This window comes from Rousettus aegyptiacus, unplaced genomic scaffold (assembly GCF_014176215.1).
Source record: "Rousettus aegyptiacus isolate mRouAeg1 unplaced genomic scaffold, mRouAeg1.p scaffold_m13_p_9, whole genome shotgun sequence".
NCBI classification, from domain to species: Eukaryota; Metazoa; Chordata; class Mammalia; order Chiroptera; family Pteropodidae; genus Rousettus; species Rousettus aegyptiacus.
In genome coordinates, this window is record NW_023416312.1 from 60,003,317 (window position 1) to 60,074,068 (window position 70,752).

The 70,752-nt window shown below is 40.8% G+C and overlaps 3 protein-coding genes and 3 pseudogenes across 3 annotated transcripts; 3 read left to right on the top strand and 3 right to left on the bottom strand.

Annotated features, from left to right (window-relative positions):
* The first annotated feature begins 25,403 nt into the window (after positions 1-25,403).
* On the top strand, positions 25,404-26,941 carry LOC107508596 (annotated as a pseudogene).
* Positions 26,942-30,011: 3,070 nt separating this feature from the next.
* LOC107511197 (histone H2B-like) lies at positions 30,012-34,719 on the bottom strand. Its single transcript, XM_016145408.2, has 2 exons — positions 34,686-34,719; positions 30,012-30,662 (listed from the first exon to the last, which is right to left on the bottom strand). Exons 1-2 carry the CDS (start codon positions 34,717-34,719, stop codon positions 30,046-30,048), a joined length of 651 nt encoding a protein of 216 aa, XP_016000894.2. The 3' UTR covers positions 30,012-30,045.
* A 5,916-nt stretch (positions 34,720-40,635) lies between these two features.
* Positions 40,636-41,059, top strand: LOC107498735 (late histone H2B.L4-like). Its single transcript, XM_016122209.2, has one exon. It carries the CDS (start codon positions 40,636-40,638, stop codon positions 41,032-41,034), a length of 399 nt encoding a protein of 132 aa, XP_015977695.2. The 3' UTR covers positions 41,035-41,059.
* An 8,235-nt stretch (positions 41,060-49,294) lies between these two features.
* Positions 49,295-55,210, bottom strand: LOC107508595 (annotated as a pseudogene).
* A 25-nt stretch (positions 55,211-55,235) lies between these two features.
* Positions 55,236-56,088, top strand: LOC107508594 (histone H2B type 2-E-like). The gene is made up of 2 exons (XM_016140521.2): positions 55,236-55,417; positions 55,502-56,088. Exons 1-2 carry the CDS (start codon positions 55,236-55,238, stop codon positions 56,052-56,054), a joined length of 735 nt encoding a protein of 244 aa, XP_015996007.2. The 3' UTR covers positions 56,055-56,088.
* A 3,427-nt stretch (positions 56,089-59,515) lies between these two features.
* Positions 59,516-60,720, bottom strand: LOC118607737 (annotated as a pseudogene).
* Between the last annotated feature and the right edge of the window lie 10,032 nt (positions 60,721-70,752).

Sequence of the window (70,752 nt, forward strand, 5' to 3'; positions counted from 1 at the left end):
CACATATAACAAACTATCAGAAATAGAAATAAAGTAATCAATTTAATTTATAAGTACATAAAAATATCTCAGAATAAATTTAACCCAGAAGGTGAAAGACCTGTACACTGAAAACTAAGATACTGCTAAAAGAAATTGAAGAAGACACAAGTAAATGGAAAGGTATTCTGTGCTCAAGGACTGAAAGAAATAATATCGTTTAAATGTCCGTACTACCCACATTAATCTACAGGTTCACTGCAATCCTTATCAAAATTACAATATTATTTTTCACAAAAATAGAACAAACCATCCTAAAATTTGTATGGAACAATAAGAATCGTAATAGCCTAAGCAATCTTGAGAAAGAACAAAGCTGGAGGCATTATGCTCCCTAATTTCAAGTTATATTACAAAGTTATATTAAACAAAAAAATATGGTACTGGCACAAAAACAGACACATAAATCAATGGAAGAGAAGATAGAGCCCCCAAACAAATCCACACATATGGTCAATTAATTTATGACAAAAGGACCAAGAATATACAATGCGGGGAAAGAACAGTCTCTTCAATAAATGGTGTTTGAAAAATTGGCCATATACCAAAGAATGAAACTAGACCACTGTTTCAGACCATTCACAAAAAATTAACTCAAAATGTATTAAAGATTTGAATGTAAAACAAAAGTCTTAGAGTAAAACATATTTGTCTTGGTGATGACTTTTTGGATCTGACACCAAATCTAGAACAACAAAAGCAACAAAGAAAAAATAAAAATAAAAAATAAAAAAGTGAGAATATATAAAAATAAAAAGTGTCTACACAGCAAAGGAAATCATCAACAAAATGGTAGGCAACCCAGTGAAAGAGAAAATATTTGCAAATCAAATATCTGATAAGGGGTTCATATCCAAAATATAAAAACAATTTAACAACTCAAAACAGAAACCAAAAAATCTGATTTAGAAATGGGCAGAAGATCTGAATAGACATTTTTCCCCCAAAAAGATATACAAATGGCCAACAGGTACATGAGAAAATGCTCAATATCACTAATCATGAGGGAAATGCAACCCCAAACCATGATGAGATATCACCTCTCACCTGTTACAATGGCTTTTTTTCTGAAAGGTAAAGAATAAATGTTAGAGTGGATGTGAAGAAAAGGGAACTCTTGTACATTGTTGGTGAGAATGTAAATTGGTGCAGCCACTGTGGAAAACAGCATGAAAGTTTTTCAAATAAGAAGTTAAAAATAGAACTACCACATAATCCAGCAATTCTACTTTTGAGTATCTATCAGAAAACAAAAACAAAAACACAGACTTGAAAATATATATGCACGTCCATGTTCATTGCAGCATTATTTACAATAGTCAAGATATAGAAACAACCTAAGTGTCAATGGTTGAATGGAGAAATGAGATGTAATATAGATATACAATTTAATATTATTCAGCCATAAGAAAAGAATGAAATCTTGCCATTTGCAACAATATGAATGGATCACGAGGGCATTATGCTAAGTGAACTAAGTTAGAGAGAGAAAGACAAATACAGTGTACTCTCACTTACATGTGGGATCTAAAAACCCAACCAAACTTAGATTAGCTCATAGAGAACAGATTGGTGCTTGCCTAGGAAGGGGGTAGAGGGTGGGAGAAATGGGTGAAGAGAGTCAAAAGGTACAAACTTCCAGTTATAAAATAAATAGGTTATGAGGATGCAATGTACAGCATGGGGACAATATATAGTTAGTAATACTGTATTGTATATTTGAAAGTTGCTAAGAGAGTAGATTTTAAAAGTTCTCATCACAAGAAAAAAATTCTATTACTGCAGTGGTGAATGTCAACTAGTATTATTTTGATGAACATATATGCAAATACTGTATATATCGTAATATATACAAATATTGTGTCATTGTGTCGTACACCCAAAGCTAACATAATTTATGTCAATTACACCTCAATAAAATATATATAAAGAACTAGAGAAGGCTTGCCCCATCCAAAGAGAGCAGTGTCTACTAACCTCCAGCAGCCTATGGAGAATATGAGCCCAATGTTGCCAGAGCATCTGAGTTTTTTTCAAGAGAAACTAGAAATATGCATTTTAAAATAACAAAACACCCAATTTTAAGAAATTTTTTATTAAAATACAACTAACATACAATATTTTATTAGTTTTGGGTGTATGCCATAGTTATTCAACATTTATATAACTAGAAAAGTGATCAACACGATAAATCCAGCAACCATCTGACAATATACAATGCTATCATATTATTACTGACTATATCCTCTACACTGTACACCACATCCCTGTGACTTATTTGTTTTATATCTGGAAGTTTGAACATCTTATTCCTCTTCACCTTCCCCTTTTTTTGATTTTTTGGTTACAATTGACATTCAATATTATATTAGTTTCAGGTGTACAGCATAGTGGTTCGACATATATGTAATTTACAAAGTGATCTCCCTGCCTACTCTAGTACACACCTGACACTATACATAGTTATTCCAATATTATTGACTAAATTCCCTATGCTTTACTTTAGATCTCCATGAATATTTTGTAAATACTAATTTTTACTTCTAAATAGCTTCGCCTTTTTCACCCTGCCCACAAACTCCCTCCCACCTGGCAACCATCAGTTTGTTCCCTGCATCTATGAGTCTGTTTCTGTTTTGCTTGTTTGTTCATTTTGTTCTTTAGATTCCACATATAAGTGAGATCATATGGCACTTGTCATTCTCTGTCTTACTTATTTCACTTAGCATAATACCTTCCAGGTCCATCCATGTTGTCACAAATGTTAAGATTTTTTTTTATGGCTCAATAATACTGCATTGTATTATGTACCAAAATTTCTTTATCCAATAATCTGTTGATGGTCACTTATATTACTTCAGAAAAAAATATTACTAAGAGCATCGTCAGAGAGCTTACTGCTTTGTTTTCTAGGAGTTTTATGGGTTGGGGCCTTACTTTTAAGTCTTTAATCCATTTCAAATTTATTTTTGTATATGGTATAGAAAGTGGTCTAATTTCATTTTTTTGGCATGTATCTGTTCAGTTTTCCCAATACCATTTATTAAATAGACTTTACACCATTGTTTATTCTTGCCTCCTTTGTTATAGATTAAATGACTATATAGGCATGGATTCATTTCTGGGTTCTCAATTTTGTTCCCTTGATCTATGTGTCTGTTTTTATGGCAGTACCATGCTGTTTTGATTACTATAGCCTTGTAATATATAGCTTGATATCAGGTAGTGTAATACCTCCAACTTTGTTCTTCTTTTCAAGATCGCTTTGGCTATTCGGGGTCTTTATAAAGACCTGTGGTTCCTTATAAATTTTAGGATTATTCATTTGAGTTCTGTGGAAAATGCCATTGGTATTTTGATAGGGATTGCATTGAATCTGTAGATTGCTTTGGGTAATATAAATATTCTAATGATGTTAATTCTTCCTATTTATGAGCACAGTATATGCTTCCATTTATTTGTAACTTCTTCAATGTCTTACAATTTTCTGAGTACAAGACTTTTATCTCTTTGGTTAAAATTATTCCTAAGTTTTTTTTATTCAATTGTAAATTAGATTTTTAAAAAATTTCTCTTTCTGATAAGTCATTATTGGTGTATAGATTGCAATTTATTTCTGAGCTTAAATTTTTTATCATGCTGCTTTACGGAATTCATTTATCAGTTTGGTTTTTTTTGTGAATTCTTTAGGATTCTCTCTATATAGATTTATGTCGTTTGCAAAAAAATGACAGTTTTATTTCTTCATTTCCATTGTCTTGTTCCTGATCATAAGGAAAATGCTTTTACCTTTTCCCTGTTGAGTATGATGTTAGCTGTAGGTTTGTCATATATGGTTTTTATTATGTTGAAGTATGCTCCCTCTATTCCCATTTTACTGAGAGTTTTTATCATAAATGGATACTAGATTTTGTCACATGCTTCTTCTGTACCTATTAGCATGATCACATAATTTTTATCCTTCATTTTGTTTATGTGGTGTATATGTTAACTTGTATACCAAGAATAAGTCCCACTTGATCATAGCGTATGATCTTTTTAATGTATTGCTCAATTCAGTTTGCTAATGTTTTGTCGAAGATTTTTGCATCTATATTCATCAAGGATATTGGCCTATATTTTCTTTTTTTGTAATACCTTTGTCTGGTTTTGGCATCTGGGCTTTACTGGCCTGGAAAAATGAACTTGGGAGCCTTCCCTATCCCCTTCAATTTTTTTTTGTAATAGTTAGAGGTTAGGTGTTATTTTTTCTTTGAATGTTTGGTAAAATTCATCTATGAAACCATCTGGTCCAGGACTTTTGGTTGTCAGGGTTTTTTTGGTTACTGATTCAATTCCATTAGTAGTTATTGGTCTGTTTATATTTTCTGTTTTTTTTTCTTGACTCAGTCTTTAGAGATCATGTTTCTAAAAATTTATCCATCACTTTCAGATTGTCCAATTTGTTGACATACAATTGATCTTAGTATTTTCTAATAATCCTTTGTATTTCTGTGATGTGGATGTCACTTCTCTCTCATTTCTGATTTTACTTATTTGGATCATTTCTTTTTTTTCTTGATGAGTCTGATTAAAGGTTTTATCAATTTTGTTTAACTTTTTGAAGAACCAGCTCTTGGTTTCATTGATATTTTGTATTGCTTTAGACATTATTTCATTCATTTCCGCTCTGATCTGTATTATTGCCTTCCTTCTACTCACTTTAGGTTTTGTTTGCTGTTACTTTTCTAGTTCCTTTAGTTGTAAAGTTAGATTGTTTATTTGAGATTTGTGTCTATATGTGTGTGTGTGTGTGTCTTGAGGTACTTCTGTATTGCTATGAATTTCCTTTTTAGGACTGCTTTTGCTGTGCCACATAGATGTGGGTCATTGTGTTTTGACTTTCATTTGTCTCAAGGTATCTTTTGATTTCTTCCTTGATCACATTAAAAAATATTTTAATAATTTAATAATTTTTTTATTTATTATGGTGACATTGATTAACAAAATCCAATAAGTTTCAAGTGTACAACCTAACAGTAGGTCATACATATATTGCAGTCTGTTCACCGCCCATAGTTAGATTTCTTTCTGTCACTACATATTTGACTTCTTCCCTCCCCACCCCCCTTTCTTCTGGTAATCAATAATCTACTGTCCATGTCCATGAATCTCTGTTTGTTTGCCATGTTTGGTTGTTGCTTTTAGATTTATATCCCAAATATAAGTGATATCATGTGGTTTTCAACTTTTTCTGTCTGGCCTATTTCGCTTAACATGATTATCTCAAGATTTGTGCATGTTGTCACAAATGGTAGTATTTCATCTCTTCTTATAGTTGAGTGATATTTCATTGTATATAAGTACTATATCTTCTTTATCCTATCATCTATTGTAGAACACTTCGGTTGCTTCCATGTCATGGCCACCATGAATAATGCTGCTATGAACATCGGTGTGCATATAACTTTTCGGATAAATGTTTTCAAGTTTTTTTTTTTGTAAATACCCAGTGGAGGGATTGATGGATCATATGGTAGATCATTTCTTAGTTTTTTAGGAAACTTCCATATAGTTTTCCATACTTGCTGTACCCATTTTCAATCCCAGCAGCAGTGTATGAGGGTTCCTTTTTCTCCACGTCTTCTCCAACATTTGTTATTACTTGCCCTGTTGATAATAGCCATTTTAGCAGGTGCGAGATGACATCTCATTGTGGTTTTGATTTGCATTTCCCTGATAGCTAGTGAAGTTGACCATCTTTCCAAATATTTGTTGGCCATTTGTCTTCTTAGGAGAAGTGTCTGTTCAGGTCTTCCGCCCATTTTTTGATTGGATCATTTTTGTTGTTGTTGTTGTTGTTGTTGTTGTTGTTGTTGTTGTTGAGTTGTATGAGTTCTTTGTAAATTTTGGATATTAGGTCCTTATTGGAGGCGTTGCTTGCAAATATATTTTTTCATTTGGATTATTGTCTCTTTTCCTTGTTGACAATTTCTTTTGTTGTGCAGAAACTTTTTAGTTTGATATAGTTCCATTCATTTATTTTGCTTTTATTTCCCTTGCCTTTGAGGTCAAGTTCATAAAATCCTCTTTTAGTCCGAGACCCCTGAGTTAGTTTTTGTTTTCTTCTATTTAATTTATTGTTTCAAGTCTCATATTCAGGTCCTTGATTCATTTTTAGTTAATTTTGGTGTGTGGTGATAGACAACAGTCTAGTTTCTTTTGCAAGTGGCTTTCTAGTTTTCCCAGCACCATTTATTGAAGGGGCATTCCTTTCACCATTGTATGATTTTGGCTCCTTTGTTGAAATTTATTTGCCCATAGAAACAGGAGTTGACTTATAGACTCTCAATTCTGTTCCACTGGTCTCTGTTTCTGTTTTTTTCTGACAATATCAAGCCACTTTGATTATTGTTGTTTTATAGTATAATTTGAAGTTGGGCAGAGTGATACCTCCAGTCTTGTTCTTTTTTCTCAGGGTGGCTTTGGCGGTCCTGTGCTTCCATACAAATCTGATGTTTTCTTGTTCTATTTCTTTAAAAAATACTGATGGGATTTTGATGGGGATTGCATTAAATCTGTATAATGCTTAAGGTAATAACGACATTTTAACTATGTTGATTCTTTCAATCCAAGAACACAAAATACCATTCTATTTCTTTGCGTTTTCTTCAATTTCTTTTAATAAGGTCTTACAGTTTTCATTATATAGGTCCTTCATATTTTTCATTAAATTTTATTCCTAGGCATTTATTGTTTTTGTTGTAATTGCAAAAAGAATTATTTTTCCCACTTCTTTTTCTGACACTTCATTATTAGAGCATAGAAATGCTATGGACTTCTGAACAATGATATTTATTTATTTATTCATTCATTCATTCATTTATTTATTTAAAGTTTATTGGGGTAACATCGGTTAATGCAATTATACAATTTTCAGCTGTACATTATAATTCGACATCTATATGTTCTATTGTGTGATTACAACCCAAAGTCCAGTTTCCTTCAGCTACCATATGTTTGATCCTCTTTACCTACTTCACCCTCTCCATACCCCCCTATATTTGAACCCTTTACACTGTCTACCTCTTCCCTCCTCACCCACCCCCTACCCTCTGGAAACCACTAGTCCACTGCCCATGTTCCTAAATCTGTTTGTCCTCTTCATTTGTTGCTTTTAGGTTTATATCCCACATATAAGTGATATCATGTGGTTTTCAACTTTTTCAGTCTGGCTTATTTCGCTTAGCATGATTATCTCAAGGTCCATCCATGTTGTTGCAAATGGCAGTATTTCATCTCTTCTTATGGCTGAGTAGTCCTCCATTGCATATACGTACCACAGCTTCTTTATCCAATCATTTATCGTAGGACACTCTGGTTGCTTCCATGTCCTGGCCACTGTGAACAGTGCTGCTATGAATATCGTTGTGCAAAAATCTTTTTTGGATATGGGTTTTCAAGACTTTGGGGTAAATACCCAGTAGAGGGATTGCTAGATCATATGGTAGATCAATTCTTAGTTTTTTGAGGAACCTCCATACTGTTTTCCATAGTGGCTGTACCAATTTGCAGTCCCATCAGCAGTGTATGAGGGTTCCTTTTTCTTTGCATCCTCTCCAACATTTGTTACTAATTGTTCTGTTGATTATAGCTTTTTTTAACAGGTGTGAGATGGTATCTTATTGTGGCTTTGATTTGCATTTCCTTATTAGCTAGTGATATTGAGCATCTTTTCATATATTTTTTGCTGTTTGATTGTCCTCTAGGGAGAAGTGTCTCTTCAGGTCCTCTGCATATTTTTTTATTAGATCGTTTGTTTTATTGTTGTTATTGAGTTGTATGAGTTCTTTGTAAATTTTGGATATTATGTCCTTATCAGAGGTGTTGCTTTCAAATATATTTTTCCATTTGGATGATTGTCTCTTTACCTTGTTGACAATTTCTTTTGCTGAGCAAACACTTTTTAGTTTGATGTAGTCCCATTAATTTATTTTTGCTTTTACTTCCCTTGCCTTTGAGGTCAAATTCACAAAATCCTCTTTAAGTCCAAGGCCCTCGAATTTAATTTTTATGTGTTCTTCTATGCATTTTATTGATTCCAGTCTTATATTCAGGTCCTTAATCCATTTTGAGTTAATTTTGGTGTGTGGCGATAGATAACACTCTAGTTTCATTCTTTTGCAGGTGGCCTTCTTCATTCCCCATTTGGATGTCTTTTATTTCTCTCTGTAAATTTATTTATTTCTTTTGCCTGATTGCTCTTGCTAGGACCGCAAATGTTATATTGAATAACAGTGGTAATAGTGGACAGTCTAGTTTTGTTCCTCATCTTAAGGAAAGTTTTTTAGTTTTACACTGTTAAGTATAATGTTAGCTGAGGGTTTGTCATAAATGGCCTTTATTATGTTGAGTTACTTTCCCTCTATACCTATTTTATTAAGTGTTTTGATCATAAATGGATGTTGTATTTTGTCAAAGGCTTTTTCTGCATCTATTGATATGATAATATGATTCTTATTCTTCATTTTGTTTATATATTACATTAATCAATTTGCATATGCTAATCCATCCCTGTGCCCCTGGGATAAAGACCACTTGATCATGGTGAATAATTTTTTTAATGTGCTGTCGTATTTGGTTTGCTAGTATTTATTTAGGATTTTTGCAACTGTGTTCATGAGAGATACTGGTCTGCAGTTTTCCTTTTTTGTGTGTTATCTTTATAAGGTTTTGGTATCAGGGCAATATTGGCTTCATAAAATGAGTTAGGAGGTATTGGCTCCTCTTTGATTTTTGGAAGAGTTTGAGAAGAATAGGTAAATCTTCTTTGAATGTTTGGTAGAATTCACTGGTAAAGCCATCTGGCCCTGGACTTTGACTTTTTGGTAGGATTTTGATGACTGTTTCAATTTCCATACTGCTGATCAGTGAATTTCGATTTTCCAGTTCTTTTTCATTAAGTTTAGGAAAGTTATATGTTTCTAAGAACTTGTCCATTTAATTTCATTAACCTTCTCAAAGAACCAGTTCTTTGTTGTATTGTCTTTGTCTGTTGTCTTTTTGTTCTCAATTATTTCTGCTCTAAATTTGATTATATCTTTCCTTCTGATTTCAGGATTCATTTGTTCTTATTTTTCTAGTTTTTTTTTTTAAAGATGAAATATTTGGTTGTTTATTTGGGCTAGTTTTGTTTTTTGAGATAGACCTGTGATGATATGAACTTTTCTCTTGTTACTGTTTTTGCCATGTTCCAAAAGTTAGATATGTTATACTATCATTGTTACTCACTTCTCTGTCTCTTGATCTCTCTTTTTATTTCTATGACCGATTCTTCAGTAGCTTGTTGTTTAATCTTCATATATTTGTGATTTTTCCTGCTTTCTTTTTACAGTTGATCTCCAGCTGCAAAACATGATTAAAGTATAATTGGTAAAGTATAGTTGGTACGATTTTAAATCCTCTTAAATTTTTTGAGGCTAATTTTGTGTCCCTGCACATAGTCAGTCCTTGAAAATGTTCCATATGTACTAAATTAAAATGTATAAGCAGGTGTTTTGGGATGAATGTCTGTGCAAGTGTCAATTTTGTCCAGTTGGTCTAAAGTGTCATTTAAAAATATTATTTCCCTATTGATTTTCTGTTTTGATGATCTGTTTATATCTGACAGTGGGATATTTATGTCCCCTACTATGATAGTGTTTTGGTCTGTTTCTCCCTTTAGTTCTGTTAATAATTGCTTTATGTATTTCATGGTTCCCCAATTGGAAGCACCGATATTAATATGTGTTATGTCTTCTTGATGTATGATTCCCTTTATTATTACGAAGTGTCCTTCAGTATCTTTACCTTTTTTTTAATCTTGTAGTCTATTTCATCTGATACTATGAAGATGAAATAGACTACTACTACTTCCACTTTTCTCTGAATATCATTTGCTTGGATTAGCCTCCTTTGGATTTTCCACCCTTTTACTTTGAATCTAAATTTGTCTTTGAACCTGAGGTGTGTTTCCTGAAAGCAGCATCTAGTTGGGTTTTATTTTTTGATCCAATCTGAAACTCTGTGCATTTTTATTGGTGAGTTCAGTCCATTTACAGTTTGGTTGATTATTGATATATGAGATTTTCCTATAGCTATTTTATCTTTCATTTTCTGGTAACTTGGTGTTTCCTTTGTTTTCTTATCCTTGAATTTCTGTCTGTTATTTTAATTTGCTTGGCTTTTGTGTATTTTCCATCTGGTCTTTGTTTTATGTTATGTACGTACATTCTGGATCTTGGGCATGTGATTACCATTAATAAAATAATGTAGATAGAATATATATATATATGTATATATATATATATATATCCAATTTCTTCTGCATGTGCGTATCTCCATTACCCTTCGCGAATTTAGAACTTTAATTCTTTTTTTTGTTTTGTTATTTTGTTACAGCATACATGTTCCTATGTCAGCTGAACATTCATTTCTATCTTGCAATAGCAATTCTGTTCTTATTGTTTAAGCTGATAATACCCTGTTCTTGATAAGGGTTGTGCTACTCTGCTTCTGTTTGCCTGGAAGTTGTCTTACTTATACTTATGTTTTTGTTTTTGTTTTTGTTTTTTATTTTGTCATTTTGTTTCAGGTGGCCTGACCCTTTCAGTATTTCCTGTAATGCAGGCCTCATAGTGGAGAATTCCCTCAACTTTTGTGTGTCTGGAAAGGCTTTTATTTCTCATTCATATCTAAAGAAGAACTTTTCTGGATACATTATTCTTTACTGGTAATTTCTCTCATTTAATAGTTTGAAAATTTGGTTCTACTCTCTTTTGCTTGTAAGGTTTGTGTTGAAAAGTCCAAAGATAGTCTAATGGATTTTCCTTTATAAGTTACCATCTTCTTTTTTCCTGGCTGCCTTGAGAATTCTTTCTTTGTCAATAATTTTTTATAATTTTAATATGATGTGTCCTGGAGAAGGCCTTTTTGGGTTGAGATAATTGGGTGTTCTGTTAGCTTCTTGGATTCAAAGCTCTAGCTCATTCCTTAGATTTGGGAAATTCTCATCACCTTTTTGTTTGAATATGCTCTCTGATCCCTTCTCCTTTTCGTCTCCTTCTGAACACCCATTATTCTTATGTTTCCTTTCCTGATGCTGTCAGCAGTTCTTATATTTCTGTTTCATTATTTTTTATTCTTCAGTCTCTCTCCTTCCTTCTTAATTATTTCTAGATTTCTCTCTTCGATATCACTGATCCTTTCCTGCATTTTGTCAGCTCTATTTCCTAAGCTTTCTATTTCATTCTTCATCTCTTTTAGCGTGTTCTTCATCTCCAAAAGTTCTATTTGGTTCTTTTTTAGGGTTTCAATTTCCTTGCTTAAAAAAACTCATTCTGTTCATCCATTTTTTCCTCAACTCCTGGAATTGTTGATCTGAGTTATTTTACATCTCATTGAGTTTTTTCAGAAGTGCAATTCTGAATTCTCTGTCATTTAAATCACACACTTCTATGTCATTAAGCTTATTTTTTCTGGAGATTTTTCTCTTTCTTTTTGAGCTGCCTTGTCACCCTGACTGTTCGTGGTATTTGATGGGCTATTTCTCTGCTCGGAAATTAGTGGTAGTGTATTCTGCCTTTTTTTTTTTCAGAAAGAAGATTTATTATTTAGAGGTCTCTCTTTAGCCTGTTGATATGACTGTGTTTTTCTTTTGATTTCCAGTAGGTGGCATCGAAGCCTCTTTTTTTTTTCTGATAGTCAAATCGCGATTGCTACCCTTGGTCCCAGCCCCTGTCATCAGTACTGATGGTGGATTTTTGGTGTGATAACGTTTGCTCAAATTCCACTGGTGTTCTGTGGTCCTAGGTCTGGGAGGATATGAGGTGGAAGGAGGGCATGCTCTTGGTTGATGGGTGGGAATTGCTGCAAGTCTCCGTGTCTCAGCCTCCATGGTTTACAACTGCAGCTGCTAAGACTCTGCTGTTGCTCCTCTGCACTTAGTTCCTGCTCTGCTTTCTGCCCTAATCCCTGGGCTCCGATGTGTGGAGCTCACAGACTCCTCCTGCAGGGCCATTCCAGGAACCTGCCACAACTTCTCCCCTCTCCTCCTGTAAATAGCTCTGGCTGTGAGAGGCAGCTTCCTTGTTCCTTCCAATCTTCTGATCTGACCTCTGTAAGCAATTATGCACAGATTAATCACTCATGTGCTTGTGTGCAGGATGGGTGTTATTTGCCAAGTTTTAGATGTTCAGCTTATTGTTATTGCAAGGGGAGAGATCCAAGGACAGCTCTCACTCCACCATGCTTCTGGTGTCACTTTGATTTCATTTTTAACCATTCATTATTTAGTAACATATTCTTTAACATCTATGTGTTTGTGTGTTGTTCAGTGTTTCCTTGTAATTGATATCTAGTTTGTACCATTTTGATGAAAAGATGCTCGGTATGATTTTAATCTTCTTAAATTTATTTAGACTTGTTTTATGGCCTAATGTGTTCTATCTCAGAAAATTTCTGTGTGCACTTGAAGTGAGTGTATATTCTGCTGCTTTGAAGAGAAATGCTCTAAAAATATCAATTATTAATCTGATTTAACATGTCATTTAAAGATGTTCTTTTCTTTTTGCTATTCTGTTTGGAAGAGCTGTCCGTTAATGTCAATGGGATGTTAAAGTCCCCTACTATGACTGTATTGCTGTCAATCTCTCCCTTACGTCAGTTAATATTTACTTTATGCATTTATGTGTTCCTATGTTTGCAAGTGTTACAGTGTCTTGCTAGGTTGATGTCTTTATCATTATATCCCTCTTTGTCTCTTATTATAGCCCTTGTTTTAAGTCCATTTTGTCTGACATAGGTATTGCTACCCCAGTTTTTTTTTTCATTTCCATTTGCATGAAATATCTTTTTTCATTCCTTGACTTTCAGTTTGGGTGTCTTTCAATCTGAAATGGTTTTCTTGTAGAAAGCATATGTATGGGTCTTTTTTCCTTATCTATTCAGCTACTTTGTCTTTTGATTGGAAGATTTAATCCACTTGTATTTAAAGAGATTATTGACTGTTACTTAATCATTTCCATTTTATTATTCATATTTACGAGGTTTTGTTTGTTTTCTTTTCCATTTCTTTTTAAAGAAGTCTCATTAACATTTTTTGAGATAGTGGTTTGGTGGCGATGAATTCCTTTACCTTTTTTTGGGGGGGAGGGTCTGGAAATCTCTATCTGTCCTTCAGTTTTAAATGATAACCTTGCTAAATAGAGTAATCTTGGTTGTAGGTCCTTGCTTTTCATCATGTTGCATATTTCAAGCCAATCCCATCTGGCTTGCAAAGTTTCTCCTGAGAAATCAGCTGACAATCTTATGAGAGCTCCATTTAGGTAACTAACTGCTTTACTCTTGCTGCTTCTAAGATTCACCCTTTGTCTTTAATCTTTGGCATTTTAATGATGATGTGTCTTGGTGCACGCTTCTTTGGATTCATCTTGTTTGGGACTCTCTGCACTTCCTAAGCTTGCATGTCTATTTATTTCACCATATTAGGAGAGTTTTCTATTATTATTTCTTCAAATTGGTTCTCAATCCCTTGTTACCTCTTTGCCTTCTGCTAGGATGCAAATATTTTTATGCTCAATGTCCCTTAAATTATCCTCATTTTTAACTCTTTTTTTCTTTTTTGCTGTTCCAATTGAATGTGTTCTGATACCTTTTTTTCCAAATTGTTGATTAGATCCCCTGCCTCAGCTAATCTACTGTTGATTCCTTCTAATGTATTCTTCATTTCAGTTATTGTGTTCTTCATTTCTGACTGTTTCTTTTTTATGTTTTCTATATCCTTTTTATGTTTACTATCTGTTGAACTTCTCAGTAAGTTCCTTAAACACCACTAAAACCATTATTTTGAACTCCATATCTGGTAGATTGCTTGCATCCATTTTGTTTAGTTCTTTTTCTGGAGTTTTCCCCTGTTCTTTTATTTGGAACATGCTTTTTTTGTTTGTTTGTTTCTCCATTTTGATTGACTTCCTGTGTTCATTTTTATGCATTAGGTAGATCTGCTACATCTCTCATTCTTTTCAGGGTGGCCTTACGCAGTAACTGTCCTATAGGGCCTGGTGGCACAGTCTCCCTGGTCATCTGAGCCGGATGCTTCAGGACTGTCCTTTACATGGATTATGTGTGCCCTCCTGTTGCAGTTGAGCCTTGCTTGCTGTTGGCACATCAGTGGGTGGGATTGACTTTCAGGCTGACTGACTGTGAGGACTGGCCATGACTACAGCATACAAGCTGCTGTTCAGGAATCGACTCCATAAAGAGGAATTTGCCCCAGAGGGTTCAGATGCCTGAAAAGTCCACCCATTGGTTGTGTCACTTGTGGGGCCAATCAGGTGGTGTTCTGTTATGGTTTGAAGCAGCCACTGGATGTGCTCATTCTGGGGCCTCTTGTAAGGGGTACTTGTATAGGCCAATGTCAGCCGGTGCCTGTGACTGGTTTGGGGATATCTGGTATGAGCTACAAAGAGATCTGTAGTTGATTGTTGCCTATGCTGCATGTGGAGGTGCATGAGAGAGACCACGCTGCATATTGAGGCTGGCCATCACCAGTATCAGGCTTGTAGCAGCTCAGCAAGACACCCATGGAACTCCAAAGCCTGCCACCACCTGCCAGCTGTCCATAAGTCTCAGCTGCTAAAAGAACCTTGGGTGGTATGGGAGTTGGGTGAACTGGGGCCTCAGGAGTTAATGCAGAATGAGATTTAATGCCAGTTGTGAGCCTGGGCCACTCAGCAAAAGGCTCAGAGCACACGAAGACTAGCTACTGCCTGCCTGGGGCTCATGAACTCCAGAATGTTGTCTGAGAAAAATTGTAGTGCGGGCCAATAATGGTTGCCTGTCAGCCACAAAAACTGCCTCTGGTTGTGTGTAAGCTAGGTGGGCAGAGTCCCAGAAAGTCACCAAGTGGAGCTCACCGGCTAATGAATATTCAAATTTGACTGCGTGGGGGAAGGGCTCAACATAAGAATGATGGCACCTGCCAGCTGGCTACATGGGAGGAGGGCTCAACATAGGGACAATGGTGGTTGTCCTTCCAACCCTCGCTCTGAAGCCACATAATTTAGTCTCTCACTGTCTCTGGCACCTCTGGAGCTGCTATTCTTCCACTGGGCCTCAGGGCGAGCCCCTGGGAATGAGAGAATCTGTGTTCACATCCTTTACAACAAAAATTGGGTTTCCAGCTGCTTTCTGTCTCACTTGGAATCCCAGCTGATTTTCACAGCCAGATATTACATAAGCTGTTCTCCCCGGCACTGATGCTCCAAGCTGGGAGCCCAATGTAGGGACCCCTTGTTCAGGAGAGACTTCTGCAGTTAAGATATCCTTCCTTATTCTAAATTGCCACATGTAGGTGCAGGGCCAGAATGTTGTGTATTTGGCCCCTCCTACCAGTCTCAAGGTAACTTCTTTATACCCTTAGTTATAGAACTTCTGTTCATTTAGTCTTCAGATGATTCTCCAGGTTGATTGTTCTACAAGTTAGTAGCAATTTTAATGTGGTTATAGGAGGAGGCATACACAGCATTTACTTACTCTGCTATCTTGACTGAAATCTCTAAAAGCTACAACTTCAAACCATGCAATTTTTAAATGAGCACAAGATTTAATTGGAAACATAATACTGGCCAAACGAAACATTTCTTCTGGCAGCATGTGACCTAGTTTTACATGCTTTGAAGTCATACATACCTGGATATAAATCTAAGTTTTACTATATACCTGTTGTATGCCACTAGGGAAGATCTCTCAGCCTGTGTTTTCTCATCTGTAAAAAGGGAATAATAATAGTACCTACCTTATAGGGTTGTTGTGAGCATTAAATGAGATAATGGAAGTAAAAAGCTTAAAATAGACATAATGAGCTCTCAATAAAATCATGTCCAAACAGTATGGAAGTTCCTCAGAAAACTAAGAATTGATCTACCATATGATCCAGCAATTCCTCTACTGGGTATTTACCCCAAAGACTTGAAAACCTATATTCAAAAAGATATTTGCACATTGATGTTCATAGCAGTATTATTCACAGTGGCCAAGACATGGAAGCAACCAAAGTGTCCTATGATAGATGATTGACTAAAGCTGTGGTACATATAGACAAAGGAATATTACTCAGACATAAGAAGAGATGAAATACTGCCATTTGTGACAACATGGATGGACCTCGAGATAATAATGCTAAGCAAAATAAGCCAGACTGAAAAAGTTGAGAATCACATGATATCACTTATATGTGAGCTATAAACCAAAAAGCAACAAATGAGCAGGACAAACAAACAGTCAGGAACATGGACTATAGGCTAGTGGTTACCAGAGGACTATAGACTAGTGACTACTGGTGTATGGGAGAGGAGTGGGGAGATAGAGGAAAGGGGGTCAAATATAGGGGAATAGGAGGAGGGTGAAATGGGTAAAGGGGATCAAATATATTGTAGCTGACGGAAACTGGGCTTTGGGTGATAAACACACAAAAGAATATACAGATGTCAAATGATAATATATACCTGAAAATTGTATTATTGCATTAACCAATGTTACACCAATAAACTTAATTTAAAAAATGAATGGAGATCCAAAGAGCTATTACGTCAGTAATAACTGTCAAAAGAACTGTACAAAATATTGGAAAAGAATGTCAAAATTGTTTTTTTAATTCATTTTCAAATCATAATAAAAACCATTATATCATGGTTACATAATTTTAAATTCATAAGATATATTTTTCTAGAAATGTAGAAAGGAGGAGGATATTTCAGATATTTGAAAATCTCCTTAATATCTGGACTAACAGAATTCAGATGCATTCTTATAACTGCTTCTACACTTTCCCTTTTTCCATATCGGTCCTAATGAATACATGTAAAAGTCCACCACACAGTCGTGAAAGAATAAGTGGAAAAAAGTAAAGACGATTATAACAAAAACACTCCCCAAAAGGTTAACAGAGTGAAATATCTAACAGAAAAGACCATTTAGAAAAGCCATGATATGTACCGTGGTTAAGAAAAAGCCATAGTTTTCCATGGAATAAACTACACTATATATTTAAGTAGAGCTGGTAATGTTTTCTCCACGATAAAAGTGCTCTAAAGGTCAGAGGAAAGCCACAGGATTAAAACTGAGAGTAGATCCCATGTTTAGAGCCACAGGTCCTTTCGTGACAAGCGAGGCAGCTCTGCGAAGAGCCTTCGGGTTGCGATGCTCAGGTGGTGCCCAGTAAGCTCACACGCAGCTTCTGTACCGGAGGATGGCCTTGGTGGCCTCGGACACAGTGTGCTTGCCCATTTCTCTGGGCAGGGGCAGGCGCATGGCCATCTGGATGTCTCTGGAGGTCATGGAGGCATGCTGGTTGGAGAGGGCCAGGCACAAGGCCCCTTTGGCAATGCACTCGAAGATGTCCTTCATGAACAAATCCATGATGTTCAGAGCCTCCTGCAACAGGTTTTAGGCCCTGGTGAATGTTCTTCAGAACCCTTGGGAAATAGGTGGTGAAACTATCAGAGCGGTAGGGTCTCCTCGGCTACTTCTGCTCCGGGATCTTTCGGGGTGCCTCTGTGGGCTCCCAGGTGCTCAGCAATCCCTCAGAAGCCTCAGAGGCAGGCTCAGCCATGACAAAGGTCACTTCCCAACAGCTTGTGAGGAAAGGCAATGGTAGCTGCTGTGAGGCGGTGGAGGATTTATGGTAGCTGCATTCCCTACGTCATGGACAGGCTCCACATCTGATTGGCTAAAATGCAATACAGGGCACTTGTTGCTAAGTCACACCATGTCGCATGTGATTTGATAGGCTCCTGCTTGCCATCACGTCCAGCAATCAGAGTGGGCATTCCATGACTGCTGTTTGAAACATGTTACATAGGGCCAAAGACCACCTGACAAGGTTAGCTGGTTCATGATCCAGTAGAGGGACTTTGAAAAAGCTTCACCAAAAGCTTCCAAATTGTAGAAATTTACATTTTGGCTCCTTAAGAGAGTCTGACCTTCATAACCCAATTTATAACTGCTATCAGAATGACTCTGCCACTTTGGGCCCCTTTCTTTTAATCCAGAATCTACTATTGTCCTGGGCTAAGCCACCATGGTTGAGCAGGAATTCTCTGACATGGCTGGCAGAGTGCTCCTGGAAATCACCTGACCTTGCTGGCTAACCAGGAACTCATGGGATGTCAAGTTGGTTCGATATCTGCAAATCAGTTAACATGATATACCATGCAAACAACAGGTGCAGAAAATGCATTAGACAAAATCCAGCTCCTGTTTATGATAGAAACTCTTAGCAAAGTCACAATAAAGGGAACATACCTCAGCATACTGAAGGTTATATATGACAAACTCCCAGCTAACATCATACTCAATGGTGAAAAGCTGAAAGCTTTTTCTTCAAGATCAGGAACAAGTCAAGGGTACCCACTTTCACCACTTTTATTCAACATAGTATTGCAAGTCCTAGCCATAGCAGACAAGAAAAGGAAATAGAAGGCATTTGAATTGGAAATGAAGAAATAAAACTGTCATTATTTGCACAAGATATGATGCCATAAATAGAAAAGCCTTAAGATTCCAGCAAAAAAAAATCACAAAAAACAAAAAACTTTAGAAATAAAAAGTGAATTCAATTAAGTGGCAGGATAAAAAATTAAAACTCAGAAATCGGTTGCTTTTTCATATACCGAGAACAAACTAACAGAAAGAGAAATTGAGATAACAGTCCCATTTACAGTTGCATCAAAAAATTTTAAGAAAATTCCTAGGAAGAAACTTAACCAAGGAGGTAAAAGACCTGTACTCGGAAAATTACAAGACATTGAAGAAAGAAATTGAAGAAGATACAAATAAATGGAAGCATATACCATGCTCATGGATAGGAAGAATTAACAGCGTTAAAATATCCATATGACCAAAAGCAACCTTCAGATTCAATGCAATTTCTATCAACATACTAACTGCATTTTTCACAGAACTTGAACAAATAATCCCAAGGTTCATATGGAATCCCCAAAGATCCCGAATAGCCAAAGCAACCTTGAGAAAGAATTACAAAGTTGGCGGTATCACTCTCCCTCTTGTCAAACTAGACTACAAGGCTCTAGTAATCGAAACAGCATGGTACTGGCACAAAAACAGACACATGGATCTATGGAACAGAATAGACATCCCCTAATTCAACCTATGCCTATGTGGTCATGTAATCTATGACAAAGGAGGCAAGAATATATAATGGAGTAAAGACAGTCGCTTCGATAAAAGGTGTTGAGAAAACTGGACAGATATATGAAAAAAAAAGAAAAGAAAAGAAACAAAACTAGACCTCCCTCTTACACCATATAGAAGAATAGACTCAGAATGGATTAAAGACTTATATGTAAAACCTGAAACCACAAGAAAACATAGTCAGGAGACTCTCTGACATTACTCCTAGTAATAGCTTTTCTTGTACATCTCCTTGAACAAGGGAGACAAAAGAAAAAAAATAAACAACAGATGATTTAGATGGAACTAAATCAAACAACATTTATTTTTGTTCAGCAAAGGAAACTATCAACAAAATGAAACATAACCTACCAAATGGGAGAAGATATTCGACAGTGATACTTCCAATAAGGAGTCTAAATATGAATTATGCAGGGAACTCATCCAACTTAACCCCTCAAAAACAATAATCTTATTAAAAACTGAGCACAGGACCTGAATAGTCATTTCTCCAAATAAGATACAGATGGCCAATATACATATGAAAAGATGTTCAAGGTCTCTAATCATTAGAGATAGGCAAATTAAACCACAGTAAGATATCACCTCACACCTCTCAGAATGACAATCTTCAATAAATCAACAAACAAGGAGTGTTGGTGATGATGTGGAGGAAAGGGAACCCTCGTGCACTGTTTGGTGGGATCGCAAGTCAGTGCAGTCTCTATGGAAAACAGAATGCCAAATCCTTAAAAAATTAAAAATAGAACTATCATATGACTGAGCAATTCACTTCTGAGTATTTATTCGAAGAAATCCAAAACACTATTTCAAAAAGGTATATGCTCCCTTATGTTACAGTACTATTTGCAATAGCCAAGATAGGGAAGCAACCTGAGTGCCTATGAAAAGACAGTGGGATAAAGAAGAAGTGGTACATATATACAATGGAATATTACTCAGCCATAAAAAGAATGAAATCTTACTATTTGTGACATTTACATACCTAGAGGATATTATGCTAAGTGAAATAAGTCAGAGAAAGACAAATGCCACATGATCTCACTTACATGTGGAATCTAAAAATAAAAATAAACGATCAAAATGGAAGCAGACTCATAGATACAGAGAACATAGATGGTTGTCAGGTGGGAGGGGGATTGCAGAGCTGGTCAAGAAAAATTAAGAGATTTAGAAGTAGAAATTGAGAGTTAAAATATAGTCGCTGGGATGTAAAGTTCAGCACAGAGAATATTGTCAATAATATTATGATAACTATGTATAGTGCTAGGTGGGTACTAGACTAATTGGGGGGATCGCTTCATAAATTATATAAATATCTAAACACTATGCTGTATACCTGGAACAAATATAAAGTAATATTGAACATCAACTGCAACTGAAAAGTTAAAAACAACAATGACAACAAAGTCATAAAGTTAAGGGACAGGAGAGCTGTAGAGTGATTGCCCAGCAGCCTTAAGGGCCCGATTGAGGTTCTTGGTCATAAAATTTAAACTGAAGTTATTCATGTGATTGTGTGTTTTCCCCCAGCCTGGTTTAGCTGTGTGGGTTTAGGCTCTGTGAGTTGTATTTGGTCTTATTCAAAGTTATGATTTTGCCAGGGAAGCAATACAAAGTGAGGGAAGGGCTGAAGAGTGGAGCAATATGTAAGGAGTGATTGTAATGACTGAGCATGACATTTGAGCTAAGGGAGGGTGGAAGAGAAGATAATACGGAGCAAGGGATTGTGAAAATCTGGTACAGCCAATAGACTGGAGACTCTGTTGAGGTTGAAGGACAGTCAAAAGGAGAGAGCTGGCAAAAGAGCAGTTAGTGGTCATAGAGAGGGGATGTGTGAAAATGAGATTATGGAGCGGCTGTTATAACTGGTATGATAGGCCTAGGGTATAGCCATGTGAGTGAGTACCGAAGGTGGGGTCAAGAGCAGCGCCATAGAGGAGAAATGTTCAAAGAGCTGATGAAGCTTGTACATGAGAAGGATCATTTTTGAGCTCACCAGGAATTAAGACAGGACTACTACCACTGAGAAGGACCATGTTCCATGAGCTAAAATCTTTGAGAAATAAGAAGGAGAAAACTGAAGGTCAGTAGATGGCAGCAATGATGAAGACTAGTCAGTGACAAACTGTCAAAAGCTGAACATTTTCAGGGAGGTGGGAGAGGAATGGTCTAAAGGCAAACAATGAGAAGTAAAGAATAAATTTACCCACAAACTTCGGGCTCTGTGGTACAACGGTAGTAGGAGAAAAAAATCATCTGCTCCTTCTGAGTGGGCTGTTGGGGACACAGAGTCCTCAGGAAAGAACCTGGTTTCAGTTAGGCGAAGACAATGAAGGGAAGAGCACAGCCAGAGAAGAAGTTGAGGGTATAGAGGATCACGGAGGGTGCAATGTATTTTAGGAGAAGGGGAGGGGTATGAGAAGAGAACTATAGAGGGGATGTGGTCACGGCCTTACGGAAGTTAGAATGTGGGAGTTGACGGGGGTCTTGGGGTTCTTGTGATAACTGGCACAAACGGGGACAATCATCATCATTAGAGGAGTTCCGATGGATTCAAGGCAGATATGGGTGACAGGACTTTGAAGTTTGGGCTTGGGGGTGGGTGGGCGGGTAACTGGGGCTTCGTGTTGAACCCCAGTGATGTAAAAGTTCAGTCCTAGACCTGGAGCACTGGTCCGTACAATGCTCCATACTGCTCCTGGAAACAGAAATCACAAAAATCTGTAGTGATAGAAAAAGGTGCTAGAAACTACACTTCATGTTCAGGGTAGGATTATCCCTGGGGGAGTGGGAAGGTGAATGGCCATGGGGAGAGGGTCAAGGATGCCTCAAATTTTCTGTAGTGTTTTTATTCCTAAAAAAAGAAAGAAAGAAAGAAAAAGGAAAAGGAAATAGAAATGGAAATATATCCAAATGTTAGCAACATTCAAATCTGGGTGGTGGAAACTCTGGCGTTTATTAAATTTAATGCCTGGGACATTGTAGGTACTTAATGAATATTATTTGTTGAATGAGTGTGCCTTTCTCTTTTAAAAGTGTCTCCAACAAAAATGTTTTCCTACAGGTCAAGATAGAGGGTGCTTATGCTTATAAAGTTTCCATTTAGACTGATACTTATTAAAAGCAGGCGGTGATGACCTAGGAAATGTAAATGTTGCCAAAGTGCTGAGCTGTTTCCTAAATCGTAGCAATAATTTGGCCCACAGAAAGTAGATTTATGAGGGTACATCAGGCATTTATAATTTGATTAAATAGTAAAGTATAAACCTGCCCAGTCCTGCAAGGTAGTCAGTAGCTACATTTGGGCATTTGGCACTTCAAATGTGACTAGTCCAAATTAGTATGCGTGGTGTCAAATACACAACAACTTTCAAAGACTTAGTAGAAAAGAATGCAAATATGTTATGCTTCTCATATTGATAATCTGTTTAAATAATAGTATATTTTGTCTGAGTTAAATAAAATAAATTAATGTCATTTAAAAAAAGTTTCTCCAACACACATACACCGCTCTCAAATTAACACAATGTGCTAGAAGAGCATAGAAAAGAGAATGGAGAGAGGTGCAGAAGGCTTGAGAAATCCCGTGGAGAGAGGGATTCTTGATCTCCATAGCACTCTACCACCATACACGAGCCATACGGAAAATATGGGGTGCAAACTGGAGACGTAGTCCTATCTCAATTTTACCTTAATGCTCTGAGGTTTGGGGAGAGTATCCAGAAAATGACCTTGAGGATTGAGCCCTTTCAGATAACTACTGGATCCTCGCTTTTCTCCCCTAACATAGACACTGGGTGGTGCTGCCGTCCAAAAATTCTGCCCTATCGTGGATTTATTACTTCACTCTACAGACAGGTATTTATCCAGTGTCTCCTGTGGGCCGAGCAAAGTGCTAGCGATCGGGATATAAAGATGAACAGCCTCAGCAGGTTCTCCTCTGATTACCCTAAACTGACCACCACCATTTTCAGTGGGTGAGAGAATGGAAAAATGTGACTTCTACATAGGAGAGCATCACTGTCACAGAAATGTCCCGCACTGGGGCCGAATGATCCTGTACCACCTACCCTCTTCATGAACACCCCTCCTCCATGACCTGTCCAAGGACTGGGGAAAACAACACTAAGCATCACTTCCAAACCAATCGTTTCGTCGGTCGTCGTAGCATACTCAGGCTCCCGTGGCTGTAAAAATCCAAGAGCCTGACTAGGGCTCCTTCGGCTTGGATCTCGGAGTTCCGGACTCCGGACGTTCAAAGCTAACTGGGCAAGAAGTGTCTGCTCATTGTAGAGGCCCCTGCTATCCTGGAGGAGTGCGTATACTTGGGGAAAAGGTAAGGGGAGCCTCCTGAAGAAAGGAGCAGGAGATGCAGGGGAGACTTGACGGCGATCCATCCCTGGGCGAATCAGAGAGGGCTTGGACCGGGTCTGGGGAGGCAGTCGGGTATAACGTCATGAAAAGCCAGTTGTAGGGGTGGAGGTCCTGAGTAGAGGGGAGACAGGCCCGGGCCTGCGAGGCTAAAGCGGAGAGAGGGGCAAGGAAGCGGGCGTGGGATGCCTCCGCGGATCGGAGAGGGCTGGGGCGGGGTCACGGGCGGGGTCTGCCCCTCAGTTTACTACCCGGGGGTCCTGCGCGGAAAGGCTCGTCTGGGCCAGCGTGCGAAGCGGTCCGACTTCCCTGTCTGCTTTTCCCTGGACTTCATCCAGCCTTCAGGTGGGGACGTGCGGTTCCGCGGGAGCCAGAGGAAGGGCGGCAGGAGGGCGCGGCGGACGCGGGGCGGGGGCTGGCTGGCCTTCGGGACCTGCGGAGGCCGGGTTGGGACTGGCGTTTCGGATCTGCACCTCCTGGCGGCGCCTTTGTCTTCCACGGCGCCGCCACCTTCTGCGCGCGATGCCGGACGACCCGAGGGCGCGGCCCCCGGAGCGGCCCGTCCGCTGTGGCTGCGCGTCCGAGGCTTCGAAGAAGAGGAGTTTGGGCGCCGTCCGGAATGGGCCCTCGGGGGCTGGCCCTTTGCCCTCGCCCCGCCCGTGGCGGATAGGTGAGGCTGGGCGCCCGCCGACGATGGTAGTTATTTAAAAATGTGTAAGCAAACAGCTGCCAACAAACCGGCCTGTGCGCCCAGCCCTATTATTTATTCGTTTCCCCGCCTCTGGAGGTTGGCGTCAGATCGCTGGTCAAGGGCGAGACTGAAGGTGACCTCCACGGAAGGAAGGCATATTCGGAACTTCTGGCTACTTCGGGCCTCGCCATTCTACTCTGGGCACTGGATGTGCACTACCCGCACCAGGCCGGGGTCAGACACGCGCTTGAGAGTTCTGCTTCCCGGTCTCTAGAGTCTCCTATTGTCTCTTCGCGACAAACCCGGCAAACCCGGAATGGTCACAGGGCACCTCATCTCCTAGCCTCTCCCATTGCAGAGAACACGTGGTGAAATAAAAGTCCACTCTCTTTGGTTTATCCCATTCTGCCGAAGTCCTTGGTTTGATCCTAATGACCTGTACCTTCTTACAACGTTTACAAACCAGTGCCACCAGGAGCTCTTATGAGACCTGTAATTACTTATGACTGGATTAAATTTCTCCCTCTCTTATTGTAGCTCCTTAATCTGTTGTTTGGAGACAGATAAAATGTTGACAACTAGTCCGACTTATGCTACCTTTTCTTGTGTGTGCTGCTCCCCAAGACAAATGCCTCCCAAAATGGTCGAATACAAAGTGAAGGTGCTTGAATAACGCTATCTCCAGTCTCAAAAATCGTTAGCTACTCTGTATTTTTTCTTCTATCTCTATCTGTTTTTGTGCTTCTATCACCTCCATTTGACCCTTCCTGTGATTTTAAGAGTCGGACATACTGACTCTGGGTTTTAAAGCATCTCGGATTCTAGTGTATCCTGATCCAATGGCATGGACTGCCTATCAGAAATGAGGTAATGATGTGGAGTTCAAAATATTCTAATAAACACATGACGTTTTTTAAGACGTGTGCTGTTTTTTGTTGTTGTTGAAAATCTGCAAGTAAAATGCTTATTGACAGTAAATGTGAGAATTTTTTGGCTGTGATCCCTTAATATGACAATAGTTCTGCCAGTTAAGTTCTCGATTTTTTTCCCAGTCTTTCTTTCAGTCAAGATGAGCGATAAGCCAGAATTGTCTGAAGTGGAGAAGTATGCCAGGTCAAAACTGAAGAAAACTAATACTGAAGAAAAAAAAATGCCCTCCCCTCAAAGGAAAGTAAGTCATGGGATGGGCGGGGGACACGGGAATGGTTTCTATTGGAGAAAAACAATGGTGAACTTCCATAGGCTCAGTAAATAAACTCTTCCTAGCAATTTTTGCCACAAAGTAAGAAATAATTACAGTACCATTATATTTAATGCCACAGTTAAAAATATCAAAGAGCTGTCTTCTTGGGTTACATATGTGGTTCTCACATGATAGACCCAAGAAGTAATGTGGTAATTAAAAAAAAAAAACTAACTCCTTGTTCAAAAATTACTAAACCTCATATTATAACCAACCTTGGAATATTGGATTAGCACTACAAAAATCTTAGTCTTGTCCACTTTATGGTTATTTGTAATCTTCTGCATCTAGCAATTTGGGCCCATGATTTCATTCCTAAAGAACCACACAAACTGCAGTTTTGGCTTTCTCTACCTGATGACAAGATAAGGCAGAGAACAAGCTTAGATCTGGGGTGCACGCAAGGTTCCCAGACTCAAGGGATTAGTTTTGCCCTCGGGAGTTACAGCCTGATGAAGAAACTCCACACATATTCACAAAACTGACAGGCGCTTTTTGTCATGTCAGAGTTACTTGAGAGTTCCAAAGTTAGTCAAAAATTGTCTGAAATATAACTTCCTAATTACATAGTGATAGACAAATCTGAGGAAAATGCTTCACTTGCTCCTCAGTCTCAGAATAATCTATGGAAAGAATGGTAATAGCATAAATCTACCTGTCAAACAGAGGGGGGGACATAGTTCATGTAGAATCTAATGAATGCTCAGGTGTTTAAATCGTGAGTGCACGCAGGCGCGCGCGCACACACACACACACACACACGCACACACACACACCCGACTGAGGATTTGTGCTTAGTGCTTTGGCATTCTAAATTTAAAACAGGTATGGCAGCCTTCAGTGACTTGACAAATAGCTTCTTTGTAAGAAACTGAATTTAGGAAAATGCCCTCAATGATTTTTTTTGTGCATTTGTTTTTTTTTTTCCCCTCAGCATTCCAGCAGGAGAAAGAGTGTGTTCAAACATCGGAAAATGAGGATCTTCTACCAAGAGCAAATTTCAACATTGCCTGAGTATCTTGGTTTAGTGTTTGTTTGTTTGTTTGTTTGTTTTTGTAAACCTTTGTGTTGTAGAGATTTTAGGCATCTTCTGATGTTTTCTCACCTATACTCCCTGGCTAAGAGGTCAGGGGTAGCCAGTGTTCCCTTACATATATTTTAAAACTTTCCATCGGTTCATAAATTCCAGCTGGCAGATACTGTTGATAATCTCACCACTGATGACCTCTGTGTTTGTAGTCTTTGCACCCTCTATAGGATAAGCCACTTTTAACTTTCTACAATGGATGCCTCCATTGCTCCGTAATCTTCATGAAGTTCTATGCTTTTGCAGCTTCTCATGGTTTATTTTCATTTCTAACGTAGCAGTAAAATAATAAATATAATCATTATGTTAAGGCTCCTGTGGTTCATTCTTGGTGGTCTTCGAAGGAAGTAAACAGGGGTACTATTTTCAGCCAAAAACAAAACAAAACAAAACAAAACAAAACAAAACAAAAACTAGACACAGGAAAGCTGCTTTAGCAGATTCATCACATGGAAAAGGCACTTTTCTATCTAGATCGAATGGTCCCTGATTGAGAATGCTAGGTGATTTTCTATAGAGTTGGAATCATAGAATTTGAGAACCTTTGGGAGAAGAGGTTATGTGGGCTAGCTAGCTAGCCCTCTTGTCTCAGAAATGAAGAAAAGAAAACTCGGGTATAAAGTGATCTAAGGTGAATAAGGGCTGGAATTTTAGCTAAACTCTTGGTTTCTGGAAAGTGTTTTCCGCTTAATGGGAGGGGACACCCAAAGTTGGGGTTGGATAGGGAGGGGAGTAGGAGGCACTTGATAACACATACTGTGCTGAACACTTCACATTTTCTATTGAGTGTAAACTTAGATATCTTATACCTCCTAATAACCTGCAGCACTGAACCTCTTGGTCTAGTTCTTGTCCTGAACAGAATTTACTGTCTTATGAACCACATATTTTTGGTGTTTGTGGCGAACATAAATGCTATGGACTGAATTGTCCCCTCCCCCAAGAATAACTTCAGAAAAAAAACGTGTAATATGCGTAAACATTGGGTTATGTAACAGAAAAATTAGCATGATAGAAATTAAGTGATTTAGTGAAGTGCACTTTTTTTCAAACTGGTCCACTTGTCTTTCTGCAAAGGCATATGGCTCAGTAAACAACCTTCGGCTTTCAAAATTTTGTTTGGGCATATATGATGATTTCTAGGAACCACAAAGCAGGATCTACTTCCACTTGATTTCATGGTAGATTTTCCAGGTGTATTGTGCAGCTAGCTCATTTAAAAAATGTTTTGTAAGATTTTTCTAATATCACAGAATAATAAAAAAATAATCATCCTGGTGAGGAGACTTATTTGTCCTAAATCCTGTCTCTCTTGATATCAAAGAGCGTTCTGGAGGTAAGCTTGCCCCTACCCCTTAATGATTCCAATTCGTTTTGTAGCTATTTCTAGTATCCAGACCTGCCCACCTTTGTCTCTAGAGCAAGTGGTGTTGCCCTTCCGAAGTCCATATGCCTGAAGCTTTAGAAGGTCAAACCTCGAAACGTCAGAGTTTGGAATAAGGAAAGGCTTATTGATCGAGAGGGTGATAACTGAGAAGATGGGAACCCTAGTGGGTACCTCAAATCCATCTTAAGAGAATACAGAGTTGGGGCTTTTTTTTTTTTTACATCAAGGAGAGGAGAAATGGGGTGGGGGGCAAGAGGTGATCGATCACCAAAGATACCTGGGCGCCAGGAGGGGTCCCAGAAGACTGTGCTAGTTGATGTGAGTCCGGTCACGATGTTCCTGCAAAACTTTGATAAATGGTACATACTTCCCTCTTCTCCTCAAGCAGCAAACAGAATTCCTCTAATGATTAGCATGTCTATATGCAAGGCTAAGCAGAAGCTGTCAGCCTGAAGGTCATAGGAACAAAGCAGGCTTGAACAAGGTAAAGTCATAGAGACCGAGTACTTCACTCTGTTACAGTGGTGTTTTGTCAAAAGTGGAATACTCTGTGTGGGAATCTTTTCTGGCAGAATCTTAACCTTTCTTTTGCTGAGCTCACAAAAAGCTTTGATTTTTTGTAGTTTATCCAGTTTTTATCTCATTGTTTGGCCGAGAGTGATATCTTTAAAGGTTTTTACATCTAAATTGGTGGGGGTATTTTACCTTATTATAAATCTTTAAATTAAACCCTTAACAACAATCATGATAAAATATTGGGCTTTAAAGCAAATCATAATTCATTTCAAATATTGAAATCTCACAATATGCTCTCTCTTCAAAGAGTGTGAAGTTAGCAATCAATTTAAAAAGAAAATGATTAGAATATTGTCGACTTCGACAAATTCAGCAATATATTTTTTAGAAAAATTATACAGGTAAAAAGTCATTGGGTCAAGGCGAAATCAACAAAAATATTACTATATTAACCTTCACCTGAATATTAACATTCCAATGCCATAGAAAAGAGAAAAATCTTTGTTCTTTTAATTGCTGGCTAACCTCTTACATTATGCGAGGAGCCAGACACTATGTGCCTTGGATTCATATCCTTAACTTACAAGATTAATAAAAAAAAAAAAGCCAGGAATCAAAAAATAACAAGCGGAGGATCCTACCCGTTTTCCCTCCATCTCCAGACTGAATAGCACAGGAAGGCTGTTATTTGATTCAGCCCTGGTCACTCCGCCACACTTTGGGACCAATAGCTGTATCTCACTGGCTGCCAGTCCCTCATTAGCCAAGTGGAGAGTGGCATTTGAACTGCTCCCATTGGACAATTCCACCACAGTTGAAGGCATAAATGCATGAAATGGAATTACATTTTAAAAAATGAAATATTTTGGCTAGAAAATAATATGTCGGGATAAATCTGAATGAATTAAAATAGAAATTTCTGAGTTTAGTGCACTGAAAAAGTGAAGTCCGTCTTAGAAATTTCATTGATCTATTTTTGTATTATCTTCCTATACCCATTTATGTAAATTTAGATGAGTATTATGGGATGTTAAAATCGTTTAAGAGCATTATGTTGATATGTAAATTTGCTTCATCGCTTTAGCTATGGCAATATCTAGAATATTCCACAACACACTCCGAGATAATGAGAATACAAATAGTAAAAAGATTACAAAAATAATTTAGACTTTACAGGATGCAATAATAGCTGACATAAATATCTAAAACGGACCGTTTAGAAGAGCCATGAAATGCAACGTGGTTAAAGGAAGCCCACGATTTTCCATGGAACAAACTACACTCTCTGCTTATTAAAGTAGAGCTGGTAATGTTTTGTCCACGATAACAGTGCTCTAAATGTCAGAGGAAAGCCACAGGATCGAACACAAGAGTAGATCCTACTTCATAGCCACAGGTCTTTTCGTGACAAGTGAGGTGGCTCTGAGAAGAGCCTTTGGGTTGCGATGCTCACGATGCTCACGTGGTGCCCAGGAAGCTCATGTGCGGCTTCTGTACCGGAGGACGGCCTTGGTGGCCTCGGACACGGCGTGCTTGCCAACCTCCCCGGGCAGGAGCAGGCGCACGGCCGTCTGGATCTCTCTGGAGGTCATGGTGGCGCGCTGGGTGGAGAGGGCCAGGCGCGAGGCCTCTTCGGCGATGCGCTCGAAAATGTCCTTCACGAACGAATCCATGACGCTCACGGCCTCCCGCGACAGGCTCAGGCCCTGGTGAACGTTCTTCAGAACCCTGGGAAAATAGGTGGCGAAACTGTCAGAGCAGCGCCGGCGCCGGCGCCTCGGTGTCCTCTGCTCAGGGGCCTTCGTATGTGCTTCCGTGGGCTCCCCTGTGCCCCGCAATCCCTCGGAAGCCTCGGAGGCAGGCGCAGGCATGTCGGAGGCAGGCGCTGCCACGGCGGGGGTGGGCGATGCCATGTCAAAGGTAGCTTTCCCGTCTGTCGTGAGGAAAGACAATGACGGCTGCTGAGGGGCCGCAGCCAATTTATAGTCGCTGCATTTCTGGCCGTCATGGGCAGGCTCCACTTCTGATTGGCTAAAATACGATCCAGGGAGCCTATCACTAAATCTCCCCACATCACATGTGATTGTGTAGGCTCCTGCTTGGCATCACATCCACCAATCAGAGTGGGCATCCTTTGACCTCTTAACTGTTTGAAACATGCTACGCGGAGGCAAACGGTCATCTGACAATGTTAGCTGGCACTGTGCTACAAAAGGGGAACTTTGAAAAGACTTCACCAAATGCACTCGAATTGTAGAAATTTCTGGGTTGGCTCCTTGCGAGAGTCTGACCCTCATAACCCGATTCCTGACCGCTATCAGAATGACCCTGGCCACTTCGGGCCCTTTTCTTCTAATCCAGAATCTACTGTTGTCCTGGGGTAAGCCACCATGGTTGAGCAGGAATTCTCTGACATAGCTGGCAGAGTGCTCCTGGAAATCACAGGACCTTGCTGGCTAACCAGGAACTCAGTTTTGATTTAAAAAAAAAAAGAAGGGAAAGGAAGGGGAGGGGAGGGGAGGGGAAAGACCTCAGTTATTTGGGAAAGGGAAAATAGCAAAGCTACAGCCTCCAAACCGAAACGGGAAAACTTATAAAGGTACGGAAAGTAGTTAAATATTTACCAAATTTAAAACTGTTTTCTTTACATTCCTTGGGTCCCCAAATGTATGACACATACTTGAATTGGTGGATTAACATAAGAGTCATAGTTTAAAGAAATATGTATATATATATACATATTCCTCCTAGGGGAGAAAATGGGACATAAATGGGAAATACATTAAAATTAGTAGCATATGCCTCATCAAGGAGCTCAATGGTGAAAGATAAAAATCTTTTCCTCTAAGATCAGGAATAAGAAAAGAATGCCCACTTTCACCACAACTAACCAACGCAGTACTGGAAATCCTAGCCAGAGCAATCAGGAAAGACAAAGAAATAAAAGGCATCCAAATAAGAAAAGAGGAAGTATAGTTCCTCCCATTTGCAGATGATATGATTTTATATTTAGAAAATCCTAAAGATCTCACCCAGAACCTGCCAGAACTAATCAACTAATTCAGTAAAGTTTCAGGAAACAAAAGCAACATACAGAAAACAGTTGCATTTTTGTACACCGACAAGAAAACATCTGAAAAAGAAATAAAGAAAAACAATCCCATTTACAACCGCATCAAAAGCAATAACATACTTAGGAATAAATCTAACCGAGGAGGTGAAAGATCTATGCAGTGAAAACTATAAGACTTTGAAGAAAGAAATTAAAGAAGGCAATCTAATGGAACAACATTGTTAATGGAAAGAAAGGATTAATATTGTTAAAATGTCCGTATTACACAAATTCATATATAGATTCAAAGCAATTCCTATCAAAATCCAATGCAGTTTTTCACAGGAAAAAAAAATTAAATCCTAAAATCTATATGAAGACCCCCACCCGCACACGCGAGCACGCACACACGCACACACACTCGCCAAGTAGCCAAAGCAATCCTGAGAAATTAGAACAAAGCTGGAAGCATCACACTTTCTGATCTCAAACTGTGCTAAAATGCAATAAAATCAAAACGATATGGTACTGGCATAAAAATAGACACTTGGAACAGTGGAAAATAATAGGGTGCCCAGAAATAAACCCATTTATACATGTCAGTTAATATAGACAAGGGAATCAGGAATACTCAAAGGAAAAGGAGAGTCCAAATGGTGTTGGGAAAACTGGGTGACCACATACAGACGAATGAATTGGATCCTCATCTTACGCAACTCATAAAAAATGAAGTCAAACCGGTTAAAGACCTAAATGTAAGACTGAACCAATTAGAGCCTTCCTGAAATGTTCACCCCTAGTGACAGAAAGAGTAACAGGTGTGATTTTTTTCTGCCCCTTGTTTGTTTCTTGGACTGGTTTTATGCTTTTCGACCATAATTATTTAATAATATTAGTTTTCTAAAGCTGTCCTAAAATTCCAGAGATTGGGCTCTTTAAACAAGATACATTAATTAGCTCAGATTTTGGAGGCTCAAAATGCAAATCCACGTGTCAACTGGTTGGTACCTTCAGAGTTCTGTGAAGGAAGCATCTATTCCAAGCCACTCTCCTTGCCTTGTAGATGGGGAAATCTCCCTATATCTGTCTGCATTTTCCTCCGCATATACATGTCTCTGTGTCTAATTTCTCTTTTTATGTGGAAACCGCTCATTTTGCATTAAGACTCACCCTAATGAATATCTTTTAACTTGATTACCTCAGCGGAGACCCTGTCTCCCAATATGATCTCATATGAGGTGCTGGTATTTAGGTCTTTGCCAGCATACGAATTTTAAGGGGACACACTTCAACCCACAGGGGATATGGATTTGAGCTATCGGTGGGAATTTCTTCTTCCTCTTTCATAATATTAAGAAAACATTGATGACTGCTTGAGGGAGGAAATTAGGCCACCCTCCCTTCGTCTTTTTCCACAACTATTTGAATATCGAGTATTTTTATTTTGACATTTTGTTCCTCCTACCTTTCTCTGTGAAGGGGGATGATACTATGTGATTTCAATCCTTAACAAGTATTAGGATTGCTTTAAACCTAAGTATTTTCTCAATTTCGTTATGTATCCCATTTGTACTTTAAAGTAAGTTGTAGTTTCCCCTTTTGATTAGGACATAGAAACCTGCAGAGGACGTCACTCTCAGTCAAACGACGAGACAAAAATCTGGATAATCTACAGAAACCAAACTTTTCTTGAGTCCCTCAGGAGAGGAACAGGATTGTACGGAGGAGACAGAACACAAAGGCTACTTAACATCAGCAGAGCCTCATGAACTAAAGAGACAGGATGGGGGCAAAACTGGATCGTAGAGAGAGCTCCCTCGAGTAGTGCAGTAATGAAGGGGGGAGGGGAGGTCAACACCTTTTCAGAGAGGGAGTACGAAAACCTGTTTCTTTCTGTACAAGGGGCCCTTATACCTCTAGGGGTCTCCCTGGGATCATTAGAGTAAGGATTTAGGATAAATGAATCCCCTCATCAGGAATATTAATTATCATTATGCCGGTATATTAAAAAAATCTTATAAAAGGACTTGAAAAAATAATTTATTTCTCAAAGAGACCAAGAAATACTATCAGGGGCCAATAAATGGGGTTGGTCCTGATTTCTGGGCCATCGTTACCCTCCTCCTCTATGATCATGACATGTCACTACTGCATGGCTGGTGAATAAATGTAGGGTGAGAGAGGAGTAAGCTTGAAAAAGTGGACTTTTACTTTCTCGTTATTATGGAGGACTTTCAAAACAAACCTGGGACTACTGGTGGACATTAGTGGAATGTGAGTGCACTGGGACTCCCCTCTAACAGGTCCTTGCCACGAAGCCTAGCGTCCACCCGAGGGTTGTAACATGACCAGTCCTGCCCCTCATGGCCTCCGCCATTGCCCAAGGATTCTTTGAAATCCTGAAATTTGTCCTTAATGTTGTCTACCTCTGCTTCTAAGATCTTCCGAGAGAGGCAATGGTGAACAATGTCAACCTTTGGGGGATGTAGTTAGGCAAGTGTCATATAACTTGGGTGGTCTTTTGTTGTTTCCTTCATGCGAAGTTATTTATATTTCATTAAAATCATACCAGTTTACGACACAGTATATTTAAAATATAATGTCGGTAAATTGTTAACGGCTTGCAGTCGCATAAAAATTGTCGTCGGGCATGTGTTTTTAGTCTATTTTACTTCTTTAAAAAATTTTCAATTACAGGTCACATACAGTGTTATATTAGTTTCAAGTGTACAACACAGTGATTAGACATTTCTATTACTTACAACGTAATCACCCCGATAAGTCTGGTACCCACCTGCCGCGATATGTAGTTATTATATTATCCACTATATTCCTTCTGCTGTACTTTACATCCCCGTGACTGTTTTATAACTGCCAATTTGTACTTCTTAATCCCTTCACCTTTTTCACTGAGCCACCAATACCTCCTCCCATCTGGCGACCATCAATTTGTTCTCTCTGCGAGTTTTTTGTTGTTGTTGTTGTTGTTGTTTTGATTATTCTTTTTTTTTAGATTCCACATACAAGTGGAATCACATGACATTTGTCTTTCTCAGCCTGACTTACCCCACTGAGCGGAATACCCTTTACATCCACCCATGTTGTCGCAAATGGAAAGATTCTGTTCTTTTTTTATGGCCAAGTAATATTCCATTGTGTGTGTGTGTCTGTGTGTGTGTGTATATACACACACACACACACACACACACACACACACATACACCACATTTAGAGTGCTTCCAAATCTTCGCTATTGTAAGTACTGCTGTAATATATCTAAGTCTGCATATATCTATTTGAATTACGTTTTGGATTTCTTCGTATAGATGTCCAGAGGTGGAATTGCTGGATTATATGGTAGTGCTATTTTTAAATTGGGTGATACCCTCCTTACTGTTTTCCATAGTGGCTCCACCAATTTACAGTCCCACCAGACAGTGCACAAGGGTTCCCTATTCTCCATTTCCTCACCAACACTTCTTTTTATTCATTTATTTATGACAGGTATTCTGACATGTGTGAGATAATATCTCACTGTGGTTCTAATTTGCATTTCCCTGTGATGACTAGTGACATCGAGCATCTTTTCACATGTCTATTGTCCTCTGCATGTCCTCTTTGGAGAAATGTCCATCAGGTCCTGTGCCCATTTTAAAATTGGATTGTTTGTTTATTTCGTGTTGACTTTGCATGCATTCTTTATAAATTTTGAATATTAACTCCTTATAGAATCTATCATTCTCAAATATCTTCTCCCATTCAGTATGTTGTCTTTTTGTTTTGTTGATGGTTTCCTACTCTGTGCAAAAACGTGTTAGTTTGATATAGTCCTACATGTTTTTTTTCTTTTTCTTGTGTTTCCCTTGTCAGAGGAGACATATCCCAAAAATATTGTTACTAAGAGTGATGTTGAAGAGTTTACAGGCTATGTTTTCATCCAGGAGGTTTCGGGTCTTACATTTAAGTCTTTAATCTATTCTGAGTTTATTCTTGTAAATGGTGTAAGAAGATGGTTGTTTCATATTTTTGCATGTATCTGCATAGATTCCCAATACTATTTTTTGAAGTGATGGTCTTTACCCCATTGTGTATTCTTGCCTTCGTTGTCATAGATTACATGACCACATAGGCATAGGTTGATTTCTGGGCTCTCTATTCTTTTCCATTGATCCATGTGTCTGTTTTTATTCCAGAGCTTTAACAGCTTGTCTTCCTTCTCAGACACAAACCCCACTGGTTCACACAGCCAGATGTCATGAAGGCTTCACTTCCTTGCTCTGGTGCCCCGGGATGGGGAGCCCTGTGTGGGACTGGGAACCTTCACTCCTAAGGGTTCAGAACCTCCACGGCTGAGATATCCCTCTTGATTCTCATTCACCACACCATGTGTGTGGGACCAGCCCATTCCACGTCTGTGACCCTGGTATCAGTTTCAGCATGGCCTTTGCTTTATGTCCTTAGGTGTAGAAATTCTGTTCAGCCAGTTTTCAGGTGGTTCTCAGTGATGATTGTTCTATAATTCAGTTGTAATTCTGATGTGGTCATGGGAGGAAGCGAGCACAGTGTCTACCTACTCTGCCACCTTGACCAGAAGTCCCTGACTTGGGTGGCCTTGATGATTATCCAGGCATTTTGGCATGCACCCCTGGGGATTATTTGAAAGGAGGACTCGTGCATTATTACTGTTCTTATAAATATTGGACTGGCATAGTGAAGTCTCTCCCTTCTGGGTACTTGGTCTTTTTTCCTTGATGGGATACTCCCAGAGAGGTGAAGGGTATTACCCAAGGTCACAGGACACTCGGGTGATGCCCCGAACCTCACTCTAGGGCCTGGTTCATCACACATGGCATTAGAACTTTGAGTAGTTCAACCTTTCAGTAAGTTCTAGTGACCATGTTCCTCTGGACTCACCAGCTTGAAAGGAAATACTTTAAACTAAAAGGAAATGCAGCACTGATTTGCTTCACCTACCTCAATCTCCTTTTGAGAATCAATTCAAATTGACTTGCTTAAACAAGTGTTTTCCCTAAGCAAACTGCAACAGTCTGGCATTGCAGACATCAGGGGCTGCCTCTGCTTTTCCTCCTCCTTCAGTTCCTTCTGTGACTCCCAAACGTGTCCCATTTACGACTCTGAAGATATGTACATTCGTAGGCAAGATGGAGACGGGAGAGGGGGGTGGCGGTTGCAATGAGGTCTCAGGTGTGCTGGAGCCAGCTGGCTAAAGTCAATCAGTACCTGAAAGAGGGGGGTGAAGCCTAAGGGAAAAAAGAGAAGACAGGAAAGATCTTTCCGGGAGGGCATACAGTCAGAGCTGCAGCCCTGAGTTTATTTAGCATAGCCTTTTTATGTGATTTTTGAATACCATAATCAATCACCATGTTACCATAGCAAAGCACACCATACATATCTAAAACAATGCTTGTCAATTACATAAGATCCTACATGTTCTGGTATTCCATGGTAGTATAACATTCCATTACCTTAAAAGGTGACTTTATGAGGCTTACCAAGGTGACCATTGTTTTAAACTCATCAGCCATACCATGGCTTTTAGCTACGTGACTTCTTCAGTGCCTCATAATGGCTTCTAAAAATGGCTCCAGACAAGGTGTTAGGGATCCCCTGCAAGGACAGACCACAGGGTAACTGGGAAACTCAGTGGCCCCAAATCAAGAAACAGATATTGGGACCAGTTTCTGGTATGGCCCTTTTTAGCCTGTATTCACCTGATAATTCTCCTTTCTGTCCATCTGTTCACCTATATCTCTATGTCCAGGCACCCAGGAGTGGGAGAGGATGTCTGTTACGGTTGTTAACTTCCAGCTGCTTCTGGTGAAAGCTCTGCCCTGGGCCATAGGGATTCACTACGTTCGTGACGTCACCCGGATAAAGGTAAGTTAAGTGGAAAACTATTCTAGGGTTTGCCATTGTGGCCCAGGGAAGCAAGGTCTTTCTTGTATGGACATACCACTTACATGGCACTCAGAAGCATCTCAAGAAATGGGTGTTGCACAGCAGGGTTTTTTAGATTTGTGAAGGCTAGTCATTCCTGGACACTTCTCCCATTGATAAGGCATGTCTGTTTTCCTCTCTTCTTGGCACTGGGCAGGCTTGTAATTGCTTTTGCCAACAGAGTACACAGAAAGTGATATTTTGCCGTTTGCAGAGTTTATCTTTAAGAGGACACATAGCCTTGCTGTTTGGGAGTCCCGTGCAACCGTGTCAAAAAAAAAAATCTACCTATCCTGCCAGTCACCCCCTTGGAGAGGTCCCTCTCCAAATGTGCATTGTCTCTTACATTGCAGAGTAGTTTAGACATCAGCTGAGTACCATTTAGTGACCCTAACTTCAGTTATTTTTGAAGGGGCACTTTTAGATACTTTTAATGTGCAAAATAGATGAAATAGAAAGCGTAACACTCTTCCATTGAAATACAAAATAACTTGAAAAATGATTATGTACATTATTTTAAATACTCATCTTTGTGTGAGGAATGACAGACGGTTATAGTACACTGAGACCTTTAACAATCATAGATTCTCGAATGACTGCACCTTTAAAGAAAAATTGGACCTTTCCTATTGGGAAAGGAAGACGCTAAGGGGGACAGAAATTATTCCATGTTTTTGATTTTGGGTAGGGAAAAAAGATCTTGAGAATCTGTAATCAAAAGAGTGCCTTCGTGTAGCTTTGGGATTCAAGTGAACACTATCATCACGGTCCAAATGAATCTCCGTTGTAAGCTTTTTTCCAGCAGTTTTATCATCATAATATATTTTCTATTAATAAAACTTAGCTTTTATCCCCTTAATGATTGAAACCATTTTATTAGCAGTAGCAATAACTGTTCCTTGAAGACCTCACAGGAAATACACTTGGAAGTCCGACCATTTGCATTTAGCTCACTGAAGCTCTGCATGTCTTCAATTCTTTGGAAGTCCTTTTTGGTTCAAATTCTGTAAATTATTTTTACATAAAAAAGAAACGTCTTTGCCTGCATTATCATAGGTGTTTTGAAAGGACTATTTTCCTAATTTTAATATACTTTTTGTGTATCGATTCTTTTTCCCCTCACCCTGGTGGTTTCTTAGAGAATTAGGGTAATCATTTTCTTTTCAACTGACTGCTCATGTGTTTCCTCAATTCAAGAACGTGGAGGTATTTGGAGGGGGCTAAGTAATGTTAAAAATAAATTTTAAATTTGGTATATTTGAGCGTTCTGAGCTGCCAAGTACAAAATCTGCCAATCATGCTGTTAAATATTACATAATTAAATATGCTAAATATTTATGTAAGTATCCCAGTTTCTGTTTGTGTTGTCTTTGGAGAAAGTGGTTTTAACATTCTCTTTTCTCTGATTCGCCAAGGGTTTTGATGAGAACTGGAGGTAATAGCTGGTCAATTATGGCCCATGATTGGTAGGAGCACTCTGCTGGCCATGTCAGAGAGTTGCTGCTCAAGCCACAGCCGGCTCAGCCCTGGAAAGAGTAGATCGTGACTTGGAGTTGTGGACACTGAGAAAGAAGATGACTACTGAGAAGCGCTCCTGGTGGCTGACTGAGCTCAAATTTAACAAACAGCCTAGCAGCTATTTCTCATCAGGAGCCTCGCGTGCAAACCCTGCTTCAGGAAGAAGCCTGCACTAAGCTGCTCGCCTCCTGGCTCTGAACCGCAGGACTGTATGGCATTCCCACCACCTGAGCCACCCCTTATGAATAACTTTACAACCAACAGGACTTAGGCTTCCCCCCTCCCAATCAGAGCTGTGTGATCCGTACTGACCAATCAGAGAGGCTTTCTGACCAATCGGGACAGCGTTTTGGGGGGCCAATCAGACTGAGGGGATTTGAAGTCCTCATTTGCATGAGGAAAGACCATACTGAGACAAGGGGGAGGCACTTCTGTCTACATAAGTCAGTTTCCCCGTGCCTTGCCAAGAGCACGCTTTGCATTTCCACCCGAACACTGAAAGCTGTGTTTCCTATGCTGGTGCTGAACCACTCAAGCAGACCCCAGCAGACCCCGGAGCTGTCTAGCTTGAAAGGAATCTCCTTCCCAAGACCGCCTTGCAGCCATTCTGCTTGGTTATTAAGTTGTAACACTTATTGAGCTGTTCCATAGCTATGCTGTATCACAGTTATCAGCAATGAATAAAGTTTTTTTTTTATTGGGTCTGAAACTGGGGATTACTGTTGGTGTTGAATTGGCACCAGGTACCACAGGTTGACAGAGGAAAATTGCCCCAAAGTATCCAGAGTCACTCTCACCACAGCAAAAGGTTGGGTTTTGAATGCGGGTTCTCTCAGGAACTCAAGCTGATCCTTAAGTAGTTTTAATATATTTATTTACGAGTTTTCCCAATTTCTGTTTGGAGACTATTTTGTTATCCCCCCCTTTTTTCTTTTTCTTTTTGTGACTCACTGAGTATTTTGATCAAATCCGGAGAGAAGTGTTGGCCAATTATGTCCCTGATTTCCACAACCACTGCTGGCCATGTCACATGGGTTCCTGCCTTGAGTCAGGGTGGTTTACTCCAGGACAATAGTAGATTCTGGGTTAGAGGGAAAGGGCCCAAAGTGGCCAGAGTCATTCTGACAGCAGTCGAGAATTGGGTTATGAAGGCCAGACTTAAGGAGCCAAAACAGAAGTTTCTACAATTCAGGTGCTTTTGGTGAAGTCTTAGTTCTAGGTTCCCCCGTTGGGGCATCAGCCGGCTAACATTGTCAGATGACCTTTCACCCTATGGAGCATGTTTCAGTTACTGACCGAGGTCACGGAGAGGTCGAGGGACTCCCACTCTGATTGGAGGATCTGTGATGCTAAGGAGGAGCCTATCCGATCTCGTGAGACATGGCGTGACTTAGTGACAGGCGCCCTGGATTGCATTTTAGCCAATCAGATGTGGAGACTGCCCATGACGTCAGGGAATGCAGCGACTACATAAGTCGGCTACCACCTCGCAGCAGCAGCCACTGTCTTTCCTCACAAGCTGGAGGAAGCGGCCTCTGACATGGCTGATCTTGGCTCTGGGGCTTTGCTAGAGGAATTCCTGTGCAAAAAGGAGCCCACGGAAGTTCTCCCAAAAATCCTGGAGCAGAAGCAGCCAAGGCGCCGCCGCTGCCGCCGCCGCTCCGACAGTTTCGCCACCTATTTCCCCAGGGTTCTGAAGAACGTTCACCAGGACCTGAGCCTGTCTCAGAAGGCCCTGAGCGTCATGGATTCCTTCGTGAAGGACATGTTCGAGCGCATCGCTGAAGAAGCCTCGCGCCTGGCCCGCAAAACCCGGCGCGCCACCCTGACCTCCAGAGACATCCAGACGGCCGTGCGCCTGCTCCTGCTCGGGGAGTTGGGCAAGCACGCCGTGTCCGAGGGCACCAAGGCCATCCTCCGGTACGTTTGCTGCAGCTGAGCTGCCTGGGCACCACGTGAGCATCACAACCAAAAGGCTCTTTTCAGAGCCGCCCCACTTGTCATGAAAAGAACTGTGGCTCTCGTGTTTGATCCTGTGGCTTTCTGCTGACATTTAGAGCACTGTTACCGCGGACAAAACATCATCGACTCCACTTTAATGTACACAGAGTGTAGTTCATTCCATGGAAAATCACAGATTTTCCTTAACCGCGTTGCATGTCATGACTTTCCCAAACGGTCATTCCCGTTAGAGTTTTTCTCTAGGTCAGTCTTTTGGGGGATATTTTGCTGATAATGCCATTTACCTGTTTCACTCATTCCCTCATGAGTATACGGTGGAATTTTCCAGTTCATTATGTTTGATATGACAGTGGATGAAGTGCAGAAGCAGATACAAGAATCCATTTGTCTTCTGTCAGGCCAGATAGTAAGGAGACTTTCAAATATTTGAAACAACATCAATCTCCTCTACATTTTTAGAAGGAAATATGTATCATACGAGTTTGTAAATTGCATTAACATGATATAATGGGTGTTTTATTATGATTTTAAAATGAATTTTAAAATAAATTTATTAAAATTCCTGTTGTATTATTTTGTACAGTGAGCGTATTGGCAGGTATTACTGACACAATAGCTCTTTGGGTTCCTATTTATTTTTAATAGCGTGAGGTTTCCCGAGACAGAACTGTTCCAGATATTTACTCATTTGCATTGTTAGCTCATACATATAATTGACTCCTTGGGAAATCGTGGATTTTCCTTAACTATGTTGCATCTCCTCGTCTTTCTAAATGACTATTTCTGTTTGTTATTTTACTACGTCTACCTTTCCAGCAACCCGTAAGGTCAAAATAATTTTCCTACTAATTTCATTTACCACTTTTGTTCATGTCGTTCCACGACTGTATTATGGAACTTTTCAGAAATACTTTATGCGTGATGTGCAATAAGGTCAAGAAGCAGCTATATCCACCATTGCACCTCTGTTATACTTTATCATCATACCACGCATGAAGCCTCCATTTAAATATATAAATGAAGAATGATACACAGTAGAGAAATAGACTAGTGGAATTTCCAAAAACAAGTCACTTCTGTAATTCCCCAGTTTCCAAAATTATTGAGTACAACGTCGTTGTATGGACATACCCAGTGTGTGGCACCCAGCAGCATATCAACGAGTGTGTGTTGCGTGGCACTACATGTCAGGTTCAGGATGGCCCTCACGCCTTGACACTCTTTCCGTTGAAAGATACTGTCCGTTTTCCCCTGCTCTGGACTCTGGGCAAACACGTGACTGCTTTGACGAATGGAACATGGTGGAAATAATGTTATGTATGCCAATTACAGAGCTAATCTTTAAAATGGCAGGTGCCTTCTGCCTCATTTCTTGAGACCTCTGAGCCACCATGTAGGAAGTCTCCCTATCCTACTGGAGACACCACAGGGACAGGCTTTGAGACTCTATGGGGAGAGACTGGGGCCCAGCTGAGCCCAGCCCTCCAATCAGCTCCTCTGAGGCAACAGGTGTGTGAATGCAGTTGACCCAAAACTTTCAGAGTAGCTTAGGAGTTACCCTGAATGGATGTACCCCCTCTTTCTTTAATATTAAGGTCCACTTACACTTCTTATTTGCACACTATTGGCACACTAATAGATCAGCAAAAACAAAACAAGACTCCCCATTCCAAACAAGTAGAAATACTTGAAAAAATTATCACAAACATTATTTTAAATGCTTGGATGAGCTGGAAAAGAGTTAGAAATTAATAGACAACTGAGACGTTTGCCTCAAACCCAGGCCCTTGAAAGACAACACCCTTAGTGAAAAGCTGGCCTTTTTGCTATGGGGAAAGGGAAATGACAAGGCAACTTGGTATATCTTGGCCTTGTGTCTAGATGGGGGGAAAAAGGCTTCTTTGATAGTTTCAAATCACAATTCTGCCTTCACATGGCTGTGGCATTCCAATGAAGACTATCAGCATGGCTCAAGGAATTCTGGCAAAAATACAGACATGGGGCAAAATGGGGCAAATGCTAGTCAAATCCTCTGTGGAGGAGCCCACCCTTAACTGAGGCTTAGAGAAGGTCCCCACCGATAAAGCCCTTCCACACTTGTTCATAATTCAAGAAAACCGAAGGTATCCTCCTCCAAAGACTTATCCCCAGGTGCAAACAATTCAAAAAGTGTTGGCATGTTAAGTAAATGAGATGATATAAACCATAATAAGGAAGAAACAAGAACTATCACAAAGAATCAAGTACAATTTCTGAAAGCGTAAAACAGAACCACTGGACCAAAAAGTTAATGCAGTTTTAAATATCTGGTTAACGCACCTGGATAGGGAATTAGTGTATTGGAAGAAATTAGGGGGGAATGCCTCCTAGGGAGATAAAGAGAAAGGGAAGTTGAAGAGACATAGGGCATAGGCCAAAAACATATAAACTACACCCCATAGGAGTTTGTGAAGGAGATATTGGGCAAACTGAGGAAGAATAATATTCAAAAAGGAAATGGCTGGTAATTTGTTCAGAACAAAGGAAATCCACAGTTGCCTAGAATGATTGCAGAGCAATGAAAACATTCGTACATGGAAGCAGAGAGTGACCGTATAAAACAGTTCCCAGAATGGTGATGACTAAGTGCCACTTAGAGGGGATTTTATGGCCTCAAGTGCTTCCTAAAATTAGGAAGCCTTGACCAGGCATTTCACAGAAGAGGGGACACAAATGGGAAAAAAAGTAAAATACTCAAGACGAGGCACCACCTCACAAGCTGTCCCAGAAGTGCCCACCCACACCGTGGTGAGATACTATTTCACACCATCAGAGCTGCGAGGGTGAAAAAGACTGACCTCCCCACGTGTTGGTGAGGAGATAGAGCCATGGGGGGGGGGTTGCATCCACTGCTAGTAAGTGTGGAAGCTGGTCTGAGGCCCTTGGAGAGCAATCTGGCATATCGATTAACGTGCAGGAGAAGCACCCACGGCTGGCTGCAAGGATTCCACTCCTGGGCACCTAATCCAGGATGCTCTTAGCAGCGTTGTACTTATTAATGAAAAATTCAGGTAAAACGTAAATGATCATCAACAGTAAAGTGGATGAACGAATTGGGATACAGTCATACAATTGAAAGCCATTCACCAGGAAAATAAGTGAACCAGAGCTACTGATGTCACTATGGCTGTATCTTGCACACAATAGTGAAATAGCATGATACAGAAGAATACTTACCTCACGATATAATTTATATAAGGTATAAAAAGATGCAGAACAATGCTATCAGTATATGTTGCTTTGCACTTCATATCTATGTAGCAGAAGCATAAAGAAGTTCATGGAAATGAGGGACATCAATTTTGCATAGGGATAACTACTGGGAAGGAAGTGGGGATGGGTATAAAGGAGGGGTCCATGAGCATTCAAGAGTATCTGTCATTTTATTCCTGAAGCTTGTAGTCATAGATGGGTGTTCAGTTATATTTTTCTTCCTATGATTTCATTTAACCAAAAGGTTGTGTAATGTTTTACTAAATTGGGGCGATCACTGTCAACTCTGCTGTCCCTCACTGCCCTTGTTCAGTCAGTCTTGCTACCAATTTTACCCCCCAAGTGGTCCCTGAATCTCTCCCTTCCACTCTATCCCTATTGCCTCTTACCAGGCTTGCATCATCATTACCTGAATTGAGGCAGCCACCTCCTGCCTTCCGCCTCGGTCCTTGCAAATCGAGCCTCTGTACTACTTCCTGAGTGATCTAAGTAAGAAGCAAATCTGACAGTCTGTCACTTCCCTGCTGAAAAGGCTTCAAGGCTCCCCATTGCCTAGAGGACAAGGTACAAGTTCCTTATATATGGCAAGGTCCTTCGTGATCTGGCCCCTGCTTTTCTCCCCAGTCTCATATGCCACCACTTCCTGCCTTGCATTGTGAGGTCCAAAGAGGCTGAACTACTTGCAGTTGCCCCACAGGGCCACCGCTGCCTCTTGGTCTGCCTAGGTCTTTTCCATCTTGGCACTGAGAGCCCTGCATTGTGGGAGACCCTCAGTCACAGTTAGCCCGGGGCTGTCCTGGTATTAAAGCTGAAAGTCCTGCACCTGGGAAACCCTTCAGAACCCGGCAAGCCGGGACAGTTGGTCGCCCTAGTTGTCCAGTCTTCAAGCTGATTTGTGGCTGAATTGGCTCCTGCTGTTGCCATCACTGAGGATGTCTCTCTTACCTCCTTCCTCCTGCTCCTTCTGTAAACAGGACCCAAAATAAACAACGAATAAAATATGAAATAGAATGTGAAAGGCAGCTACAGAACCCACATAACTTAGACCATGCCTCTCCCAGGAGGAGTTTCCTGACTAGCTTCCCCTCCCCCGCCCCTCCTCTGGGCTCCCACAATAACCAGAGCGCTTCTCTTTCACAACATTTCATGTCTTATAAATATCTGACAAAAGCATCCGCCTCCCTGTTCTAGACTCTAACCGGTTTACGGGCTTATTCATCTGCGATTCCCAGCACCCAGCAGACCTGACATAGTAGACACTCAATGAATGTTTCAATAAACAGATGAATGCAGGCTGCGCTGTAAACTCTGACGTGAGATTTTCCGACCCTTCTTGAGGAAAGCGTAGCTGAAATAATTGTGGTCGGAGAAGTGACGATTTCTCTAAAGTGGCAATTCGAGGTTTGTCCTTATCTATCATAACGAACAGTACCAATTTTTATCCTGTCACATAGAACAACGTAAGATGACACTCTGAGTATGTTGTACAGTTTATATAGATGATGTCACGCATATTTGACAGTTTCACTGTCTTTCTGACATGTGATTTCTTCCCCTTCTGAGAAGTTGGGAGGGGACACTTGAATACCCCCTTAAAGGGTCTCTACAACCCTGCGAGGTAGGTCCTGTTTATATCACCAATGGACAGAGAATAAACCTATGGACTAGAAAGGTGAGTCCATCGCCATGCCTGACAGTTCAGGAAGCCGGTGAGTGGGAATTAGACCTCAGCTGCACCTGACACCCGGGCCCAGCTTTGTGCTCCTTGTACCATGGCCTTCCCAGAACGAGGCTGGGGGAAGGGTCCTGTGAGTAGAAGCTTGGAGTGGAGTTGGATGCTGCCTTGGTGGGGCAGTCGAGGCAGGGGCTGAGTTTGGATGCCTCCGGCTCCTTCGCTGACGCTTCCCGAACTTATTCCCTGGGAATCAGGCCAGGGTTAGAGGTGGAAAAATGGCTCTTTTTTCACCCTCGTCTGAGTGAGGCCTTTGGAAAGTCTGGAAGGACCGAATAGACAGCACATATACCCCTGATGCACTCTCCCGGAGGAGGCCTAGCTCTACTGGACCCATGCGAAGCCTCCCTGATCACAGTCCCACGACCCTGCAGTGCACAGGCCTAGGATTACCAAGCCCTCTACCCTGTTCCACGAGGTCATAGCCATGGGTTCCCAGGTCATTCTCAAGCCATATGAGCTTTGAGGTCTGCTAAATTAGATGGCAAATGCCCTCTGCTCTTCCCATCATTGCCCCTGATGCAAAAGCACAGCTGAGCTTATCTTCACATCTAACCACAGATCCCATGCTTGATATTCTGTCCTGGTTTTTCCCAAGGAACGATTGGAGCGTAAGCACAGCCTGGACTCCGAGGGAATTCAAGAGTTTCTAGGTTAATAACCCACTTCAGAGGAGGCACCTTTGACCAGTGCTTATTCTAGAATTCACCTTGAGAATGGCCAGTGGGTAGGTCCTCCACTGCTAACTTTTAGGATCTTGTAGCCACCATGGAATTCCCTAGGACAATGCCCCTGAGGTTTCGCTTGACCCATAACCTCCGCCGACTCTTTTCTTCCTGTCCAGGAGGGACTGTATCCCCTTACCCAGGCTTGGGGACCCATTGAATCCTATGTCTTTATGACCTACAGGTATTTCTTAAGCATGCCTCCCCCTACTAAGTAAAAGTAAGCATGTAGGCACTCCTATTCTTGTCTCTACGCCTGCCATCCTCCCTCCTACTGATTCACAGGCATTCGATGGAAACTTAATCGAGCTCGGGAGTCAAGCCTGAATTTAATTCCTGGCTGGACCACTTACTAGTTATGCGAGCTTGGGCAGTAGTTAACCCACCCTCTCTGAGCCTTACCCTGCTCGACAGGGAGAATTATGTCTTCCTGTCCTGGAAGGAACATACAGGGGCAAAGGGTAAAGACCAGACACACGTGTATAACACACACAGCAGAGTGCCTGCCACATTGAATCGTAAAGTGCTCGGTAAGAAATGGTTACTATGGCTATTTGTGTGGCGCTGGATACTGGAAGGTGAGCAAGGGTAAGATGTGGCCCCCAACCTCTGTGACATTGCATCTGAATGGAGAGTTAGCACACACATACTCCCAAATGACTACCAAGAGAGGGCTGCATCTGATCAAGAGCACAATGCAGGCATTGTGGGGGTTCAGAGAGCAGGAAAAGAAAGAGGCAGAGAACTCACCATGTGCCTGCACCAGGCACTGCACCTGGCATGCTATAGCTGTTCTTTCATTCAGTCCTAATCACAGCCCTTCCTGCCGGGGCGTCATAAATAGTATGCCCATTTTACAGTTGAAGGTCTGAGGCTCAAGGAGGGAGAAGTCACCGTGGGCTGGGATGATCAGGTCATCTTCACAGAGAACCTAAGATTTGAGCCATGGCTGGAAAGGTGAATAGGATTCGGGTAAGGTGAGGGTGACGGGGCAAAGTTTCATGGGAGTGAGGAGGAAGAGCTTGCCAACAAAGCCCTGAGTCGGCAATGCCCAAAGCCAGCAAGATAACATGGCATTTTTCAGTTGCTCCCTAGCAACTCCCCATCACAAACTCAGAGCAGTGTTAACTCTGCAATCTCACTAACGTGAGGCTCAGCAGGTAAGAGTCATCCTCCATAACTGTTTGGCACCAAATCTCACTTATACCCCTCCAATTGCCTGGGGGCACGACTCTCGGGACTGAGAATAAGCATAGTCACCATTCATTGGGCACTCCAGCTCACTATCTCACTGAATCCTCACAATGACCTCGTAGACCCTATTCAGTTTCCTACAGAGAAGGAAACTGAAGTTCAGAGGGGCCAAGTCACTGACCCAAAGCACTACAGCTAGCACGAGGCACAGCTGGGGTTTGAGTCCAGGTCTGATCTGACTCCCAAACCTGTGCCCTTAATCACTCTTGCTGTAGAGCCCAGTCCCACTAGCTCTCAGCAGTCATGGGACCCACACAGACACTCTCACCATCTTGTGTCTCTCTTCCCTGTTCATGCAGCCCAGTAACGCTATTTGTCTCCAGAATACAAAGGCAGCAGGACTTCGGAGGGCGGAAATCATGAAAAAGCTGATGCACTCTCCTGGTCACACTAACCTTTGTGTTCTGCAAATCCCCAAGCCCCAAGAGATGCGTGTATTCTATCCCCAGATCTTTTCCCTAGAAGGGTGTCCACACGAACTGATTTTGCTTGTTGTCCCAACACAATTATTCAGAGTGCCCCCTGTACCCTCAAAAGTGTCCACATTAATTGGACAAGAAATTACATGGTCAAGGGGGACCCACAAAGAGGCAAATAAGCCTCACACATCAGGTCCTTTTGCAGCCCTGACACATGCTGGGCAATGATCTGTAGCTCCCCTGTGTGGGAGTGGGGCCTGACCTTCTGGGAGGTGTAGCCACTTCTTGAGGAAGGAATGAGGTATAAATAAACTAGGAACGTGATTTTGAGGGGATTCCAAGTACAATCCAGCTTGCGGGGAGCAGAGTGGTCAAGGAACAGGGGTAGAGGAACCCCTGGAATGTAGAACTTGCACCAAAAATGAGTCAATATCTAGAACTGGTTTAGGTCTCAGGACAATTCTACATTTCTAAAAAGCAGTAGGAACCCCAAACACTTTTACACTGGCTAGATATGTGCCAATTGTTACTGTAGGAATTATTAGAATAGAAATTTCGATACATTTATTTAAAAACAATACAAATCTCATTACATCGTGTTAACGTAAACTCGAAATTCGTTTGAAAACTATCAGCAAAATATCCCCCAAAAGGCTGACCTAGAGAAAAAAACGACAGGAATGATCGTTTAGAAAAGCCACGAAATGCAATGCGGTTAAGGAAAACCCACGATTTTCCATGGAATAAACTACACTCCCTCTCTCAAAGTAGAGTTGATGATGTTTTGTCCACGGGAACAGGGCTCTAGACGTCGGCGGAAAGCCACCGGAGCAAACACGAGAGTAGATCCCACGTTTAGAGCCACAGGTCTTTTCGTGACAAGCGAGGCGGCTCTGAGAAGAGCCTGTGGGTTAGGATGCTCAGGTGGTGCCCAGGAAGCTCATGCGCAGCCTTGGTGGCCTTGGACACGGCGGGCTTGCCCATCTCCCCGGGCAGGAGTAGGCGCGCCGCCGTCTGGATCACTCTGGAGGTCATGGTGGTGCGCTGGTTGGAGAGGGCCAGGCGCGAGACCTCTTCAGCGATGTGCTCGAAGATGTCCTCCACGAACGAATGAACCCATGACGTTCAGGGCCTCCTGCGACAGGCTCAGGTCCTGGTGAAGGTTCTTCAGAACCTTGGGGAGACAGAGCAAAGCTGTCGGAGCGGCGGTGGCGGCGGCGGGGCGGGGGCTCCTGGACTTCTGCTCTGGGAGCTTCGGGGGTGCTTCCGTGGGCTCCCAGGTGCCCAGCAATCCCTCGGAAGTCTCAGAAGCCAGCTCAGCCATGATGACTGCCACTTCCCCACAGCTTGTGAGGAAAGACAATGGTGGCTGCTGCGAGGCGGTGACCAATTTATAGCCACTGCATTCCCTGACGTCATGGGCAGTCTCCACATCTGATTGGCTAAAATGCAATCCAGGGCACCTGTCACTTGGTAACACCATGTCACACGTGATTGGATAGGCTGCTGCTTGGCATCACATCCACCAATCAGAGTGGGCATCTTTCGACTGCTAACCATTTGAAACATGCTACGTAGGGCCCAAGGCCACCCGACAAGGTTAGCTGGCTGATATTCCAACAGGAGGACATTGAAAAGACTTCACTGAATGCACCTGAATTGTAGAACTTTCCTAAGCTCGCCCCTTGAGAGAGTCTGACCTTCATAACCCAATTCCTGACTGTTATCAGAATTGAGTCTGGCCACTTTGGGTTAGAGGACCCCTTTCCTCTAACCCGTGACATGGCTGGCAGAGTGCTCCTTGGAAATCAAGGGCTGTAGTTCACCAGCTACTGCCTCTGGTTTTCATCAAAACCTTCAGTAAATCGCAAAACCCTCAGAAATAGAAGGGAATTGCAAAACCACTTTCTCCAGAGACAGATAATAAAACAAAATGGGGATACTTATAAAAGTGTTGAAAATGTTTAATATTTACCAAATCAAAATACTTTTCTTACCATTACTTAGGTACCACATACTTGAATTGATGAATAAATATAGGAGCTTTCCATAGAAAGAAATAATTACCCTACTTCTCTAAGAAACCCCCAAGCTTGAGAAAGGGAATTGATAAATGGAAATTCTGTAATACTAAATGCATATAAATCTATATCTATATCTATATATCTATATCTATCTATATTTATATCTACATCTAATTTAAAAAGCCATGATTATACTAGCCGAGGCATGTCTTAAATATATTTATATAAAAGTAAAATGTAGAAATTGCACCAAAATCTGACTGAGGAAGAATTGAGGAACAGGTGTCATCAACGTGGTTTTATCCCAAATGATCAGATTTCCAGAGTTGTTTCCTCTCAGACATTTCTTTTTCAAAAGATGATTCTACTGCTAATAAAATGGTTCTAATCATGAAGGGGAAAATTTATTTTTATTACTAGAAAATGTAAGATAATGGCATAACTAGTGAGGAAAATTTACATTATGATTTCTGAAGTATCCCACTTACAAGTGAGGGATTAAAAATCTAAGTTGAAATGTTAATAATGCTCTTTCTTTTATTTTGATGGAATGTACAAGAGGCATGCCCGCTACAGTCTCCTCAGTCATATCATGAAATTCCCATGAATAACAGCAAGCCATCAAACAAACTGAGAGAGAGAGAGAGAGAGAGAGAGAGAGAGACAGAGACAGAGAGACAGAGACAGAGAGGAAAAGGAAGAGAAGGAGGAGGAGGAGGAGGAGGAGGAGGAGGAGGAGGAGAAGGAGGAGGAGCAAGAAGAGGAGCCTTATGTTATTGTAGCATTACTTACAATAGCGAAGATTTGGAAGCACTCTAAATGTGGTATCTATCTATCTATCTATCTATACACAGACACACACACAATGGAATATTACTTGGCCATAAAAAAAGAACAGAATCTTTCCATTTGCGACAACATGGGTGGATGTAAAGGGTATTCCGCTCAGTGGGGTAAGTCAGGCTGAGAAAGACAAATGTCATGTGATTCCACTTGTATGTGGAATCTAAAAAAAAAGAATAATCAAAACAACAACAACAACAACAAAAAACTCGCAGAGAGAACAAATTGATGGTCGCCAGATGGGAGGAGGTATTGGTGGCTCAGTGAAAAAGGTGAAGGGATTAAGAAGTACAAATTGGCAGTTATAAAACAGTCACGGGGATGTAAAGTACAGCAGAAGGAATATAGTGGATAATATAATAACTACATATCGCGGCAGGTGGGTACCAGACTTATCGGGGTGATTACGTTGTAAGTAATAGAAATGTCTAATCACTGTGTTGTACACTTGAAACTAATATAACACTGTATGTGACCTGTAATTGAAAATTTTTTAAAGAAGTAAAATAGACTAAAAACACATGCCCGACGACAATTTTTATGCGACTGCAAGCCGTTAACAATTTACCGACATTATATTTTAAATATACTGTGTCGTAAACTGGTATGATTTTAATGAAATATAAATAACTTCGCATGAAGGAAACAACAAAAGACCACCCAAGTTATATGACACTTGCCTAACTACATCCCCCAAAGGTTGACATTGTTCACCATTGCCTCTCTCGGAAGATCTTAGAAGCAGAGGTAGACAACATTAAGGACAAATTTCAGGATTTCAAAGAATCCTTGGGCAATGGCGGAGGCCATGAGGGGCAGGACTGGTCATGTTACAACCCTCGGGTGGACGCTAGGCTTCGTGGCAAGGACCTGTTAGAGGGGAGTCCCAGTGCACTCACATTCCACTAATGTCCACCAGTAGTCCCAGGTTTGTTTTGAAAGTCCTCCATAATAACGAGAAAGTAAAAGTCCACTTTTTCAAGCTTACTCCTCTCTCACCCTACATTTATTCACCAGCCATGCAGTAGTGACATGTCATGATCATAGAGGAGGAGGGTAACGATGGCCCAGAAATCAGGACCAACCCCATTTATTGGCCCCTGATAGTATTTCTTGGTCTCTTTGAGAAATAAATTATTTTTTCAAGTCCTTTTATAAGATTTTTTTAATATACCGGCATAATGATAATTAATATTCCTGATGAGGGGATTCATTTATCCTAAATCCTTACTCTAATGATCCCAGGGAGACCCCTAGAGGTATAAGGGCCCCTTGTACAGAAAGAAACAGGTTTTCGTACTCCCTCTCTGAAAAGGTGTTGACCTCCCCTCCCCCCTTCATTACTGCACTACTCGAGGGAGCTCTCTCTACGATCCAGTTTTGCCCCCATCCTGTCTCTTTAGTTCATGAGGCTCTGCTGATGTTAAGTAGCCTTTGTGTTCTGTCTCCTCCGTACAATCCTGTTCCTCTCCTGAGGGACTCAAGAAAAGTTTGGTTTCTGTAGATTATCCAGATTTTTGTCTCGTCGTTTGACTGAGAGTGACGTCCTCTGCAGGTTTCTATGTCCTAATCAAAAGGGGGAAACTACAACTTACTTTAAAGTACAAATGGGATACATAACGAAATTGAGAAAATACTTAGGTTTAAAGCAATCCTAATACTTGTTAAGGATTGAAATCACATAGTATCATCCCCCTTCACAGAGAAAGGTAGGAGGAACAAAATGTCAAAATAAAAATACTCGATATTCAAATAGTTGTGGAAAAAGACGAAGGGAGGGTGGCCTAATTTCCTCCCTCAAGCAGTCATCAATGTTTTCTTAATATTATGAAAGAGGAAGAAGAAATTCCCACCGATAGCTCAAATCCATATCCCCTGTGGGTTGAAGTGTGTCCCCTTAAAATTCGTATGCTGGCAAAGACCTAAATACCAGCACCTCATATGAGATCATATTGGGAGACAGGGTCTCCGCTGAGGTAATCAAGTTAAAAGATATTCATTAGGGTGAGTCTTAATGCAAAATGAGCGGTTTCCACATAAAAAGAGAAATTAGACACAGAGACATGTATATGCGGAGGAAAATGCAGACAGATATAGGGAGATTTCCCCATCTACAAGGCAAGGAGAGTGGCTTGGAATAGATGCTTCCTTCACAGAACTCTGAAGGTACCAACCAGTTGACACGTGGATTTGCATTTTGAGCCTCCAAAATCTGAGCTAATTAATGTATCTTGTTTAAAGAGCCCAATCTCTGGAATTTTAGGACAGCTTTAGAAAACTAATATTATTAAATAATTATGGTCGAAAAGCATAAAACCAGTCCAAGAAACAAACAAGGGGCAGAAAAAAATCACACCTGTTACTCTTTCTGTCACTAGGGGTGAACATTTCAGGAAGGCTCTAATTGGTTCAGTCTTACATTTAGGTCTTTAACCGGTTTGACTTCATTTTTTATGAGTTGCGTAAGATGAGGATCCAATTCATTCGTCTGTATGTGGTCACCCAGTTTTCCCAACACCATTTGGACTCTCCTTTTCCTTTGAGTATTCCTGATTCCCTTGTCTATATTAACTGACATGTATAAATGGGTTTATTTCTGGGCACCCTATTATTTTCCACTGTTCCAAGTGTCTATTTTTATGCCAGTACCATATCGTTTTGATTTTATTGCATTTTAGCACAGTTTGAGATCAGAAAGTGTGATGCTTCCAGCTTTGTTCTAATTTCTCAGGATTGCTTTGGCTACTTGGCGAGTGTGTGTGCGTGTGTGCGTGCTCGCGTGTGCGGGTGGGGGGTCTTCATATAGATTTTAGGATTTAATTTTTTTTTCCTGTGAAAAACTGCATTGGATTTTGATAGGAATTGCTTTGAATCTATATATGAATTTGTGTAATACGGACATTTTAACAATATTAATCCTTTCTTTCCATTAACAATGTTGTTCCATTAGATTGCCTTCTTTAATTTCTTTCTTCAAAGTCTTATAGTTTTCACTGCATAGATCTTTCACCTCCTCGGTTAGATTTATTCCTAAGTATGTTATTGCTTTTGATGCGGTTGTAAATGGGATTGTTTTTCTTTATTTCTTTTTCAGATGTTTTCTTGTCGGTGTACAAAAATGCAACTGTTTTCTGTATGTTGCTTTTGTTTCCTGAAACTTTACTGAATTAGTTGATTAGTTCTGGCAGGTTCTGGGTGAGATCTTTAGGATTTTCTAAATATAAAATCATATCATCTGCAAATGGGAGGAACTATACTTCCTCTTTTCTTATTTGGATGCCTTTTATTTCTTTGTCTTTCCTGATTGCTCTGGCTAGGATTTCCAGTACTGCGTTGGTTAGTTGTGGTGAAAGTGGGCATTCTTTTCTTATTCCTGATCTTAGAGGAAAAGATTTTTATCTTTCACCATTGAGCTCCTTGATGAGGCATATGCTACTAATTTTAATGTATTTCCCATTTATGTCCCATTTTCTCCCCTAGGAGGAATATGTATATATATATACATATTTCTTTAAACTATGACTCTTATGTTAATCCACCAATTCAAGTATGTGTCATACATTTGGGGACCCAAGGAATGTAAAGAAAACAGTTTTAAATTTGGTAAATATTTAACTACTTTCCGTACCTTTATAAGTTTTCCCGTTTCGGTTTGGAGGCTGTAGCTTTGCTATTTTCCCTTTCCCAAATAACTGAGGTCTTTCCCCTCCCCTCCCCTCCCCTTCCTTTCCCTTCTTTTTTTTTTAAATCAAAACTGAGTTCCTGGTTAGCCAGCAAGGTCCTGTGATTTCCAGGAGCACTCTGCCAGCTATGTCAGAGAATTCCTGCTCAACCATGGTGGCTTACCCCAGGACAACAGTAGATTCTGGATTAGAAGAAAAGGGCCCGAAGTGGCCAGGGTCATTCTGATAGCGGTCAGGAATCGGGTTATGAGGGTCAGACTCTCGCAAGGAGCCAACCCAGAAATTTCTACAATTCGAGTGCATTTGGTGAAGTCTTTTCAAAGTTCCCCTTTTGTAGCACAGTGCCAGCTAACATTGTCAGATGACCGTTTGCCTCCGCGTAGCATGTTTCAAACAGTTAAGAGGTCAAAGGATGCCCACTCTGATTGGTGGATGTGATGCCAAGCAGGAGCCTACACAATCACATGTGATGTGGGGAGATTTAGTGATAGGCTCCCTGGATCGTATTTTAGCCAATCAGAAGTGGAGCCTGCCCATGACGGCCAGAAATGCAGCGACTATAAATTGGCTGCGGCCCCTCAGCAGCCGTCATTGTCTTTCCTCACGACAGACGGGAAAGCTACCTTTGACATGGCATCGCCCACCCCCGCCGTGGCAGCGCCTGCCTCCGACATGCCTGCGCCTGCCTCCGAGGCTTCCGAGGGATTGCGGGGCACAGGGGAGCCCACGGAAGCACATACGAAGGCCCCTGAGCAGAGGACACCGAGGCGCCGGCGCCGGCGCTGCTCTGACAGTTTCGCCACCTATTTTCCCAGGGTTCTGAAGAACGTTCACCAGGGCCTGAGCCTGTCGCGGGAGGCCGTGAGCGTCATGGATTCGTTCGTGAAGGACATTTTCGAGCGCATCGCCGAAGAGGCCTCGCGCCTGGCCCTCTCCACCCAGCGCGCCACCATGACCTCCAGAGAGATCCAGACGGCCGTGCGCCTGCTCCTGCCCGGGGAGGTTGGCAAGCACGCCGTGTCCGAGGCCACCAAGGCCGTCCTCCGGTACAGAAGCCGCACATGAGCTTCCTGGGCACCACGTGAGCATCGTGAGCATCGCAACCCAAAGGCTCTTCTCAGAGCCACCTCACTTGTCACGAAAAGACCTGTGGCTATGAAGTAGGATCTACTCTTGTGTTCGATCCTGTGGCTTTCCTCTGACATTTAGAGCACTGTTACCGTGGACAAAACATTACCAGCTCTACTTTAATAAGCAGAGAGTGTAGTTTGTTCCATGGAAAATCGTGGGCTTCCTTTAACCACGTTGCATTTCATGGCTCTTCTAAACGGTCCGTTTTAGATATTTATGTCAGCTATTATTGCATCCTGTAAAGTCTAAATTATTTTTGTAATCTTTTTACTATTTGTATTCTCATTATCTCGGAGTGTGTTGTGGAATATTCTAGATATTGCCATAGCTAAAGCGATGAAGCAAATTTACATATCAACATAATGCTCTTAAACGATTTTAACATCCCATAATACTCATCTAAATTTACATAAATGGGTATAGGAAGATAATACAAAAATAGATCAATGAAATTTCTAAGACGGACTTCACTTTTTCAGTGCACTAAACTCAGAAATTTCTATTTTAATTCATTCAGATTTATCCCGACATATTATTTTCTAGCCAAAAATATTTCATTTTTTAAAATGTAATTCCATTTCATGCATTTATGCCTTCAACTGTGGTGGAATTGTCCAATGGGAGCAGTTCAAATGCCACTCTCCACTTGGCTAATGAGGGACTGGCAGCCAGTGAGATACAGCTATTGGTCCCAAAGTGTGGCGGAGTGACCAGGGCTGAATCAAATAACAGCCTTCCTGTGCTATTCAGTCTGGAGATGGAGGGAAAACGGGTAGGATCCTCCGCTTGTTATTTTTTGATTCCTGGCTTTTTTTTTTTTATTAATCTTGTAAGTTAAGGATATGAATCCAAGGCACATAGTGTCTGGCTCCTCGCATAATGTAAGAGGTTAGCCAGCAATTAAAAGAACAAAGATTTTTCTCTTTTCTATGGCATTGGAATGTTAATATTCAGGTGAAGGTTAATATAGTAATATTTTTGTTGATTTCGCCTTGACCCAATGACTTTTTACCTGTATAATTTTTCTAAAAAATATATTGCTGAATTTGTCGAAGTCGACAATATTCTAATCATTTTCTTTTTAAATTGATTGCTAACTTCACACTCTTTGAAGAGAGAGCATATTGTGAGATTTCAATATTTGAAATGAATTATGATTTGCTTTAAAGCCCAATATTTTATCATGATTGTTGTTAAGGGTTTAATTTAAAGATTTATAATAAGGTAAAATACCCCCACCAATTTAGATGTAAAAACCTTTAAAGATATCACTCTCGGCCAAACAATGAGATAAAAACTGGATAAACTACAAAAATCAAAGCTTTTTGTGAGCTCAGCAAAAGAAAGGTTAAGATTCTGCCAGAAAAGATTCCCACACAGAGTATTCCACTTTGACAAAACACCACTGTAACAGAGTGAAGTACTCGGTCTCTATGACTTTACCTTGTTCAAGCCTGCTTTGTTCCTATGACCTTCAGGCTGACAGCTTCTGCTTAGCCTTGCATATAGACATGCTAATCATTAGAGGAATTCTGTTTGCTGCTTGAGGAGAAGAGGGAAGTATGTACCATTTATCAAAGTTTTGCAGGAACATCGTGACCGGACTCACATCAACTAGCACAGTCTTCTGGGACCCCTCCTGGCGCCCAGGTATCTTTGGTGATCGATCACCTCTTGCCCCCCACCCCATTTCTCCTCTCCTTGATGTAAAAAAAAAAAAAGCCCCAACTCTGTATTCTCTTAAGATGGATTTGAGGTACCCACTAGGGTTCCCATCTTCTCAGTTATCACCCTCTCGATCAATAAGCCTTTCCTTATTCCAAACTCTGACGTTTCGAGGTTGACCTTCTAAAGCTTCAGGCATATGGACTTCGGAAGGGCAACACCACTTGCTCTAGAGACAAAGGTGGGCAGGTCTGGATACTAGAAATAGCTACAAAACGAATTGGAATCATTAAGGGGTAGGGGCAAGCTTACCTCCAGAACGCTCTTTGATATCAAGAGAGACAGGATTTAGGACAAATAAGTCTCCTCACCAGGATGATTATTTTTTTATTATTCTGTGATATTAGAAAAATCTTACAAAACATTTTTTAAATGAGCTAGCTGCACAATACACCTGGAAAATCTACCATGAAATCAAGTGGAAGTAGATCCTGCTTTGTGGTTCCTAGAAATCATCATATATGCCCAAACAAAATTTTGAAAGCCGAAGGTTGTTTACTGAGCCATATGCCTTTGCAGAAAGACAAGTGGACCAGTTTGAAAAAAAGTGCACTTCACTAAATCACTTAATTTCTATCATGCTAATTTTTCTGTTACATAACCCAATGTTTACGCATATTACACGTTTTTTTCTGAAGTTATTCTTGGGGGAGGGGACAATTCAGTCCATAGCATTTATGTTCGCCACAAACACCAAAAATATGTGGTTCATAAGACAGTAAATTCTGTTCAGGACAAGAACTAGACCAAGAGGTTCAGTGCTGCAGGTTATTAGGAGGTATAAGATATCTAAGTTTACACTCAATAGAAAATGTGAAGTGTTCAGCACAGTATGTGTTATCAAGTGCCTCCTACTCCCCTCCCTATCCAACCCCAACTTTGGGTGTCCCCTCCCATTAAGCGGAAAACACTTTCCAGAAACCAAGAGTTTAGCTAAAATTCCAGCCCTTATTCACCTTAGATCACTTTATACCCGAGTTTTCTTTTCTTCATTTCTGAGACAAGAGGGCTAGCTAGCTAGCCCACATAACCTCTTCTCCCAAAGGTTCTCAAATTCTATGATTCCAACTCTATAGAAAATCACCTAGCATTCTCAATCAGGGACCATTCGATCTAGATAGAAAAGTGCCTTTTCCATGTGATGAATCTGCTAAAGCAGCTTTCCTGTGTCTAGTTTTTGTTTTGTTTTGTTTTGTTTTGTTTTGTTTTGTTTTGTTTTTGGCTGAAAATAGTACCCCTGTTTACTTCCTTCGAAGACCACCAAGAATGAACCACAGGAGCCTTAACATAATGATTATATTTATTATTTTACTGCTACGTTAGAAATGAAAATAAACCATGAGAAGCTGCAAAAGCATAGAACTTCATGAAGATTACGGAGCAATGGAGGCATCCATTGTAGAAAGTTAAAAGTGGCTTATCCTATAGAGGGTGCAAAGACTACAAACACAGAGGTCATCAGTGGTGAGATTATCAACAGTATCTGCCAGCTGGAATTTATGAACCGATGGAAAGTTTTTAAAATATATGTAAGGGAACACTGGCTACCCCTGACCTCTTAGCCAGGGAGTATAGGTGAGAAAACATCAGAAGATGCCTAAAATCTCTACAACACAAAGGTTTACAAAAACAAACAAACAAACAAACAAACAAACACTAAACCAAGATACTCAGGCAATGTTGAAATTTGCTCTTGGTAGAAGATCCTCATTTTCCGATGTTTGAACACACTCTTTCTCCTGCTGGAATGCTGAGGGGAAAAAAAAAAACAAATGCACAAAAAAAATCATTGAGGGCATTTTCCTAAATTCAGTTTCTTACAAAGAAGCTATTTGTCAAGTCACTGAAGGCTGCCATACCTGTTTTAAATTTAGAATGCCAAAGCACTAAGCACAAATCCTCAGTCGGGTGTGTGTGTGGTGTGTGTGTGTGTGTGTGTGTGTGTGTGTGTGTGTGTGTGTGCGCGCGCGCCTGCGTGCACTCACGATTTAAACACCTGAGCATTCATTAGATTCTACATGAACTATGTCCCCCCCTCTGTTTGACAGGTAGATTTATGCTATTACCATTCTTTCCATAGATTATTCTGAGACTGAGGAGCAAGTGAAGCATTTTCCTCAGATTTGTCTATCACTATGTAATTAGGAAGTTATATTTCAGACAATTTTTGACTAACTTTGGAACTCTCAAGTAACTCTGACATGACAAAAAGCGCCTGTCAGTTTTGTGAATACGTGTGGAGTTTCTTCATCAGGCTGTAACTCCCGAGGGCAAAACTAATCCCTTGAGTCTGGGAACCTTGCGTGCACCCCAGATCTAAGCTTGTTCTCTGCCTTATCTTGTCATCAGGTAGAGAAAGCCAAAACTGCAGTTTGTGTGGTTCTTTAGGAATGAAATCATGGGCCCAAATTGCTAGATGCAGAAGATTACAAATAACCATAAAGTGGACAAGACTAAGATTTTTATAGTGCTAATCCAATATTCCAAGGTTGGTTATAATATGAGGTTTAGTAATTTTTGAACAAGGAGTTAGTTTTTTTTTTAATTACCACATTACTTCTTGGGTCTATCATGTGAGAACCACATATGTAACCCAAGAAGACAGCTCTTTGATATTTTTAACTGTGGCATTAAATATAATGGTACTGTAATTATTTCTTACTTTGTGGCAAAAATTGCTAGGAAGAGTTTATTTACTGAGCCTATGGAAGTTCACCATTGTTTTTCTCCAATAGAAACCATTCCCGTGTCCCCCACCCATCCCATGACTTACTTTCCTTTGAGGGGAGGGCATTTTTTTTTCTTCAGTATTAGTTTTCTTCAGTTTTGACCTGGCATACTTCTCCACTTCAGACAATTCTGGCTTATCGCTCATCTTGACTGAAAGAAAGACTGGGAAAAAAAATCGAGAACTTAACTGGCAGAACTATTGTCATATTAAGGGATCACAGCCAAAAAATTTTCACATTTACTGTCAATAAGCATTTTACTTGCAGATTTTCAACAACAACAAAAAACAGCACACGTCTTAAAAAACGTCATGTGTTTATTAGAATATTTTGAACTCCACATCATTACCTCATTTCTGATAGGCAGTCCATGCCATTGGATCAGGATACACTAGAATCCGAGATGCTTTAAAACCCAGAGTCAGTATGTCCGACTCTTAAAATCACAGGAAGGGTCAAATGGAGGTGATAGAAGCACAAAAACAGATAGAGATAGAAGAAAAAATACAGAGTAGCTAACGATTTTTGAGACTGGAGATAGCGTTATTCAAGCACCTTCACTTTGTATTCGACCATTTTGGGAGGCATTTGTTTTGGGGAGCAGCACACACAATAAAAGGTAGCATAAGTCGGACTAGTTGTCAACATTTTATCTGTCCCCAAACAACAGATTAAGGAGCTACAATAAGAGAGGGAGAAATTTAATCCAGTCATAAGTAATTACAGGTCTCATAAGAGCTCCTGGTGGCACTGGTTTGTAAACGTTGTAAGAAGGTACAGGTCATTAGGATCAAACCAAGGACTTCGGCAGAATGGGATAAACCAAAGAGAGTGGACTTTTATTTCACCACGTGTTCTCTGCAATGGGAGAGGCTAGGAGATGAGGTGCCCTGTGACCATTCCGGGTTTGTCGGGTTTGTCGCGAAGAGACAATAGGAGACTCTAGAGACCGGGAAGCAGAACTCTCAAGCGCGTGTCTGACCCCGGCCTGATGCGGGTAGTGCACATCCAGTGCCCAGAGTAGAATGGCGAGGCCCGAAGTAGCCAGAAGTTCCGAATATGCCTCCCTTCCGTGGAGGTCACCTTCAGTCTCGCCCTTGACCAGCGATCTGACGCCAACCTCCAGAGGCGGGGAAACGAATAAATAATAGGGCTGGGCGCACAGGCCGGTTTGTTGGCAGCTGTTTGCTTACACATTTTTAAATAACTACCATCGTCGGCGGGCGCCCAGCCTCACCTATCCGCCACGGGCGGGGCGAGGGCGAAGGGCCAGCCCCCGAGGGCTCATTCCGGACGGCGCCCAAACTCCTCTTCTTCGAAGCCTCGGACGCGCAGCCACAGCGGACGGGCCGCTCCGGGGGCCGCGCCCTCGGGTCGTCCGGCATCGCGCGCAGAAGGTGGCGGCGCCGTGGAAGACAAAGGCGCCGCCAGGAGGTGCAGATCTGAAACGCCAGTCCCAACCCGGCCTCCGCAGGTCCCGAAGGCCAGCCAGCCCCCGCCCCGCGTCCGCCGCGCCCTCCTGCCGCCCTTCCTCTGGCTCCCGCGGAACCGCACGTCCCCACCTGAAGGCTGGATGAAGTCCAGGGAAAAGCAGACAGGGAAGTCGGACCGCTTCGCACGCTGGCCCAGACGAGCCTTTCCGCGCAGGACCCCCGGGTAGTAAACTGAGGGGCAGACCCCGCCCGTGACCCCGCCCCAGCCCTCTCCGATCCGCGGAGGCATCCCACGCCCGCTTCCTTGCCCCTCTCTCCGCTTTAGCCTCGCAGGCCCGGGCCTGTCTCCCCTCTACTCAGGACCTCCACCCCTACAACTGGCTTTTCATGACGTTATACCCGACTGCCTCCCCAGACCCGGTCCAAGCCCTCTCTGATTCGCCCAGGGATGGATCGCCGTCAAGTCTCCCCTGCATCTCCTGCTCCTTTCTTCAGGAGGCTCCCCTTACCTTTTCCCCAAGTATACGCACTCCTCCAGGATAGCAGGGGCCTCTACAATGAGCAGACACTTCTTGCCCAGTTAGCTTTGAACGTCCGGAGTCCGGAACTCCGAGATCCAAGCCGAAGGAGCCCTAGTCAGGCTCTTGGATTTTTACAGCCACGGGAGCCTGAGTATGCTACGACGACCGACGAAACGGTTGGTTTGGAAGTGATGCTTAGTGTTGTTTTCCCCAGTCCTTGGACAGGTCATGGAGGAGGGGTGTTCATGAAGAGGGTAGGTGGTACAGGATCATTCGGCCCCAGTGCGGGACATTTCTGTGACAGTGATGCTCTCCTATGTAGAAGTCACATTTTCCATTCTCTCACCCACTGAAAATGGTGGTGGTCAGTTTAGGGTAATCAGAGGAGAACCTGCTGAGGCTGTTCATCTTTATATCCCGATCGCTAGCACTTTGCTCGGCCCACAGGAGACACTGGATAAATACCTGTCTGTAGAGTGAAGTAATAAATCCACGATAGAGCAGAATTTTTGGACGGCAGCACCACCCAGTGTCTATGTTAGGGGAGAAAAGCGAGGATCCAGTAGTTATCTGAAAGGGCTCAATCCTCAAGGTCATTTTCTGGATACTCTCCCCAAACCTCAGAGCATTAAGGTAAAATTGAGATAGGACTACGTCTCCAGTTTGCACCCCATATTTTCCGTATGGCTCGTGTATGGTGGTAGAGTGCTATGGAGATCAAGAATCCCTCTCTCCACGGGATTTCTCAAGCCTTCTGCACCTCTCTCCATTCTCTTTTCTATGCTCTTCTAGCACATTGTGTTAATTTGAGAGCGGTTGTATGTGTGTTGGAGAAACTTTTTTTAAATGACATTAATTTATTTTATTTAACTCAGACAAAATATACTATTATTTAAACAGATTATCAATATGAGAAGCATAACATATTTGCATTCTTTTCTACTAAGTCTTTGAAAGTTGTTGTGTATTTGACACCACGCATACTAATTTGGACTAGTCACATTTGAAGTGCCAAATGCCCAAATGTAGCTACTGACTACCTTGCAGGACTGGGCAGGTTTATACTTTACTATTTAATCAAATTATAAATGCCTGATGTACCCTCATAAATCTACTTTCTGTGGGCCAAATTATTGCTACGATTTAGGAAACAGCTCAGCACTTTGGCAACATTTACATTTCCTAGGTCATCACCGCCTGCTTTTAATAAGTATCAGTCTAAATGGAAACTTTATAAGCATAAGCACCCTCTATCTTGACCTGTAGGAAAACATTTTTGTTGGAGACACTTTTAAAAGAGAAAGGCACACTCATTCAACAAATAATATTCATTAAGTACCTACAATGTCCCAGGCATTAAATTTAATAAACGCCAGAGTTTCCACCACCCAGATTTGAATGTTGCTAACATTTGGATATATTTCCATTTCTATTTCCTTTTCCTTTTTCTTTCTTTCTTTCTTTTTTTAGGAATAAAAACACTACAGAAAATTTGAGGCATCCTTGACCCTCTCCCCATGGCCATTCACCTTCCCACTCCCCCAGGGATAATCCTACCCTGAACATGAAGTGTAGTTTCTAGCACCTTTTTCTATCACTACAGATTTTTGTGATTTCTGTTTCCAGGAGCAGTATGGAGCATTGTACGGACCAGTGCTCCAGGTCTAGGACTGAACTTTTACATCACTGGGGTTCAACACGACGCCCCAGTTATCCACCCACCCACCCCCAAGCCCAAACTTCAAAGTCCTGTCACCCGTATCTGCCTTGAATCCATCGGAACTCCTCTAATGATGATGATTGTCCCCGTTTGTGCCAGTTATCACAAGAACCCCAAGACCCCCATGGCACCCGTCAACTCCCACATTCTAACCTCCGTAAGGCCGTGACCACATCCCCTCGATAGTTCTCTTCTCATACCCCTCCCCTACTCCTAAAATACATTGCACCCTCCGTGATCCTCTATACCCTCAATTTCTTCTCTGGCTGTGCTCTTCCCTTCATTGTCTTCACCTAACAGAAATCAGGTTCTTTCCTGAGGACTCTGTGTCCCTAACAGCCCACTCAGAAGGAGCAGATGATTTTTTTCTCCTACTACCGTTGTACCACAGAGCCCGAAGTTTGTGGGTAAATTTATTCTTTACTTCTCATTGTTTGCCTTTGGATCATTTCTTTCTCACCTCTCTGAAAATTTCTAGATTTTGACAGCCTATATCAATAATGGAAATTTTATTGTTCTTGTCACCTATGAAACTTGAGCTCCCCTCCCTAGTTCTCAAATATTTTAACTCCTGAAATATAGTCATTCTCAATGGTAATAGTCTTGTCTTAATTCCTGTTGAGTCCAAGAATGATAATTCTGACATGCTAGCTCTTTCAGTTCCTTGAACACTTGTCTTCCATGACACTGTCCTTTATCCCGCCTCAGTTACTCACTGGCATGGCCCCTACCCTAGGCCCTTTTCATTGCAACCATAGCAAACCCTTCATGATCTCCATTTCAGACATCCCTCTCAATGACCATAACCTCCTCTCCTTTCAGCTCAATCTCCTTGGTACTCTAACCCCACCTTCTTTCAACTACATCAAATCCCCAGTTCATTGATCTTGACAGAACTCACAATTTCTGACTCTCTTATCATCTTCTTTACTCTCATTCCCTAGCTCAAATAGCATACTCTTTCATTATAATCACTCTTTTTCATACACCTTGCACTACCCTGCCCCTGTCTCATTGTGTATTACTTCCCTGGAAAATCATAACTCTGGAAATCCAAATATACCTCAAGGAGACTGAACCTCTGGCTGGAGGAAAATACACCACCACATGACTAATTTCAGATTAAATTTATGACAATTAATCTCAATTAGTCCCTTAATGCTGCCAGTCAATTGCTGTATGATCCCCTATCTTTTAACTTTCTAACTGCTAACACCATCTCCTTATCTCAACTTTTCTTTTACTTCCTATTTTACTAGAAAATTGTAGCCATCAAAAAAGCACTTTCACAGATTCCTAATACCACATTGCTTCACCTACCCACACCTGCATCTGTGTACATCATCTTCTTGTTGATAACTGTATTAGTCACAGTTCTCTAGAGAAACAAAACCAATAGGGGGGCCAGGGGGAGAGAGACAGAGAAGAGAGAGAGAGAGAGAGAGAGAGAGAGAGAGAGAGAGAGAGAGAGAATACTAGATAGATGATTGATAAATAGATGATAGGTAGGTAGGTAGATAGATAGATAGATAGATGATAGATATAGATAGATATAGATAGATAGATAGATAGATAGATAGATAGATAGATAGATAGATAAGATTTATTATAAGGGATTGGCTCACTTGATTATGGAGGCTGAGAAGTCTCACAATCTTCTATATACAAGCTGAAGGTCCAAGAAAGCTGGTGGTGAAGTTCTAGTCAAATCTTGAAAGCCAGAAAACCAAGGGGTCAATGGTATATGTCCTAGTCTGGGTACAAAGGCCCAAGAACCAGGAGTACCAACACATAAAGTAGCAGAAGAAGGATGTCTTACCTTAAGCAGAGAGAGTGAATTTGACCTTTTTTAAATATTTGAGCACTCAAGAGATTGTATGATGCCAACTCACAATGCTAAGAGTGATCTTTTTGACTCAGTCTACAAATTTAAATTCTAACCTCTTCTGGAAACACCTTCACAGATACACCCAGAAATAATATTTTACAAACTATCTGAGCATCTCTTAGTCCAGTCAAGTTGATACATAAAATTAACCATCACAGAAATTGTCTTATATAACTTGGCCAAAACAATCTTGAATAGGCATAAAATAGGAAAAGATTCCTTTGAAAGGATACCAAAAATGTCAAGGAAGTTTGAAATGTGCTGGCATAGTATACAGAATGCTGTTAATTTTTAAATATTTTTTAGAAATAAGAAAAATAAAATAATTGTTTCCTCAAATTGAAAAAGACATTTTTGGAATATTTAGATTGTCAAAATATAAAAAAAAAAAACTAAAGGGACAGAAAAAATCTCAGGAGGAGTTAAACTAATGAAGCATAAATAAAATAAATTTTGATAAAATGGATTTTAGATAACTATGTCATTAAATAAATTAATAAGGAAATAAGTCAATATAGTCCCATACGTGGCAGGAAGTAAGTCCAATATTTAAGAGACTGGAGAGATGATATAATTTCAAAAAGACTTTACATAAAAGTCAAAATATAATAGGGATGGTGCAGCCTTATTATGTCAACCATTTGTAATAACATTTTCTTTTTGGCCCATGTAACTGAGGTCGCACCATAAGATAAAACTGAAGTATTACAATTGCTAAAGTGAGGTTAAATGTAAGAAATGTGGCCACTCTGTGCAGAATTTCAGTGCTAGCAGCCATATCATCTTTTTTCCTAGAGCTATGATCCAACCTCAGTCTCATAGTCCAGTGTGGTTGCTGGTTCTCCCCTAACATTGGCCTAGTTAATTGAGCTTTGTCTTTCAGTTCTAGGAAATTGGCTTCAGCCTTGCTTCCCCATATTTTTTCCCCATTCCATCACACTTAGAACCAAATTCCTCTTTGACCAAGGTTCCTCCTGGTTTTTTCCAATCATTCCAAGTCTTGATTCTTGTCTCTGAGCTCTGGTTCCCTAATATTAGGCCATCCTATATTTGACTGCCTAGTTTCCTGGATCTTCACCTCCTACCTGAAGCCAGAGCCACACAAACTCTCCTCCCTGGAGGTGTGCTCTGTCTGCTGACCAGAATCCATTCTTGGCTGTTCATGAAAATAATTTTCTGCTACATTTAACTTTTCTTCATATACCATAAAGAATCTTCTCTAACTGCCTGTTACATCCATCCCATTGTTATACCCTAAATATAACATCAGCTGTTATTTCTATATCTACAAATAAAAGACAGAGGCAAATTTAAAAAATATATTTTATTATTGGTTTCTTTAAATTTGGCATATTATTTTATGGAAGAAATGCATATGCCTATCAAATACATTATATAGTAAAATGTAAACATCCTATCTTCTTCCTCTGATCTCATCCCTTGGGAAAATTGCAGTTAATAGTCTACCAGCAGTGATTTTTAACCCCAACTGCATTTATTATCACCTGAGGAGTTTCTAAAAACAATGATACCTGGCCTCTGCTCAGTGGTCTGCTACTAAATGTTTAATAATTGCTCTGCAGAAAAAGAGGCTGAATAAGAAGAGATGAAATACTGCCATTTGCAACAACCTGGATGGACCTCAAGATAATCATGCTAAGCGAAATAAGTCAGACAGAAAAAGTTGAAAAGCACACGATACCACTTATATATGGGATATAAACCTAAAAGCAACAAATGAACAGGACAAACTAACAGACTCATGGACATGGACAATAGACTAGTGGTCACCAGAGGGGAGGGGAGAGGGGAGAAAGAGGAGATAGACCGGGTAAAAGGGGTCAAATATGTGGTGACAGAAAGAACTCTAACTATGGGAGGTGAATGCACAATGTAAATATATATATGTGTGTGTGTGTGTATGTGTGTGTGTGTGTGTGTGTGCGTACCTTTCCATTAAAATGTATAGCTGAAACTTCTTGGATTTTGTTAACCAATGTCACCATAAAAATTAAATAAATAAATTTAAATTTTTTAAAAAAAAGACGAGAAAAGAAAAAGAGGTTGATTTTTAGTATTTGCCAATTTCCACGGCAAAATATTCTCACCATGGTCAATTTTAACCTACCAATATGAAATAGTGAATTTAATCAGTTGGTAATATTCCTGAAAATTTTCTAACCAGTTCTCATGAGCCATTAGTTGGTTTCAGCAGGCCACTGCCTTCACCCCCCAACCCATCTTACAATAATTGAATAAAAATCTCTGGGGATCAGTCTAAGGAAAATCTGTCTCACATAGAGCCCTTTTAAATTTGTGTTTGGTCTCTAGGTTTGCAACTGGATTCTACTATTTCATAGCAGTATAATCTTGGGAAAGTACCTCAACTTTCTTCATTTGTAACATGAGGATATTAATTATACCCACCTGATAGGATAATTGTGAAGATTAAAAGAATTTATATACAAACTTAGAACAGTGTCTGGCATGTTAGCTATTTTTATTTTCTCCTAACTCAGTACCTTTATCTCAACTGGACCTCTTTGAGATGCCTGTCTAAACGTAACCGAGGCTACCATTTTTAACTTTAATTTTTTGTGTGCGTTGGGTTATCCAAAGTAACTCAGGAATTCTGTGTTGGAAAAAAATGTAAAATGGGAAGATGGATTTAGATTAAGAATTTAGACTGAAGACAAATAAGAATTTTAATTAAAACTACAACTAAAATTCATAGTATTTCATTCTTTGCCCTAGGCTGAGATAAAGAGGATTAGTGAATATTTGATCAGCTAGAAACATTTTATATTCACCAATATTATGAGCCTAGGTTAAAAATGCTAAAGGCACACACCTCTAAAGATGCTTTATTCCATGGTATAGGTACAGGTTTGGGTTTTAATGAATACTAAAGGCATAAATGACTACCTTGAAATGAATTCCTGAAGGACAGGTTAAGGTTATATGCTCACTGCTTATATTATTAAAAAGCTCAATCTCTCTAGGGGAGAAAAAAATGGCATAGAGGCTCTGTTCATTCCTCTGGCAACAAAATCAAAGTTGTGACAGAAACAAGGAGCAAACAGCAAGAAAAATCATCTGGGATCTAGATGAACAAGCCATACAACTAAGGAGAGAAATAAGAAATCGCCCTGCAATTGGAGGAGGTGGGACAAGTCAAGGATGCGAGGCTGCCTGGCCTGAGGGGCTGAGTGGGACAGAGGCCATAGCAGTGACAGTTGGCAACTGCAGACGCCTCTGAAAGGGGCTGAGTCTGCAAGCAGACTTTTGCGGTGACGGACCTGCTTGCTCTGAGCACCAGCGCTGAGTTAGCTGCACAAGGGGTACCAGGGACTTACAGGGGGACACTGAGTTGTTGGAGTGAGGGTCCAGGTGAGACATGCTCTTTCCAGAACTGCCTGTGGTATCTACTGTTCCTCTGTTGAACCCTCTCCCCTCCCAGAGTGAGGCTTCAGTGCCCGAAAAGCTGAGACATCATCAAACTGGATAACAGAGATCACTCTGCCCAGAGGATTCCCAGAACTCCACCTCTCCCTATTTGGGCCCCACCCAAGCCACATCCAGGTGTGTCCTCACTCAGTCAGGTGCTCCTAGCTAAGCAACACCAAGACTCATGCTGGTAGCAATTGACTGTAGTTCATGGTGCGGCCTTTTGAGGCAACTATAAGTACAGCATCTGTGCATTGCTTGCTGAATCTTAACAGGCGGCCCCAGAGGGGCACATGCTGGGGCTAAACTTGGCCTGCAGCTGAACCCTTCTCGGGACTATGCCACTGGATGCCTACCACACAAAGCTGTGCTAATAAGACCAGGAGACTTAGGAGCTTTGCTTAGTACATGGAAACAGACACAGAAAGGCAGCCAAAATGGGAATACAAAAAAAAAGCAGAAACCATATGAGAGAACAGAACAGAGATCCAGGAATAATGGAGTCAAGTAATCTAACAGATACGGAGTTCGAAACACTGGTTATAAAGATGCTTGATGAACTTGGGGGAAATTAATTCAGTAAGAATTTTAACACAGAGATAAAAAAACATAAAAATGGAAATGGAAATTATAAAAGGGAACCAGTCAGATGAAGACCACATTATCTGAGATGAAGAGTATATTAGAGAGAATCAACAGAGTGGACAAAGAAGAAGATCAAACCACCAATATAGAGGACAAGAAAGCCAAGGGCACTCAATCTGAATGTCAAGAAAAAAGAAGCCAAGACTATAATAATAATTTAAGTAGTTCATGGGACACAATTAAATGTAAAAATATCTGTGTCATAGGGGTACCTGAAGGAAAACAAGAAGTTGAAGAACTGTTTGAAGAAATAATGATGGAAAACTTCCCTAACCTGGTGAAGGAAATAGACATACAATCCCAGAAAGCTAAGACAGTCCCCCAAAAAGATGAACCCAAAGAGGCCCACACCAAGACACATCATAATTAAAATACCAAAGGTTACATACAAATAGAGAATCTTAAAAGCAGCAAGAAAAAAGCAGTTAGTTCTCTACAAGAGAACAGCCATAAGACTGGCAGCTGATTTCTCAAAAGAAATTAAGCAGGACAGAAGGGCTTGGCCCAAAATATTGAATGTGATG

Excerpts from the sequence above, each read along its gene's own strand:
- LOC107511197 (XM_016145408.2), bottom strand. The coding sequence starts at position 34,719 with ATGGGTGGATGTAAAGGGTATTCCGCTCAGTGGG. Across the intron at positions 30,663-34,685 it reads AGGGTATTCCGCTCAGTGGG|GAGCCTACACAATCACATGT; the intron begins GTAAGTCAGGCT and ends GATGCCAAGCAG.
- LOC107498735 (XM_016122209.2), top strand. The coding sequence starts at position 40,636 with ATGGCTGATCTTGGCTCTGGGGCTTTGCTAGAGGAATTCCTGTGCAAA.
- LOC107508594 (XM_016140521.2), top strand. The coding sequence starts at position 55,236 with ATGAGGGTCAGACTCTCGCAAGGAGCCAACCCAGAAATTTCTACAATT. Across the intron at positions 55,418-55,501 it reads AAGGATGCCCACTCTGATTG|CCAATCAGAAGTGGAGCCTG; the intron begins GTGGATGTGATG and ends ATCGTATTTTAG.